General features: G+C 38.3%; 2 protein-coding genes across 2 annotated transcripts in view; both read left to right on the top strand.

The window, feature by feature from the left end:
• The first annotated feature begins 31,959 nt into the window (after positions 1-31,959).
• On the top strand, positions 31,960-46,444 carry LOC139718908 (pinopsin-like). Its single transcript, XM_071630357.1, has 5 exons — positions 31,960-32,416; positions 32,727-32,921; positions 36,355-36,488; positions 44,084-44,323; positions 46,091-46,444. The coding sequence occupies exons 1-5, from the start codon at positions 31,960-31,962 to the stop codon at positions 46,442-46,444; spliced, it is 1,380 nt and encodes a 459-aa protein (XP_071486458.1).
• A 22,077-nt stretch (positions 46,445-68,521) lies between these two features.
• The window catches only part of LOC139718907 (pinopsin-like), an 8,494-nt gene continuing 4,926 nt past the window's right edge, over positions 68,522-72,089 (top strand). Inside the window, exons 1-2 of the mRNA XM_071630355.1 lie at positions 68,522-68,942; positions 70,949-71,143. Of these exons, the coding sequence (XP_071486456.1) occupies positions 68,522-68,942; positions 70,949-71,143 (616 nt within the window). The remainder of the gene's footprint in view (positions 68,943-70,948; positions 71,144-72,089) is intronic.

The following is a 72,089-nucleotide window of genomic DNA, read 5'->3' as shown; positions in this document are numbered from 1 at the left end:
GTTGAGCATTTGCACTTAAATTCGCAGTTTTCGGCAGAAAACATCATTTGTCATTCTCGCTGTCTTCTCTGTAATACTCTCTGTCACCGTTTAGTGATCCACGCGGTACTTGTACTCTCAAGATACTAAATTGCCTGCTTTCCCTGTGCGTTTTAAACCCGAGTTGCTCTGTAATCGTTCCTTTGGGCTCCCCGGACGTGCAGCCTATATTGCTGGGGGAAAGTGGACCACGAGATTCCGAAATTTAAGGTCTATCTCTCTCCCACACACCCACACACCCATATTCCGGTAAGTAACTCTTCGTCTTCAGGATACTCCCCCCCCCCCACCCCACCCCCGTTTGCATTTCGTAGGAATGACATTTTGTCGAAAACATTCTTTGAGCGGTAAAATCATTTTCGTATTTTTCTGCCCTACAATAATTGTTACATTAATCGACTATTAGAAGAATAGCTCAATCATTAATTTTTGAATGCCTTTACAAGTTGCTATCTATACGTTCATTTGCTGCGTGAGTTTACACAATTTCCTTTCCTTTTGAACTGAACTCTATTGGAATTGTGTGCAATTGCACGAGTTAGTAAAATAGAATAGATTGGGTATATACGTAATGGAATACTTTTGTAAATGTTATCAAATAAGATATACATACTGAATATTGACATTGACATTGACATTAACAGTAACAGATTGGATTTATGGGAAAAATCGATGTATGACATAATGTTTCACAAAACAGGGACTGATTCAAACTAGGTGGGGTAATGATATCATCTCTTCTCAAGACTCTATTGGCCCATACATAAATTAATTTTTATCTAATTTCGAGGTATGAAAAAAAAGTTACGTGCTATATAACTTGTCAAATGATTGTAGACCTGTGATGACTCACAATTCCACAGGGAGTTGAAGTTGCTAAACTATTCACATAAAATATCATTCTGATAGCTCGCCGTATAGAAACCAAATCGAGACTCGTGAAAACATTTCAAAATTCAGCATAATCAATTCCATTCATCGTTTACATCTGGTTATGATATATCATCATTCCCCTGCTGTGATTGCTTTTTCATTGTACTCAACTCACATAATAAGTCAACTTGAGTATGGAGCGGTTTTCCATTTCATATAGTGACAATGTTTAGAGCAAGAGAGAGAGAGGTTATTCAAAGGCATGCTTATGTCTCGAGTATTAATGAAAGATCGCTTGATGCGATATTGTAAAGGGTATATAACAATTCAAAGACATGCTTGTCAGCTGCTTGTGTCTCGAGTATTTATGAAAGATTGCTTGAATAAGATATCGAAAACCTTGTGTCATTTCTATGTTATATGCAGTATGCACCAAGGGAAGAAAAGTGACAAAGCACGTATCGTATGCAAACGTATCGTATAAATGCAACCACTGTTCAGCTGATCAATATGTAACAAATTCATCCATCATTTCTTTTTTTTTTCTCGAATTATAGTGGTAATCCGTCATTCAACTTGTCAAGGTGTACTATTCATAGCTGTATTTATCAGATTACTTTTTTAAAAGCGGTTTCCGAACAAGTAACTTAAACGCATAGGCTGAGAATATTCGCCAAGCATGCAATCTAAATCGCCACGGGCAGATTGCTTCATATCGAATTCAATCACCAGTTTAATCACATAGGATAATCCTGCTAGCCGTGTAAACGAATAAAAACGGTGTCTTTTGAGAAAATCACCACCGTTGTGGAAGCTCTTGCGAAGTCATAATCATACGTTTTAAATTCAATTCATTCAAACTTTATTTTAATGCTCTTTTCACAGAGTACACAAAGTAATATGTAAAATTAGACGCACTTTATCGTCTGTCATGACATGGTACAAGGACTTTACCTGAAATCTGTGTCTTATATTACTCATTCGCGCGCACACACACACACACACACACACGCACAAGTATGCATATAGTCACATGTATACAAATATACATGTGTGTGTGTGTGTGCGTGTGTGAATTGAGCAGGTATAGATCATCTATAACAATGGAGCACCTATAATTATATTCAAATGCTTAAAACAACGCAAACTTTCATGACCATTGATTCCTCTTTCTATTCATAATGATACATTCGAAGACCTGCAGCTTGATTCTGGTGCAGATTTCACTCCGAAAATACACTTTTTGTATTAACATTAGTGGACAAAACAACCTTCATTTATTCCTTTCTTTCCGGAGGATAATAATTTTTTTTTTCCTGCCTGAAATCGGATGTTTGGAAGTACTAGCACGTCCAATGACTTTAGAACTATCATGAAACAAAACGGTAATTCACAAAGGACAAATTAACCCCACTAAGGTTGAGACTTACAAAAAGAAATTTGTATTTAGAAATCTCCTCCTGTGAACAAATGCGTCATGGTACTGTGAGGTTAAATTGCGCTCCTTGATCATGCATCAAGATTGGTATTAAAACCATGTGCACTTCTACTCAAGTCGTCCCAGTCAGCTGAAGTGTGTGCGTTGATACATACAGCAATGATGGGATAAAGAGAAATGCATACCCTCTATACCCTCTACTTGGTAGCATCTTCAGAGGGAGAGAGAGATAGTAGAAGAGAATGAGTGGGGTGAAAGAGTAAGAGAAAGAATAAGAAACGGGGAGAGAGAGAGATGGAGTGAAGTGGCGCCCCTATCGGTCTCACTCGGGTTGGTCATCGGCAGGCGACTGTCACAACCTCTCCGTATCTTGCCGGCTTTTCCCCAGCCGTCTGCTGCAAAATCAGATATGCGTGGTTCGCTGCGGCGGTGGCGGCGGCACGTGGAGCAAAGCAATGCATGTTCTCCCGCGCGACGTGTCGAAGCAGTGGTGATAAGAATTATCATCCCGATCAAGTTGCACACTCCATGATATTTTGGTCTGGACGTGCTGAATTGATTTCATGATGTCTCGGTGACTTTCATACGGGTCTCTGCTTCTGTAATTCTCCATGATTGTGTTGAGACAATTTGGTTTCACGTTTCCATTAATGGCTTCTGAAAGGACGGTGGGATTGTGATGCACGTCTCGAAAGATTCCCTTGAACATTATACTTTTGTAGCCATGGGTATAAACAAGGTTCGACATTAGCAGTAGCCGGTGGCCCGGGGCGTCCGAGGCCACCAGAAATATATATAAAGTACCATCTTTTAAGAATTACTTAGTAATATGTTTTGGTTGCCCAACTCGGGGCCGTTAAAATGTATGATTACTTACATTACTTTTTTGTTGCTTTTCACACATATAGAGAGAATCACTCGCGGCTCACTGTTTAATCATTACACGCCAATATGTTGTTGTTGATTTTTTTTTTCCTTACGGCCAAATTCAATCTACCCTATGATAATAGAACCCCTTGACAGAACTAGGTTGCCCTGTATCAATTACATTAATTTCTTGAATGCGGTGGTGCCATTGAAAATCGTATATATTCCTCAATTCAATGCTTGATATGTTTTGTGTGGTATTTAGTCCTTTATCATACTTGCCAATTTCAACATAATTACCAAGGTTCGTAAATGATTTTCATGTATCATGAAATCATTTAACTTTTAATGCTTTCCTTTCTTAATTCTCAGTCACAGTATGTGGTACGTATTTAAGCACTTCATCCTATTCGATGCTTTTCGTAATTTTTTTCAGGCCAACAAAATATGAAATTTGATGTTTCTGGAGCCCTTTGTATCGGAGGGTTACAGTGATTATTCTAAAGTAAGGCTAGCTTACAGACACAGACACACAGACACAGACACAGACACACACAGACAGACAGACACACACACACACACACACACACATATATATATATATATATATGTTTATATATATATATATATATATATATATATATATATATATATATGAAATCATTGTCCCACGGTGAACATGATATAATCACAATTGTGTTTAACCCTATCTTTAAAAAAAAGTACAGAAATATTATGTATAATCAAAACTTAAGCCGGCGAATACATCTGAGTTAAATGGGCTCCAAAAATAACTGATGGTTATTGATGAAAGTGATGAATAATTCCTCTTTACGTGGATAACCCGTCTTGGACTCTTGCAAGAGAGAAAGTCGCTCTGAATGACGAACACGCTCGAGACATCTGCTGGCAACCCATTCATCATTCTATCGCCTTCCGGCAGCGTCATATTTTGTCCTATCTTGGAAGGGGATGAGGACGTTTGTAGTTTTCTAAACCCTTGCTCTTCTCGTGCAATACCACTAGAAAATTTGACAGAGCACTTGTAATTCCCGTATGGTTAAAAACCACCTATAATACATCGTAAACTCTACGAATAAAAGTTCAAGGTCTTGTAAGTCATATGATTGAAATGTAAAACAAAAACATGAAGAGTGCGATGACATCGTATTGATCTCTTGTAGCAATTTCAGTACTAAAAGAGCAAAGCTATAGGAAAAAACAAACAAACTCAACAGTGATAAGGAATAAGGAATATGTTCAATCCTGATGACAGGTGTAATGAGAACATTCCAAGTTGTGGCCCCATCCAGTTTGGTCACCCCTTCATGGCGTGTGGGATATTCCGTTGCAATTCTTGCGTCATCATGATACTACTGTTGTGTATAAGAGGAATCAAATCGTGTTTGACACGTAAAATTATGAATCAGTTGTATTTTTCTTTCATACTTCCACATATCGATTAATGTAAAGTTGTGCTGTATGGGGGTCTCTGACAAAGACAAATTTAATCAGATTGCAGCAATACCAAAACGAATATGCTCGCTTAGTATTGAATGGAGGTTATTACATGTCAGCACAAGCGCTTACTTATGCTCTTAAATGGCAGAGAATTGAACAAAGAATCCAGTACCATTATTGTGTTTGGGTGTACAAACTGTTACACAATTTTGCCTCACCGTATAATTGTTAAACTCGAGACCAAACGCTCTGTTTCTTATATCGCCATGGCACTGGGTATGCCCTTTCTTGCCAGATCACTCACCTTGTAGTTAGCGTATGTGAACGGAGTATACATTCCTAGGTTAAAACTATTCACTTTGGGGTAGCCAGGGAACTGATGATGTCATCATTTGTTTTCCTATGCATACTTATTATTTTTTTTTCTTTCTTTTAATCTTGTTTTCATTTCTAACAATATGCATGTATATTACACACGGCGAAATAACAATACATTTCATGTAACGTAATAACATATATAAATACGTCTTGTTTCATGGAAGACTGGAGGTGAAAATGGAGGGGCTGCTAAAAATTAAACTGGAATCGAAGAACGCGAGGGAAAAGAAGGATAAAGGGAGAGAGAGGGGGGGGGGGGGGAGGAGAGAGAATGAGTGAAAACAGGTAAACACTTCCGCTATGCCGGGAGAAAGAAACACGAACGATTCCGAGTCAGATAGACGAATAAAAGGTTACATTATTATAAGTTAATGAGAAATTTCTTCAAGCTTGTACATAATTATTTAATACTGTGAAAGTCTATTCCGTTTTTAAAGGAACTTCTCTAATCTAGCGCCACTAGGCATTAACTTTTTTTTTTTGCTTCTTCTTGATGAAGTGGGTTCGAGTATTACAGGGGCAATGGTATCATTTGTTTTACGAGTGGCGTGTTCATGAGTGCTTTTATTGTTACTGAATATGTTTTCAAAAAAGGTGGGGAGTTATCATTAAAGCTTTAGGTGAATTTAATTGACTCAGCAATACTAAAAGCATTTTCCGACTTTAAAACTACTACCCTCTTAATGAACTCGTCAGTATAAAACTGCTTGGAAACAATACTCTTGGCTTGCGAAGTGCCTTTTTCTGCCAAAAAGGTACAGTTGTATTCTATCTATGTGAGGAAAATGTGTGTTGCCCCACGCTATAATTCCGTAAGTATACGTCAAAGTTGAATGTAACATTGATAACGTTTTAACAGGAAAACAAAACTTTACTTGATTGCTTCCTCCTATATATTTCTGGAAATTATACGATTCATGTTTTGAATCCAAGTGAGCTGATTATCTACTGTTTGAATGGAACTGAATGAACCTGTTTTAAAGTTTCATTTCCAAAAGTTATATCATCATGTGGCAATTCATTTAGAGTTTTACTAAATAACAACGCTTTTGATTCTTTAAATAAAGGGATATTCCATTTGCTCTTAATCATTGCATTACTTTTTCAGTTCTACATTCGTGGTATTGAATAAAACATCGTCAGCTAATGATATAAAGAAGAGAACAAAATTATGAGGATTTTGGAAAATCATTGAAATAGGGTATAAACAGAAACAATCCAACAATATTTTTCCGTGGCATCCACAATCAATTGGGTTCAAAGACTTTTTTTTGCGTGTGTATGATTTCAAAAATCAAATTGTTTTCTTTCCACCAAATTTCTGAACCAGTCCAAGGTCTTCCCTTGCGGTTGAATTTAGACAGAACAATGTCATGGTTATCCTGTCGAAGGCCTTGAAGACTTTAAGGAAGACTCCTTGAATATGCTGGAACTTATCGTTGATCCGAGACATTTTGCCAATGCATATAAAGTTGCATGCTATATATTCTTTGGCGTAACGTTATTTTTCTATAATGTATAATTCCAGAGTATATCATTTTTGTGAATAATTTAGATATGGTAGGCAAAAGTGGCATGGGAATAAAGCTATTCAAATATTTCTTATTACATCTTTAAGAATTTGAATTATTCTTATAGTATCTGGTGCCTGCTCAACCGTCATTAACAGCTTAGAAATGAACAAGATAGGGGTTCGACAATATAGAGAATTACGTCTTTGAAAATACACTAACAATGCTATCATAACCGTAACTTTTTGTGAAAGGTAAATAATGAACGATACAAAGGAATTTTTGTGCGTGTGTGTGTCGATACAAGGAAGAAAAAATTAAAAGTTGAATACAATCATCGGTTTAGAAAGGTTATGGCCACTGGCAGAAAATGCAAACGTCTTCCATTTTGTACCCATTATACATTATTTCAGAAGTATTTTTTCTTCCCTTGTGCGTATTAAATATCAGAGTATTGTGCATTTCCTCTTTCAACAAAGTCAAGCTTTTCTCTACACGCAACATTATTTCAGTGAAGGTATTTGTGCGTTCTTATGTCATTCTATTATTCTGATTGTTTAGCCTTGAAATCGGAATATAACTTACTTTTGCGATTAAATGAACGCAATAACGACTTCAACACCCGGGAGATTCGGAATTCGTTTATAATCATGCAACTTTACTCTCACCAGTGGAATATGAATATTTGGTAAAGTTACAATTTCATTATTATCAAATGTTATTAAAAAGAATTTAATCTGGCAAAGTAAGTATTTCAGATCAATAAATTTCAGTCAAGGACTCTTACAACCGGGCCATATTTTTTCATGCATGAACTTATTTTTTCTTTCATGTGTGTATGTGCATGTGTGTGTGTGTGTGTGTGTGTGTGGTCTTGAAATGACATCCCAATCCAACCCACACTTCCAATACTATACACCAGCCGATGACACAGCTCTTTTATTTCATATACAGATGATATGAAAAGATTTTACATACGGCCGACTCTTTATTCTTTCTTTCGGCTCGTTTGTGTATTTTGGACTCAAAAACATGAACTTCTCCATGCATTAAACAATGTTAAACCTGGCAAATCCTGATTTTAAGAACCCCTGAAAGTACTCATCATAATGATACAGTATTACCAGGTACTTGAAAAACAACTTGTTTGTACAATTTTATGTGTGTGGGTGTTGGCACTTCTTTTCCCTGTCGATACCCATACACACAAACACGTGTTATATAGGCTCATTGTAAAAATGACATTTCAGGTATAATAACCTAGATAATTAAACGCAGATTTACATAACATACAGCAATAGCAACAATATCTTGTTTACGAGGTTATCGTCAAAGAGCCAACTTTGGCTTCTGTTGATTTCATTATTAAGATGATTTACTTTTTTTAGTATGGCGATTTGTTCCTACCTTCAGCTTACGTTACTTCTCATGTACCTTTTATATTGACATTGACATTTATTTCCACCTTCACTCATAAACATGAAGCAAACTTAATTCAATAAAGTTTACACTTATATGTCTTATTTCAGGAGAAGGACTCAAAGAATTATAACGTGTTGAGCATTATTATAGTAGTTTTGTCTGTGGTATTTGTTTGTTTAGTATACGTAATCTTATGGAGCTTTGTTTCGTGGAATATACATGTACTTCATCATTTTTATATTTCTATCACTAATAGTTAATCATTTTTCTTTAATTCAAACATTAGCAGCCCAGCATTATCGGAATGATATCACCAGTTTCAAGTATTTTCTCCAACAAATAGAGAGGAGCCGTGTGAGCTCCAAAATTGCCATCATGAATATTTCTAAAAATTCTTTTCTGTGTACGAAGATTTTTCCAAATGCACAGAGCCTTCCCATGCAAGTATGCCTCGATTCAAGTGGAATATCATTATGGTCGAATTCATCATTATCAAAATATTTTTTTTATGATTCCAGTCGTTCAGTAACTCCTGTATTCCCTGATGAAAATTTATTTACATGATTATTAACTTCAATGAGTTTTCCAATTCAGATATTCATCCACATGAAGACCTCAAAGCGAGTTAATCTTGTACGATTTACAGTAAAATGTCGACGTGTTATTTCACCAGGAAGATTTTCAATCAAGTTACTAAATGTCATGTCGTTGTATTTGTTTGGGGGTGGTATGTGCATTTAGATCAAGTTTCTTATATTGAATCAATTCGTTCGAGGAGGATGAGTTCATTATTGATGGTACATTGAATTGAGGAGAACATAAGGGTCTTTATGGATAAAGTAACAGACGCCGCCGGAGTCATCAGGGGAATAAAATGAATTGCAAAGCTTGCGATGAGAATATAATGTCATCGATTGTGGTAAAGAAAAAGCTAGGGTCCTTAAAGGGATGGTACAGTATTGGCGAAGATGAGAATGGGGCTTTTAACTTTTTTGCGAGATACCAAGAAAACACTTATGAAATAGTACAGAGCATACCTTTTAAGAGGAATTCAAAGTTTATTGTGATGAAAATCGGGTTTGGAATGGCTGAAATATCTCAAAACAAAGTGAACAAAGCGATCGTAATAAAAGGTGGGCCCCACACTTTATTAGGATTGCTCTGTTTTGGATATCTCAGCCATTTCAAAAACCAATTTTCATAAAATAAACGTTGAATTCCTCATGAAATTAGTATACTCTTTCATATTTCATAAGAGGTTTCTCATCAACTCACCAAAAAATGTTAGAAACATGAAGTTAGGTCTCAACCAAAACTATACGACCCCTTTGAAAGGAACTTTGTGATGGAACACCAGATTGTTATGATGGGCTTGGAGGAGGATTCACTTTCATGCAAAGTGACATACTGGTGTCTATATGTCATGTGATCCCAGAACCACTCTAAGGCTAATTTCCCTCGTGTCTCATAATGATACACTTTATGTAAGAGTAATTTTGTGATTGATTGTATCGAAGACCATGGAGAAGTCAGGAAATATACTAGTACCTGACGTATAAAAATTGACTGTGGTCGTCAATGGCAGATAATTCTCAGCAATCCTCTTCATGGCTTTTCACGACCTCCAGTATCTGTTCATCATCATCATCATCATCTTCTTCTTCTTCTTCTTCCTCTCCTTTTTCTTCTTCTTCTTCTTCTCCTTCGTCTTCTTCTTCTTTTTCTGTTTAAGGCAAAACAAGGCTAGCTCACAATACGATATCCTTACACAATATTTTAGCTGGTAATTTTCTGAGTTACAAATTCAGTTTGTGCTGGTATCTTTTCAAGTGAAAATGATTGAGTTTTGTAGAAGTAAAACAAAAAGTCAAGATGGTTACTCATCCTTCTCATATGGTAAACTTCCTATGAAGATTGACTCATCTATCTTATCACATTGTATAATGTTAAGACCTTGGATATAAGACCATATGAATTCGCTAAACTGTTTAAAAGATACATGTGAAGCGTATTTTTATTTGTTTCACTATACATATTTTACTCAATATAATATACCTCTGCTATTTTGACTCGTGTACTCTGAAAAAAGGAGTCATTATTGTGAATCTCGTGTGTGAGATATCAAATGCTTTCTTTGGAAGTAAAATATTTCATAACTTTGAATACATCTTCACATGGTATCATTAGAACTCATTTGCTGGGAATATGGCTTTCTTTTGACGTCATGGTAACGTCATCTGTTTTGTAACCACGATGATTGCACCAAAATACAAAAGCATTAATTTCGTTGACAAATAACAATTAAGTACTTACGTGCAGTGAACCTGAAACGAGCATTGAGCTGATGTCCTGTAGGTTTCAACCTTTTTTTTAATATATATATTGTACCGGTATAAACAAACTATAAGAGCATATAAACGGGGACTTTTCCACAACATTCTCCACTTCACAAATCTTAGAGAAAGAAAGAAATCAAATTTGGTGGCATTATCTGCCAGGGGAAGTAAGCGGGGAAACAGACCTAGGATTTAAGAGGGCGCTGGAGCATGGAACCACGCTTTACGCATCTGCCTTGTTCCGAACGTTCGAATGAAACCGATTTGTAACGTGAGTATGTCAAAAATGGTCAAAATATGGACCTACTACACATGGACATTCATCGCTCGTTAGTTAATTCGTGCACCTGTTTCTGTCAAAAGTGGCACAAAAGCATTTTAGACATGCTTTCCAGCTTTGATCTTATCATTACCGCCGACAGCCACAGCCTGGATAAAAACAAGACAGAGCTTTTAGAAATCCAAAAACTACATGCGCAGAACATCGATAGGCCTACTCTCTTAAATCAAGAAAAATGCATGTGCAGTTGTAGTGTGCATTGGGAAATTATCTCTCAAGTAATTTCATTTGCGAAATGCGCGTACTTTACAAGAGAGAACAATTATTTTGGCAGGTTGGTTGTGATCTGTAATCTAATCTTTCCCATTTTCGCACATTGTTCCAGAGTTAACATAGACATTAAATGTAGATGACATATGTCTTATCATTAAGTCATGTTACCTGCTTGTCCACAAGTGTCCACTTCAGTAATTTTCAATTTTGTGATAGGAAAACTGTCATGCTTTCGGGTTTGTTGCTCCCTTTCGTCGGTGTTTATTCAAAGGCAGTTGAGACTGAAAAGGCACCTCAGCAAAATAGGCCGCAATGAGGGGAATGGTTCTTTTGTCAGTGTCAATGCACGATGTCACAATCGTCATTATCCAAGCACCTGAATATACTAATTAAGATGCACATAATCAGGTGGCGGCGGTGATGATGGGATCATGGACCCACTACACATGGACATTCATCATTTCCTTAATTAATGCAGGCCTCTGTCTATGTCAAAAGTGTCACAAAAGCATTTTGAACATTCTTCCCTGCTTTGATCGTAATATGAACTTCGCCGCCGACAAGCCGGGGCAAAACACAACGCAGCTTTGAAAAATCGATAAAATAAATAAGCAGAAGATAACAACTGTCTTAAATCAAGGAAAATGAATGTGCAGTTGTGGTATGTATTGATACATCACCGCTCAGACATTTTCATTAGCGAAATGCATGTACGTTTGAAGAGATAGCTAAGTTTTTAGCTAATTGATCATGATTTGTTATCTCATTTTCCACCTTTTCCGCGCATTTTTCCAGAGTAAAAACAGATAACAAGGGAAGATGATGTCTGTCTTGCTATCAGGCAAAGTCATATTATTTGAGCGCTAGCGAGCGAATCGGTAATTTCCAATCCAATGAAACGAGATCAGTCATATTCTGAGGTTTGCTGCTTCTCATCATTGGCGTTTATTCAAAGACGTTTCAGTCTGAAAAGGCGCATCAGCCAAATAAGATGGGAATTAGGGAAACAATTCTTTTGTCAGTGACGATGCATGATTATGCAATCATCATTTTTGAGACACCTGTAATAAGTAATCATTAGGCGTTTTCACATCAGCCCGATGTTTCGAAATAGCGCGCTATTTTCTGACTTGGGAAATTAAAAAATATCTCGAGCTTGGATTTTTATCGGGCTGATGTGAAAACGCCTATTGAGATGTGCATAGTCAGCAGTGGTCAGGTGGCGGCGGATCTCGTACTTCAAAGTGGTAGGTTTCGTTGAAAGTCCATGACCATTCTTTAGTAGGTCCATGATGGGATCAAAGAAAGACCTTCGTTACTAGTCCATATTGTGTAGTAGGTCCATGGTCAAAATGATGTCAATCTCCGTCCGTTTCTTCTTGGCTGGTTCGGCCTACTATACGGATTCTTCAAAGACAAAGTTTGCTTGTAAATGCGTGTGACTGGTAAGTATAGTTACTGAATTACTGTGTAAGCGTAATCTCCCCCCCCCCTTCCCATTTCCACTGACATCGGAGGCTCATCTGATTCCTAAAACAGAAAGATTTCAGCGTTCCGACGAATTCCGATGAAATCTGGGCCAGCAAGCTCCAGAGACTGGCACCAAGACTCACTAAAGGTGACTACCAGTGCTTAGAAAAGCCCTAAAACTTTGACTCAAGTTAGCCTGTCCAATAATTATTCTAATCATCACAATAATCACTGCTTATCATCGGACACTCAACAGACTGTTATAAGTCAGATGGACGTATCCGTTAGCCGCACAACGCAAATTTGACACACATCGGACTGACTAGACACTTATCCGACACTGACTCGACTTGTGAAAGGAAATGGCGCCTGATGACGAACTAAGTTCTTAACATAGTTCCTTCATTGGACGATCTGTCTGATCGGATCACGCCCGAAACATCCGACACTGACCCGACAGTCAACCGATAAACACTGGATTCATCAGACTGTGATACCATACACTTCAGTGGGTGACCGGAAGAAACAGAAATGTGTCCCACGAGCAATATGCTCTGTGGAAGGGGACATGGGGCATAAGACTAAATCTCGATCTGCATTAAATCGATATAGGGCCTAATCGGTCTAGTCCAACATGCACGTGTACCATACTGACGCTATATACAGTGAATCTGCCCAAAAGAGAGCGCATGCATTATACGACGTACTTTGACTGACAATATTCACTACCTTTGCTGTTTAAATCGTCGATCTTTGCAAGTTAGATGGTGGCGATCAATATACGCTATCCAACAGCATCTTTTTGAATCCCGTGTCTGGGTCCCTTTGAAATGTATATTACCCTATGTGAAATATGCCCTTCATTTCCCAAATCGGGCGCATTCGCGAATTACAGTTCCGCGGGATATAATTACTATAGTAATCGAAATAATTTCTAGTTGGGTACGTCTTACGCGTAATATCTATCTTTACGTGATTCGATAGTTGTACATGCGGAATGGAATTTTTTGACTTTGGTTTTTTGTTTGTTTACTGTGTTGTCAGTTCGCTGACAAAAACAAGACAGTTCACATCCACACTTCTGTCAATAGTTGCTGTGAGGAATGCTCTCGCTGGGATATCACAATATAGACGTATTAAAAGCAGTGCGATTTTGTCCTTCGGCATTCCATTTAATGCCAGTATCCCCGGTATCAACATGTCCATTTTACTACCTCAGATTTTTTGATGTCTCGTATTATTCTGACAAAGGTATAGTACGGTTAAGAAAAGATAAGGTTGCCAACCATTGTGCAATGGAAGTTTACACCTCATTCGTGGCTATCAATCTATAGGGTCATTAAAATTTTGTGATTATTTTGCTTCCAAGGTTTTTTTTTTCTTGTTTATTTGTGTGTTTGTTTCGTAGTTTGGTTTTGTGAATGTTTGTTCTTTTGATGGTCTCGCATCAAAGGTGTGGACGCCAATGATGATGTAGGCCCTAAATGGAATTCTGTACGCGTATATAGTCTTCGTAATATATGAAATGTAAAAATAAGCGATGCGCTGAAATGCAGCGTGGTAAAAGACGCAGCAGCAGAAATAAAAGCAAACTAATCAGCGTTTGGCCGCGTAGCTGTGTTTGTTTGCGTCTCTGTTTCTGTGCATGCCCCACAAATTGCAGCTGACGTCGCCTTAATCAGAATAAGATTAATTGCCAAATCCTTCACCGTGCGTTGCCATTATCGCGCTGTTTCCTCCTCCTCGTCCTCTGAAGAAGGCAATTAAAACCCTTTATACGCTTTTGGCAATGCATGTACGCAGAGTCATGTATTATATACATACATATATTTTGACACAAGGAAGGAAGGAAGGAGTTTTCGCTATATATTATATATATATATATATATATATATATATATATATATATAATGCATATTATGCACTTTCGTGTGTGTGTTGGAGCATGGACCTATATACTAATGAATGGACTTTCAACGAAACCTACCACTTTAAAGTACGAGATCCGCCGACACCTGACTATGCGTCATTGCGCATCTCAATGAGTACATGCAGGTGTCTCAAACATGATGATTGCATAATCATGCATCATCACTGACAAAAGTTTATTGTTTCCCTAATTTTGCCTTATTAGTCTGATGCGCCTTTTCAGACTGAAACGTCCTTGAATAAACGCCAATGATGAGAAGCAGCAAACCTCAGAACATGGCTGATCTCGTTTCATTGGATTGGAAATTATCGATTCGCTCGCTAGCGCTCACACAATATGACTTTGCCTGATAGTAAGACAGACATATTATCCTCTTCCCTTGCTATCTGCTTTTTACTCTGGAAAAATGTGCGGAAAAGGTGGAAAATGAGATAACAAATCATGATCAATTAGCTAAAAAAAAAATAGCTATCTCTTCAAAAGTACATGCATTTCGCTGATGAAAATGTCTGAGTGGTGATGTACCAATACATACCACAACAGTACATGCATTTTCCTTGGTTTAAAACAGTTGTTATCTTCTGCGCATTTAGTTCATCGATTTTTCAAAGCTGCGTTGTGTTTTGCCTCGGCTTGTCGGCGGCGGAGTTCATACGATCAAAGCAGGGAAGAATGTTCAAAATGCTTTTGTGACACTTTTGACATAGACAGAGGCCTGCATTAATCAAGGAAATGATGAATGTCCATGTGTAGTGGGTCCATGGTTGGAGTCTACGTTAAACACTGGTCCCTCAATGATGTTCGGATTCTGAACTTCAGTCAATAACATTATTTATACAACACCTCAGAATGATGTCGAATTGTGATTGGCCAAGAACATGTCACATGACATTCAATAGAAAATACCTACCAAACTCATTGACAGTGACAGCCATACAATAGGCCCCTGGCATGGGCCTATAGCACGGCTCGAAGGTACTATAGCACGGCTTCGTGGGGGGCTACTAATGCATGGCCGGCCGCTCACAGAGTTCTGTGGCTCACAGCAGCAAAGCGCCAGCAAACTACATTGTACGTGCTGGCCGGCTGCGCTGCGATGCGCTGCCGGTAAACAGACCAGTCGCGGCGGCGGAGTACACTGCAACGTCCAACGTGTACGCGCAGCTACTTTACCTAGCTAGTTGCATGTATTGCGGCCTACCTACTGCTGTGTTTTTAGTTTTGACTCTGATCTGCTACGTGGACCACAGTGATCCCAAAATCAAGACTTCATTTCAAGTTGAGAAACCGTAATTTGATTATTTTTCTGTGTTTTTATACAAAATCATTTTCGGAAATAGAGAAAGTCTAGACCTACTACTAGATCTACCGACGTCTCAGGTAGGCTTAACAGTCAGGCCTAACTCGATCTAACGTTAGCGTAGAATGGGTATAGACCCTGCGGAGTTTGTGATTCCTGTGACTGTGTGGTCGAATCATGACGAGTGTTTGAAAGCAGTACACAGGGTGGTTTACAATTCTCGGCCTAATTGTTACATTTATTTTTGGGCCTTCCTGAGTTAGCGGTCACTAATTTAGTACTGTGATTGTGGACAAGGTGTTGTATAAAACGAATAATTTATGATTTTGTTCGTGCATTGGGGCACGTAATACCGCACTCGGCGCGAGATTCGCCACTGGTCTATTCAACGCGGCGCTACGCGCCTTGTTGAATAGACCAGTGGCTTATCTCGCGCCTCGTGCGATATTCGTGCCCTATGCACTCGCAACTCATAAATTATTCGTATACTATATTGCCTCGGGCATGTCCATCATTTATTCTATGAGCACACACACACATACACACACACAGACAAACACAAAACACACCAACATAGAATTGGTGCCTGGAATACAATATGCTTGCTCGAGGATTCCAGTAAATCATCGTGTCTGAAAGATTCGGAATTTAATGAAAGGCTATCACGTGACTTAAAACATACGTGCGACGACGCACACAAAAAGTTGTTTTTAGAGAAAACAAGTCTACTGACCATGAAGTATACACACGGTGTCCCCCCCCCCTCCCACACACACACACTTCGTTTTCTTAATATATTTTCCATTTGGAAACTTGAATTGATTCATATAATTATGAGGTGTTGAAAATAGGTTTTGTGTTGATAATACTGATTTGTACTAGGTGTTACAAAAAACATTTTCCACTTTTGATCCTTAATAGTTCAAAAACTATATATCAAATGACACTGACATTGATATGAGCAATAGCTGAATAGTGTACAATTTTGTTGGAGGTAATTTATAAATGAAAGCATAAATCAGTTTCTTTAAATTCAAGATTTATTCTTAAGTTAGGTTGCAGATTGTGCTCTATTTTCAACCCTCTGTACAAAACCTTAATTTTGCACAGGGAGCAATTGGTGTATATGGGAGTGTGTGGTTAACACCCAGACAATGGTCCTGAACAATGGCCAAGGTTTGAATGCTCTATTACATATTCATGAGAAATTCCATTATCACAGCTAGTCTTTATTCATCCTGAATTAATGTAGTTTATGCAACCACATGAAAACATGTGTTTATTTTTTTTTCATGTGCATGTATTTTACCCTTTACCATGAATTCGGACTAGCAGTGCCCAGGGCAATCCATCATTTAATTATTGGGCCGAATGCATAAAACAAGCAATTGCTTGTAAGCAATTGCTTCAAGCAAAAGCACAAGCTCGTCTAGTAAAAGGTGTAGCTCAAGCAATTGCTTAAATACATATGCATAATCTTTTGCTTGTGCACATACCTTTTGCTTGCATTCAGCAAGCAATTGCTTAGGGTTCGAACAATAGCGTCACGCCTGTGCGAACACAAGAACAAAGGCGAGTGTGGCAGCATGCATTTGAAAGGGCATGTGTGTGCGGAAACATTTCCTGACATAGCAGAAGAGCTATTGGAAATGACACTCATAAATGCACACACAGACGCACACACACACAACTATACACACACTCGTATTACTGGCTGATTCCCACCACTGCTTACAATAGCCCGCATCTGCCAGATCGCACGTGGAGAGACGTCTCCTTGCTCTCCACCGAAGTGAGACATCCTACCTGTTTTTCATCAAATTTTGCGTGCTAACCACTGGACATTCCCGTTGTTGAAATGAAAAATTTCTTACTCTACTTAAGAGCAATTTCTTGTAGATTTATACCACTCCTTCACAATTGTTGTCTTTCTTCCATGAATATGAAAATGATACTCAAAAGGGAACGTCCCAGATAAGCAAAAGCTCAAGCTCATTTTACAGAGCTTGGAAAATCGTAAGCAATTGCTAGCAAGAACTAGCAAAAGGTATGTTTTATGCATACGTTTTTAAGCAAATGGGCCGGATGCATAAACGCTAGCAATTGCTTGTGCTAGCCTTTTACTCGAATCCGTATGCATAAAAACAAGCAATTGCTTGCGAGCAGAAGCTCTTGCTAGCAAGTACAAGCAATAGCTTGCTGTCCGCAAGCTATTGCTTAGAGACCAAGCATTTGCTTAAAAACGTATGCATAAAACATACCTTTTGCTACTTCTTGCTAGCAATTGCTTACGATTTTCCAAGCTCTGTAAAATGAGCTTGAGCTTTTGCTTATCTGGAACGTTCCCTTTTAAGTATCATTTTCATATTCATGGAAGAAAGACAACAATTGTGAAGGAGTGGTATAAATCTACAAGAAATTGCTCTTAAGTAGAGTAAGAAATTTTTCATTTCAACAACGGGAATGTCCAGTGGTTAGCACGCAAAATTTGATGAAAAACAGGTAGGATGTCTCACTTCGGTGGAGAGCAAGGAGACGTCTCTCCACGTGCGATCTGGCAGATGCGGGCTATTGTAAGCAGTGGTGGGAATCAGCCAGTAATACGAGTGTGTGTATAGTTGTGTGTGTGTGCGTCTGTGTGTGCATTTATGAGTGTCATTTCCAATAGCTCTTCTGCTATGTCAGGAAATGTTTCCGCACACACATGCCCTTTCAAATGCATGCTGCCACACTCGCCTTTGTTCTTGTGTTCGCACAGGCGTGACGCTATTGTTCGAACCCTAAGCAATTGCTTGCTGAATGCAAGCAAAAGGTATGTGCACAAGCAAAAGATTATGCATATGTATTTAAGCAATTGCTTGAGCTACACCTTTTACTAGACGAGCTTGTGCTTTTGCTTGAAGCAATTGCTTACAAGCAATTGCTTGTTTTATGCATTCGGCCCAATGCTTGGTCTCTAAGCAATTGCTTGCGGACAGCAAGCAATTGCTTGTACTTGCTAGCAAGAGCTTCTGCTCGCAAGCAATTGCTTGTTTTTATGCATACGGATTCGAGTAAAAGGCTAGCACAAGCAATTGCTAGCGTTTATGCATCCGGCCCAATAATATGGCAGTCATGTGTCTTGAAGCAAGAGTCCAGAAGCCTAGTCAGCAGAGCTATGAAAAGGTGGTATTCGTGGTATTCATGTCTATTGTTAAGGGTCATTGTAAGCACACACTCCATACGCATCATTGGTTCTTGTGTAAAGTTCAATTCTGTACAGAGGGAACAAATTTGACCAAAATCCGGAACCTAACTTTAAAGTTAATCATGGATTTAACGAAACTCAGTCATGCTCTCATATTCAAATCACCTCCAACTAAATTGAACCCTGTTAAAGCTATTACTCATATCAATTGCAGTGTTATCTGATGCTTAGTTTTTGAACTATTGAGGATCAAGAGTGGGATTTTTTTTGTAACATCTAGTATCTTGTTTCAAAAAGAATCTGAAGTCATGCCATGTAATTCCACAGATTATATATTGTACTATAGCTGATAACTGAATGGTCGATATCTAATGGGCTCAAGCTGAATAGCGACAAAATCGAATTTCTAGATGGACATCAAAAACATTCTCTTTCTTATAATCATACTTTAAGAAGGTTTTCCAGAGTAGCCTTTATGATTATTAAAGTGAAAAGGTTCATATACGTATCCCTTTTAAAATTCGTTTGAAATTTGATATCAATTTGTGCTTATTCACTAATTCATATTTTTTTCCAACTTCAAGTTCAATTTATTTCATACTTCTCATGTATCAATATTACATCAAAAGAAATAGCGCAAGTTCTTGTGCCTCGTAAAATGTACAAAATAAACAAACAAACAAATAAAATAATGTACATACATGATATACATAGTAATTATGATGATAGCTGATGGTCGAAATCGAAATCGGGTTGTACAAGGAGAAGTATGTTTGGGACCTACATGAAAGTGTTCGTGTTAGTGTTAGTTCAGGCAAACAATGATAAGAGGAATTCCCCCCCCCCCTCCACATAATTATCATATGTCGGAAGATCATTCCCTGTACTCGTAATGCTTTCTCAAACTTGCTTGATGTAATGAGTGAGCGGTGCGTGTAGAAACCTCGAAATGGCTATAACGCGTTGCAGGAAGATCATGCTTTTAATGTAACATAACTTGCATATGCACAACTCGAACAGAAGAATAGATGTCTTTCGTAACTTTATTTTTGGGGATAAGTTTTGACTTTAAATGTTTTAACGCCTGAACTTTGCAAATGGTAAGTATGTAATGATTTGGTATATATTCTCCAATGTGACATTAAAAGAAGTTACCTAAATTTTGATATACAATGCAATTCTTGTATATGCCGACAGTTAGGATTGTGTATGTTGCTAAAAAACAGAAATTTCCTCTCTTTTACCCCATTTATTTATTTATTTTTTTTTTGGGGGGGGGGGTTGCATGTAAGTCAAAAAGAGAACTGTTTAGCAAGCACAAAACACATACGAGTTAATCTTATCCCATTCGATAGCTCTCCTTGTCCGATTGTAATTTCGAAAAAAAAACATACCGTCGTGAGTGAATTTTGTTTGTATCATGACTTTGTTTTGCTAGGAATAAAACATGATGTCATAACGGTCAATGCATGAAGTAAAACAGATTAAAACCCGGTCACCTGCATCAGGAATTATCCAGGACTTAAAGAGAGAATTAGTTGGAATTCTACCGCATGATAATGACCGTCCTGTCTTAGATTAGATCATAAAATGATCCAATGTCATCCAAGCGTTCCTTTAAAAAGGGGAAATATTTCTCTTGCCCATAATCAAAACCATATCCACTATAGCATGTCGTCATACATTACCCGTGGTCTTCCATTTTGGCAGTCACAGAGGTTGCTGCACTTAAGCCACGCTATACAACAAAATATAATTATGCTCGGATATTGGTCAATCATATTAGACGACGCCGAATAGTTGGATATACCATATCCCTATACTGCAGTATCTATCCCAAAAAGACAATAACTAAATAGAATAAACATATACTGAATCCCTTAAAATTGCGACTGCCTCATTATTTGCCTGCATCCATGGCATCTGTGTCTATAAGCTTCAGTTTACTAGCAAGCAAACAGTGTTAATGCCCTCGGGGAAAAAAAAAGAAAAATATCAGAAAACTAATACCTACTCCTTTCTGCGTGATTTGAATTTCAAATGTGTGCATATATATATATATATAGATATACATACATACACACACACACACACACACACACACACATATATATATATATATATATATATATATATATACATATATATACGTATATATATATATATATATATATATATATATATATATATATACGTATAGACAGAGAGAGAGAGAGAGAGAGAGTCACAAAGTAGGCCTATGACATTATGTTATCAGAACATTTCATCTGTGTGTCTTTCGATCACAACCATGCCTGTCTATCCATCTGTTCGCTATACTGCCATTATCGATTTTTTTTTTCTTGTATTCATCGCGTCGAAAGTTAGAATTCATTGAAAGAAGTAGGAGATATAGCTGACGATATCTTGGTAAAAAAAAAGATAAAAACAAAGCCCGGTTACTTGCCAAATTGGAAAAGCTATCGATCGCATTCTTTTCGAGATTTGTTATGGACTGCCGTACGTAAACATGTTTACTCCAGTCATTCATTCTGTCTAATTTGATTTGTTGCTTTTACGTGTTTTTATCAGGGATGAATGAAATCAGAACATTCTTTCAAAAACTATGAAAACTTGTGTAGAGTGTAGGGGAAAAAAAGTGCAGCATGGTCACCATTGAAGAACTTTCAGTGCAAATCGTATTCGCATATTTCGTATCTCGTATTCGTATTCGTATATTCATATGTTGATGACATTTCCAACATATGTGGTCCTCGAATTCCAAGTAGGGTTAAAAGTAGATATTTCTCCCGCCAGCTATTGTATTTGAAAACTACGGCGCTCACTCATCTTTTTTTAAAAATAATTTACCATTGTCGTAACCTAATATGGGCTTTTAACTTAGGATGAAAAAAAAAAGGCCAGTCTTCACACAGGCAGTTTCGCAGCTTTACCACAAATCTAGGCTGGTGGGCGGTTGCTCCGCTGCACGTGTGCAGACATTTGTATCACGGTCTTCAAATGAAATGACCTTTCATTGTACCGTTTATTTGTCAGAATCAAATCGGAAACATTGGCGACTTATTTTATCGCGTATAGTGTTGTATATGGCTTTCAACCTTTAGGTTATCTCTGCGCTAAAAACAGCTAGAGGCTTATACCGGCATGTTATGGCAGGGTGGCAGGGGTGTATCCTGGCAAGTTATTCCCATTGCGACTACACACTGAGCTTTAGAAGATGGTGGTCACTTTTCTTGTGCCGTGTCATTTTCTCTTCTCTTTTATGTAAGTGAAATCAGATCCAAGTACTTGTATTTCATTGTTTAGTACCTTTGTGTGTCGGCCTAATACGTCCTCTTTTATTCGCCTACATAATATATATATATATATATATATATATATATATATATATATATATATGTGTGTGTGTGTGTGTGTGTGTGTGTGTGTGTGTGTGTGTGTGTACACACACACACACACACACACACACATATATATATATACATATATTGCTATGCAGTCCTGCTTGGTTGTTGTCATGGAAATTTGATGGACTTGAGCCTGGCTGTTTGTGCTCTCAAATTGCACTATACCATGGCAGTGTTTTTCCTACTCTAAAGACTTCGGGAGCGCGGCTACAGCTGGTGTTGTTGTTCTCATGTCAGCGCAGTTGACCGGTAGATCATTCCTGAATGTTGTTTGTGTATGTTTTTCTATTCCCAATACTTCCACAGTTTCTCCTGAGGATCCAAATATAGTTTTCTGAATGTCCAGATCGCATTATCATACTATACTGTCAGTACTGCCATCATAACAACATTCTCATTCTAGACCATTGTTTATTAGATTGAATATTTTACCAATATATCAACTCTATGAGTATAATCTTGCCATATTTATGTTTTCATATAGCAAAGAATTATTACCAGAGTTATTTAGTTCATTATTTGTAAAGAATATTGATATTCATAATCGTAATACAAGATCAAAATTTCATATTCGAGTTCCGTATGGACAAACTAAATTTTCACATTCATTTATAACTTATCAAGGACCAAAATTGTGGAATGATTTACCAAGTAGTATAAAAGATTGATTAACGTTGAATTCATTTAAAAGAAAATTGAAAAAGAACCTGTTGACAAAAATTTCGTAGAATTTGTAGAGTTTTCTGTATCTGTTATGATATTTTAATTTGTTTGATTTTTCAAATGTATCCGGTTAAATGACATTTAGATACCCCCCCCACACACACACACACACAGTAATACTCTCTTTTATTTCTGTACTCGTTGGGGATCTTACTTACAAGTTTTATGGAATCTCCATAAAAACTTCTCATGGTTCCTCCACAAATCATCCATTATGTTATTTTCTTTCTTTGTAATTCACTTTGTGTTTGTTGAAACACCTTTTGGTGAATATGGTATCTTATGTGTATTGTTCTTTTAGTTTGTATATTCCACTTGGTGTTCATTATATCACATTTTATGTATCCTTTGTATCCATTTAATGATTATGTGGAAAAAAAAGTTGAATTGAATTGAATTAATCTGTTTGCAGTATGTTGTTTGTTCTCCTTATGTGTATTTGAGAAGAATTTGCTATATCCCTGAGTATTATTGTCTTTTCTTTTTCTTTTCTTTGATTTGGTCCTAAGTAGTATCCATGCTCCTTATCTCGGTCGCCACACTCGGTTTAAACTGGCATTTCTTTGGTATTTTTATCTAGATTCAAATGTGCATAGATTTACCGCCATGTTCTATATGTTTGTTTGTTATGTTCTATACATGTGCATCCAAGCTGGATATCACACATAATTCAATTTTGTTTTATTTGATGTATTTCTCATTGAGAAGTGAAGATAAAATGAAATGATCTGAAATAGGTATGTTTTATGTATACATGCACACACGCATTTAGGATTTGCTATACAGATTGATTGTGAAGATCATGTAGGTTAGATTATGACTGCACAGATGTCAAACTGACAAGTTATTTGGAGAAAAGTTTTGATATTTTTCATTTCGTGTTGTTAATTCAAATCCGAAGTCCTTGGATAAGCGCATTTTCCAATTACATATTCTGAAAAAAGCGATTCAGTATATGCGATATCGAATCTCTGATTCTTGTGTTCATTTGCATTGTTATGTATTATAATCTAAACATCAAAGGACGTGTTGATAAGTCTACTGTTCTCAAAGATCCTCCTTAAATTTCATATAGTTAGATATTCTGATCAAACTTAAATCTCTTCCTTCTGAAAGCAATGACAAATGACAATTAATTCACGCTTATCGTGCAAGAAAGAGGAAACCGACTGTCTCTTTTTATTTTCTTTTAAATCTCTCCAAATCACTCTGACTCTTACAATTTTGTAAACTTTACTCAGATTACCCAACCAGTGAAGATCAGCCATCATAGCTCAATTTCATTTACATATACACCAGTGTGGTGATGAATCCTCGATCAAATCTGCCAAACACAAATATTGTCAAATTTGTCAAACTAAAAAAAAAAAGATGTTCAAAGAATGATAAATTCACAGAATGCAGGTTTAATGTTGCTATACCCCTTTACAAGTCCTTTCTTTTTCAGACTGGTTGTTATGTAGAACTATAGCTTTGACAAAAAGAAAAAAATGACACTAAATACTGTTTCTTGTATGTTAAACTCGAGGCACATTTTCATGTCATTATGCTAACTAGGCACGCACTTCTTACATTTTTTTCTTTTAAATTTGTCCGATCGTTTCTTCCATAACGATATGTGACTTTTGTTCTATAGCTTACAGTATCTTATTCTATAGCTTACAGTATCGTATGTGTCGATGTTACCACAGCATCTTATCAGTTATCATTTATTATCTGTGTATATAATATGATCAATTTACAGTCATTGTTTTTATCTGTTTTATCCCCCTGATGATCGGAGACGGAAATGCGTGCGGACAGCAGTGCAGTTACGAATACAGTTATGATTTAGCTCAAAGCAGCTCAAAGCAGATTTTTCTACTAACACCTGACATTTAGTTTGTCACTGAAGGGGGGGGGGATCAAAACACTGAAAACGGAGGCCTTTGGAAGGTTCACCCTGAATGCACTACAGTACGAAGCGAAACTAACATCATTTTGAAAACACACCAAACGTCAACAGACGCCAACACAGCCTGCAGTTACCTTTTCGCGGGCAGTAAAATTCTGTCGGTTACGTCATAGAAAATATCTATCAACGGAAGACATATAAAATTCGAACAAAGAACCAGTGATGTATGATTCCATTACATCCACGTCTATATAAGACACAGTTACTGGTGAACAGTTAATACTAGTAGTATCTCACTCGGACCATCACTATTACTTTAAACTTGCACGTTGGAATAAGGCAACATAAGAAGAGCAAGAGGAAAAAGAGAGAGAGAGAACAAAAACAAATAAAAGGAACAAAAATTAGAAGGGAAAGAGGAAGTGTAACACAATAATTATGTGTATTTTGTGTTTTGTGTGCTTTGTGGTCACAGCAGATGAATAAGTGCTTATCAGAGAGAAAGCACATTAGTCGATCGTGCGGAAGTTGGCTCAAGGAAGGAGCAATATTAGTTTTAAACAGAAAGTGCACTGGACTTTCGAAGAACATTTTCTGAGGTCTGTCTTTACGTTCAATCTTAGAAAGGGTATTTCACCCACGACAACCCTCTAAGACCAGGCGTCCACTAGGGCGCGGACAAGACGCGGACAAGCTCCGGAATGCAAATTTGGTATTCCGCACTCCTTCGGGAACCTGTCCGCACGTTCCTGAACGTGTCCGCTCACTGTCCTAAACATGTCCGGGCGTTTCCGCACCTTCGGGAGAGAGAAAAATTTCCGCGTCCAAATTTTGATCGAGACCAAAATTTGGACGCGGAAATGAACTTCCTGACACCTTCGGCGACTTGTCCTGACGATGTCCTGAGGATGTCCCGCTTGTCCGGAACCCTTCCGCTCCTTCCGCACACGCTCCGGAAAGAATCCCGCGGTGTGGGGAAGCTTCCCGAATGAAAGCGGAAGCCACCAGGAATGTTTTAGGACAGCGCGGAGCCGATGCGGATCTATATATGCAAGTGTCCGGAACCGATGCGGAAATTTTGTGATCCAGACTCGAAAATGTCGACACTTTCCGCGAGCGTCATGCCAATGAAACGTAAAATGAGTAAGAAGGGAGGCGAGGCCCCCATGCAAATATCCCCATCACAGGCACACCTTTCGTCTAGTGATGAAGAACAGTTAAATCTAAGGAATTTCCGGTCCAAGAAGGCAAAGAATAAGGTAGTAGAGACTGTGCCAAAAGCAACCAGAAAGAAGTGAAATCAGCCCCCTAACTTCCTAGTAAGTTTGTTTTGATTTGATCTTTTCAGACATTATTTTTCATCTGGGTGACTTTCCTGGTTCCTATTACTTACTATAGTACATTTTCCTTTATGTTGTTTTCGTATCTTATTTGCAAACAAACTAGGTTGTCCCATGTGACAGCCCAGCTGACAAATCACAAAAGTAGGTGGAAGTACACTCAGAAAAAAAGCATAGAATTTTTGGCCAAATGTTAATGTATTATATACGTCGATGTAGGGCAATTTGTCAATCAGTTGCAATGAAAACATCTCGACGGAAGAAAATCATGAATTTGAATGAACAAGTTGTTATTCATACGTAAATGCTTTCTAATGATACAACATATTAGAACAAAAGACAAATTCATCACACTGAAAAGCATGAATTCAGTTGCAAAGATATACCTGTGGTCTCATTACAATGTAATATCTTTGAAGCCCAAAATAACAATGAAAGATAAAGATGATAGAGGAAAATGAAGAATTTTCTGTCACTTCAAAATTCAAGTGAAATGAAAGAAAAAGCAATAAATCATGAACTCGAAAAAGTGTTAAATTTCTGTCTTATTTTTTTTTTTGCTGAGTGTATATATTTAAGTACACATTAAGCATCACAAATCATTTCAGAAATATTCTTTACCTGAATGATTTTCGTAGTTGTTATCATCTAATATTTTTTCTTCTCTTTTTGTTTTAGTTGCAAATAAACTCGATTGTCCAATTTGACAGCCCAGCTGAACCCCCCCCCCCCAAAAAAAAAAGTAAATTAAAGTAGGTTAAAAATATTTCCCTATTTCTTACACTTCATTGACAATAGGCAAGTAAGCTCTAAGCATGAAAAAAAAATTCTCGGACTTGAAAATGTTCAAAAGTGATCAAAATAAGAGAGGGTTAGAGATGCACAAGGGTAAATATCAGAGAAAGAAAAAAATGTAATGATTAGGTTCATTTTGGCATGCTCTACAGAAGTATCAGACAAAACATGTGTATACCTCACGATGGATAAAGCACATGTCTTAAAAAAAGGGAATAAAGAATATATATATATATATATATATATATATATATATATATATATATATAAGTAACAAAACTGCAACAAAGTTCATGCTGTATTCACCAACGGTTTATTTCTTGTGAAGAAATAAACCGTTGGTGAATACAGCATGAACTTTACAAAGTTCATGCTGTATTCACCAACGGTCTATTTCTTGTGAAGAAATAAATCGTTGGTGAATACAGCATGAACTTTGTTGCAGTTTTGTTACTTATCTTTTTATCTTGCCCACACGTGGACTACCTTATCAGCATGATTATATATACATATATATATATATATGTATATATATTTACATTTTTATGTATATATATATATGGTTCAAAAAGTTTGCGAATATCATCCATGTGACTGTAGGCAGAGAAAAAATTGTTCTCCCAGATGAGACAAATAAAAAAAAATGAGTCGTCAGCCGACATGCAGACAATCCTATTCTTCGACTTTTGGTGGTCACATTTATCAAATGATATTGACCAATCATATTAATATAATATCAGCCGCTACTGCGGAAGCACAACAAGGAGCATCAACGACGGCTAGCAGTCAAATGAGGAAAAGTCAAAGTCAGCGCCAAATTTATACCTTTCCATTTTCCTGGTATTGTCCGCAGTTTGTCCGCATGCCTAACTTGTGTTGTCCGGAAGGCATCCTGATTGTCCGCGTTCATTCCTGGTGTAATCCTAGATGTTTCCGCGCTGCCCGGCTACGATTAGCATATTCCGAGGTATTTCGCGCTCTTCCGGAGAGATTCCTAGGAATGTCCGCAGTCAGTCCGCGGACAGTCCGCGGACAGTCCGCGGACAGTCCTAGGAATGTCCCAGGACAAGCCGATTCACAAAGTTATTCCGCGTCTGTCGCGGACAGGATGCCGAAATAACAAAATTTGCTTCCGCAACCCTTCCGGGGCTTGTCCGCGCCCAAGTGGACGTCCGCCCGCAGATGCAGAAGCCGACACCCAGGAGATACGGACGGGGAGTGATACAACTGACGAAACCTCGGGGAGTTAACGCCTGCAGCTATCATGATGCATGCGGAATAATGTCCTAACACTCAATTCTCATGTGCAGTGATTTAAAATAATTGTAGCAGAATTGGAGAAGGGAGGAGTGAGTTAACAAAGCTTTACACGGTCATTCAGAGTTTGTACCTATTACATGTTTATTTTATTTCAGTTCATTTGTTTTCATATCTATTTTCCCCTATATCTGTATATGAAGAGGCATGAAAAAAAAAATGTGACCGTGCATTTCGAATCAACAAAATAAAGCACGCACTGATTTTGTGTCAGGACTCAAAATAGGTGAAATGGGTCAACCTTGTCGATTTTTAGTTTTTCATATTCTCTGACAGAGCAATTCTTCTTCTACATTATTCTAAAATTTGGAATCGTGAATCCAACGAAAAACTGTACTTTTAACGCATGCACATGGAAGTAAAGTACATTTGCAAAAGAACGGAACAACAATATAATGAGACATGAAAAAATACATAATGTACATATAACTCTACTGGAAAGCAGTTTTGAACAAATGTGTCTTGAGGGCAGTTTTAAAACAGTCAACATTCGAAATATAACAGATAACTTGAGGCAAGTGATTCCAAAGGTACGGTCCAGCATATGATATAATTATGATATAGTTTATATAATATAAAATATATATACTGTAAACTTGGAGGAATTTACGAATTTTCAACAATAAGAATGCGTAGAAATTATCAATAGAATCTATTAAAGGTGGTTAAGAGACAATATTCATGTATAATTATGATCATTTATAAAATGTCTGTAACGAATGCATGCATTGTAGTAATATGCAATTGCAAACGAATAATTTTATTTCTATAAACTATATCCGAGTACCACAATTCAAAATTATACGCTCTACGGGGGAGTTGTGATGGTTTGCTATTACTAAGTGTGTTAGGCTCGTATCAACTTCCATCACCGTGAAATAAGTTATATGCTGATTTGCAGGATAGTTTTTAGGCAGAACTTACACCAGCATCAGCAGCGTCCAGACGCAATATTACGTCACCTATTTCCGATTTTTCGTTGCCACGGTATATTTCCTTCAGCCTTTTTTTTTCTTCCTTTCACTTAAAAGCAATTAACATCTTAGCATGTTTTTCAACCTCTATATAACTATATCTGTGTCTATCTATTTATTCATGTTTATTTTCATTGTGAAATAGATAGATACATGCATTAATGAACGTTTAGTTTCAACTCAGTTTAAAGGTATTAGCCCACATTTGCAAACCCACGAAAATCAAAACTGCATAAAACAGGTCCAATATGATTTCAAGTACAAGTTATAACAGTAACATACCTCACCTGTTGCTCTTTGTCTATACCATTCGATAAGAGAGAGAAAATCATCGTTTTAAAATCAATTTTCAAACCGGGTCAACCCGACCCAAAATCGAATTACGAGCGCGGGCTAGCTACGTACATGTAACTTACACATGTATCGCATGTATGTAGTACGTACGTGGACCGGAGCTAGCGAGCGTTAACGCATGTATACGGTGCATTTTCATTCATTTTTATGAAAGTAATGGACTAATTGGAACGAAATTTTGCACAGGTGTTACTGCAATCATACCCAAACTCCATGCTAACTATGAGACCAATTGCTGCAGGTTCACAAAAGTGGGCTAATACCTTTAATTCAATTCCATTCAAATCAATTCAATTGTGTTTTACTTTCGTCCAATAAAAGGTAATATAAATACAATGCATACATTCTGATAACTCACATTGTGAACAATTTGGAATAAATACAACTCATAAAGTTTAATACAAAATATATGAACGAATTAATATATAATGATACAAGTAATGCATACTTTGCAATGATGACAAAAAGTACGTGTCGTGGTGGAAAGAGTAATCTACCGAAAAGCGGAGCATGTAAAACTTGGATCACTCGAAAATCAATATGCCAAGTATATCACAATATCCACAATTTATCTATTTACAGTTGCGCGACTGATGTACACTTCTAAAAGGGATCAAGCCTATATTGAGCTTCTAAATGCATGGTGACACCGTATATCTCTGACCACCAATACGTTTTAATATACATATTGGACAGACTGTTTCATTATATTTTAAAGTTGACGCTGTTGTCAACGTGTCTTCACTCAATAATATATTGATCATAGATTGATCTTATTTTGTTAGCACTCAATTTAGTTACTTTGTCATCGCTTGTTATCGTAGTGCACAGTGTAAGAACATTACTGTCAGTATATGTTAGTGGTTGGGCATGATTCAGAGTTGTATCAATCGGTAAAGAATGAGCTATTTGTTCCTCCGTCAGGGTTTGCCAATCTAGTTTTCGTAGATTTTCCTTGCTTGATTTAGGGTGCTATTGCGTTTCTTTTATCAACTCTAACCCTAACCCTATAGCCCAACGCCTCGATTTTGTCTGAAAAGGGTTATCTAAAACTAAATCACATGTGTACTTCATTGATACTCTGGCACTGTATAGAATATCATTTTCTTTGTAAACTGTATCTTCTTTGACATATTACATTACCGTCTTCAACACACATTGCTCACTTATTGTTTTTGTTAGCATGCTGACCACATGTTCAATCCATTAGAGAATTCCGAAGTGGCCACACTTCCTCACTTGACTTTGATAGCTGAATAACCTTGTACTCCTTCTGTCAGCGCCAGTTTCTTTCATCCTATTCCGGCCATTTCTTTTTCCCGAGAGGATTCTATTGTGGTTTTATTTGTTTTTGCATTCAGCTATTTCCTTTTGTGTTCAGGCCAGTTTTAACATGCTTCAAATCACTGTCAGAACATCAGCATAGACCAGAGTGTTTAATATCTCGAGAAGCGATCGAAAATTCAACGCTGCAAAACGCCATTACATTCTATATAAAAGCCAATAATACAGAGTGAACAATACCTTTCTCCGAAACTTGAGAAGCGATTCATTATTGGTTACATTTGGCATGCGGAGAGATGCGGTCTATACAACCGCATGCAGTGGCGTCTCTTCAGCGAGTGCCTGCCATTTAAGTATAGGTCATGGGTTATCAATCCATTATTTTCGATACGACTTGTAGGATTGCCTGCATTTACATGTTTTCATTTTACAATTATTAAAGGTTTTTTTTTTTTACAATAATAGGAAAGTATCGTATGATAATGAGTAGTGGGTTTGAGTGATGTTGCTACCCATGGACCAATATGTGTTTTTCAATTTTTAATGTGTATCTCGTAAAAACCTTTAATGATGAGACTTTCCAGGGAAAAAAGAACATACATAATCGTTTCGTCTAATTAGTTATGCACAAACACACATAAAGTTAAGCATTTCGCTGATCTTTTTTAAACAAAATTTTAGCGGAACCATGTTTATTCTGTTTTGTTTGATAGGAGTTTGTAATTTGGTTCAAATTTCATGATTAGTGACATGAACATGCAAGAATTTCTAGTCTATAATTCCAGGAATTGTATAGTTATCCATTACATACTTACGCTCTTATTGATGTCGAACCCTAGAATTCTGTGAACACTATCATTGCCTGAGTTACATCTACTCATCATTGTGATCATGAACTAGAATCTGCCAGTTGCATAATACGCTATATTCACCGTTTCTTTTCCTCCGAAGTAGCAAAATTTCTTTTCTTTTTCTTCATGAATGATACATTATAGCATAATGGTATGAAGCAAGATTATAACCTAGGCCATACATGTAATAACTTGTTTTCCCCTGATTCATTTCATTCCTGTCACAGGGTAGCACTCTACCCGATGTCATGAGCCATGAACACGTCGGTCACGAGTTCATTAGAAGTTGAATCACTTCCACGATTCGATGCCCTTTCCTCGAGCCAGGGTCACACGTCTCCTTCGCTGAACTCTGCGTCGATGCTACACATGATTTCCGCGATGCGCTCTGTCACCGACCTCGTCAACGAGACGACCGTTGGTCCAAGCACCCTGGTGGTGCCCGTCTCACGCTCCACCTACGACTTTCTGGCCGTCTACACGGGTTTATTAACCATCTTCGGAATATTGAACAACGGCATCGTGATCGTGCTCTTCTTTCGATACTCGTCGCTCCGGATCCCAATCAACAGCTTCCTCTTCAACGTCAGCCTCAGTGACCTGATCGTGTCATGCCTTGCCTCACCATTCACCTTCGCCTCCAACGTGGCCGGCCGATGGCTGTATGGCGACCTTGGTTGCACCTTGTATGCATTTTTGGTCATGGTTGCAGGTAAGTGGGAACCTAAGACCACCCGTTCTGACACGATACCCTTGACACCGAGTGTTATGATCTCTCTGCACTGCTGGTGCCTTAATAATCACAAATGAAAAAAACATCGATATAACTATGGGAAAAACAACAACAACGAAAGAAAGGAAAGAAACAACATTAGATGCATAAACGTGCAGTAAGAAACTCAAGGTCACTGACACATTTATAAGTGTGCAAAATTAAGCACAGTAATGTCAGTCAGCTCTATAGCGACTTTGTCTCGTTATGACTTGACTTACACGATGTCAATTGACCCTTTTGATTACAGGTTGCGAGCAAATTGTGATTCTTGCCCTGGTGTCCATGCACCGTTGTCTACTGGTAGTGCGGCCATTCACGGCACAGAAACTGACCCATAGCATGGCCGCTGCCCTAATTTGCCTGACCTGGCTCTACTCTCTTGTCATGTGTCTACCGCCGTTCTTCGGCTGGAGTTCGTTCACATACGAAGGACCGGGAACAGGTGAGTAACGACAAACCTAAGGGCCATTCACAATAGGGAGTTTTCCTTTAATACAGATTTTCGCTAAACGGTTCACTCCATCTCATTTTGTGTGTGTCTGAATGCAATGTTGTGTTAATTATACCGTCCCCTCTAGCAAGAGGCAAAACATTCTGTCCCTCAGGTAGGACATAAAACGGAGGTCCCGTGTGTGAGAGAGTCACATCTCATGCGCGTAAAAGATCTCGTTTCATTCATTCATCGCAAAGAGCAGTGTGTTTAATCCGGTGAAGTGGTCCCGCCTAACATCCAACTGGACCCCATGGAAGACCAGCTTAGCATAGCTGAATATGGGCTATCCAACCGTCTTCTCAGATGGAAAATGAACAAACAAACAAACAAACATGTACCAACACATTGTTCGAATATGCAGTATGTATCGAAATGAAAAAAAAAAAACACGGCTTGAGTTATCGTTTTGAGTGTCGCTTTGATTAAGTAACGTATGTTAAGGTTGGCGCCACACTGTCCACGAAATTGACACAAGAGGGCCATACAAATATGAAATTTTCAGTTTTAGCCGCAAACCAGGTTAAAAGCCGATCGAAAACAAAAGCACGTATGATCTCTTGTTAGCAGCCTGAGAAACTTGATCCACTGGCGGTTATAGGATGACTTTAAGATGCCTTCATGAACAATCCGATGTTTCTCCGATCAAAGCCAAATTTAATCATTTTCTTTATCGTGTGTTCATCTTTGTCCAACATCGATCAGGACAGTGTGACGCCTGAAGAAGATACTTCGTATCCGAATGGTCTCATATTGATACGTCGTAAACATGGCATTCTTCAGTAATCGGCCTGAATCTTGGCTCGTGATTTTCCCATTTTGACCTCTTGGAACCCAAGGAGTAATGATAAGATTCCCTTAACAGAGTAATAAGAAAATCCATACTGCAAATCAGTAATAAGATATTTTTACATAATTACGTAACCTACGTTACCTCTAATTACAAGAAATGAAGTGTCACATAATGAATTTGATAGGCTACAATCACTATAACTTTGAAGTAAATGATATGATAATTAAAATGAAAACCATTATTTTCATCATTCATATATATCATTAACGTACATATTGGATTGATTTAGAGTGATTGAAACCTACGTTACCAAGGTATACAGGGCCTCATTGACAATGATTATCGCCAAAAAGAATGGTTAGTGCAAGCCTAAAATTGAAATATGTTTTTCATCTGTTTATTTATGGATATTAGTCTCTTTTAGGATAAAGTTTTGGTGAAAAGTACGACAGTGTATAACATGCAGATGTAAAATTGAAACCTACGTTACCTTAAGTGAAACCTACGTTACAATATTGACCCTATGTTCAGGTTCCTTAATGTTGTATAAATATCTGAGTGAGATGTAAACTTGTTATTCTCCTCGACAAAACAAACACTAAAGTACTTGCTTATAGTAAAAAAAGTACCAATATTTGAATGTAATTACGCTAAACATGACTTTGAAAATATATATACCGTTCGCTCACATACTGAGAAAGATCTCGTGCAGTCCATTCCATGTGAGTCGACAACGTGATGCGCCATTTTGTCGCAAGGACTGTTTCTAAGCAACTATGGAGTAAGATGGCTCTAGATGCCACTTTTTATCGATGAATGGTTGCAATGTTAGTGAATCTAATTAAGATTATTTTTTCGGGGGTAACGTATGTTTCGGTAACGTAAGTTACATCTGACCTTCGATGTGACTTTTTCAAGCGATTAGTAATGGCTCATAATTGAAAACTCAGTGGAGAGATTGGGGTACCGTATGCCTATGTTTGGTATCTTCCTTGTAAAATATTCATTTTTAATTTTCCATAGCGGTGGTAACGTATGTTTCATTTCTTAACCATACGGTCTGAAACATGTTAGTGCTTGAAGCTTTTTCTCTGCAGCAGATAACCAGGTGGCACAACTATTGTTTACAGCATTGGACGAGACATTTTCTAAGTTTTTAGGACGGATAATTCACAATTTCAACCCCAGGGAATGTTTTAAAGGAAAACTTGAAATCATGGTAACGTATGTTTCACAGGCCTTTGCGACAAATTTGACTTGTAAAATAATTAAACTGAATAGTTTTCCATAATATTTCTTTTTATTCTAGCGTGTAGGCAAATGGTTTAATTTGCCTTAGAACAAGTTTTAATGAAAAAAGATCATGCTTCCATTTGCATAATAGTAACATATCGGCAAAACTATTAATTTGCGACATGCTGTTTTTGGCGGGTTTACCATCTTTATGAATGCATAACTTCCGAAAGAATCATAACTGGATGTTCAAATTCTCGGCAGTTCTAGTTAACAATGTACTAACGGTAACTATTACCCGAAACTTATGACAATTGGTCGTTGCTTTATTTTTTCTTTGGTAAAACTATTGCGACAAGTATTTCACTAAATTGTACATATTTAGTGGTTTTGAACCACTTGTGCGTGAAAACAGTTAGTATGATTTATGTCGGTCCCCTATACCCCGGGTTTTGTTCCGTAAAGCATGTCAAAATAATGTCCAAGAGCAGTAGATGCTAAATATTGACATTAAACGACGGATCAATGATGTCGCATGATCTTTAGAAAGGGTAAGGAAGGTAACGTTGGATGGCAAAAGTCATTACTGGCATAGGTGGGGAGGAAGGATTCGGTAGGGATGCGTTAAAGATCTGAATATAAACCACTTACCACCCGTTACGAACAATGATGAAATACTCCGTATAGCAGATCACCTATACCCAGAGAATTGCGAACCCGCTTTTTCTTTCTTACCTCTAGAAACGTCTAGTGACATTCTCCTTCATTGGACCTGCTCCTGTAAAGTAAAAGAAAAAGATGCTCACTGCACTGGAAATGTGGCTATACATCAAGACGAATGAAAACCCCGCCTGAATTAACATATCATAAAGGGGATTGGCCGAATTCTTGCGAAAGACGAAGTTTAGAGAGGTCCAGCAGCTGGAAAAAGCATGTAATTATTAACATTTCCAAGGAAACATGAAACTCTATGACAGCTCTGGAAGGCGACTGATCCGTTCTTCATATCAGTAGTCATTGAGAGTTTACCCGTTTCATTAGAACTTTGCGCCTTGCTTTTTTTCAATGAACATGTCACCCCCCCCCCCACACACACACACACACACACATACAAAAAAAGGAGAACTATGAAGCAAACAGACAAAGAGAGAGATTATGGATAGGTACTAAATGGGTACGAAAGAAGGAGAGGGAGAGGGAGAGGGAAAGGGAGACTAACTTAATTAGTAAGTAGGTGGTACTTTGGTGTTGAAGTTCCTTGGTAAAATCTCACACGGTTTCCACGACAGTTAAGGCTCGCGCTCTTCTGTACACCCGATATAATACCGATCATTTCACTTATCTCGTGCACTTCAACAGCCTGCGGCATCGCCTGGAATTCAAAGAAGCCAGGGGACTCGGCCTACATCGTCTTCATTTTCATCGGCATCCTGGCTATTCCCTTGTTCCTCATCATCGCATCATATGCCCTTCTCATCTATGCTGTTGCTAAGGTACGCATTTCGATACATGACAATCACTATTCGCTGCTATTATGTTCCTCTCGCACGTCTGGAGCGGACATTTCCTAGAAGATGGCTTATTATCTGGACAGAATGTATCAGGAACCCCTTCTTTTTAAATTATCATCATTATTACCATAATTCTCATCATCATTATGGGCAGATACAACAAAAACTCAGGTCTAGGGAGAGCAAGAGAAGGAAGAAAACATAGAAGCAAAATTATTCTTGGCCGTATTGTGGTGGTAATGACTAGTTTAGGAATAGTTATAAAAATGGTTAAAATTCAAGTAGTAGATGTATTAACCATAGTGGTGGTGGTAGAAGTGAAAATAGTACAATGCTGGACGAATAAGGAGAGGGAGATTAAGGTGGAGTTTTGTAAAAAAAAGTAATATATAAAGGCCGTGTCACACCTTTCCGGGCAAGCCTTGCGTGCGAGTTGCGAAGAACAATTTTTGGTCCAAGCAGATTACCCGCACATCATGACAGTACCTAGCACGTATCTCACCCGTAGTTACCCGGAGTTGCGCACGCAAGTCCTCTTTACCCACATGCAACCAAGTTTTGGCCCTGTCACATCTTTCCGGGCAAGATACTTTGGCTTGATGCGTGTGGGGATTTTCGAGCACGCAGGACAACTTTTGCAGGCGGACAAGAATTTAGGCGAGTTTTGCATGCGGACAAGAATTTAGGCGAGTTTCGCATGCGTCTTACCTGCTGGACCCGTGCTACTTACGTTCTACTCACGTCCATTCCGTTTGACCTGCGTGTAGGCACATGTGTGGCGAGTGAGAGCTGACAACTCGGTGAAGGAATTCCTCTTAAAGGCGGTGTCACACCTGTCCGGGCAAGCTACGCGGGCTTGTGACGAGGAGGTAGTTTAAAGCACGTAGAAGATTTTCCGCGGGCGGACAAGAATGTTTGCAATTTTCGCACTTGTTTCTTACTTACTAGACGCGTGCTACTTAGCTTCTACTTGCGTGCGTTCCGTGTGACTCGCGTGAGAGCTTTGAAACCGATCCATTTTCTGTTACGAGCGACTTACCGGGTTTGCGAAGTACCTGCTTTGGAGTTGCCTGTGAGGTGCTACCGGTAAGGGTTTCCTACTTGTGTTCTGCGCGTACCTCTACGGGCAACTCCCGTGAATCTTCCGGAACAAGTTTTGAGCATGCTCAAGACCTTGTCTTACCGTATTTGGGGAAGTTTTGCGGCTTGACTTACGGGGAAACTAATTTGCTACCCGGAGCTCTCCGCAGTTGGCCCGAACTTGACAGTACCTAGCACTTATCTCGTCCTTAGTTGCCCGTAGGTGCGCACGCTAGTCCAATTTTCCAGCAGCAAAGTTTTGAGCATGACCAAAACTATTTGCGGATGAGTCGCGAGGATTGCCCGAAGAGTTCCACGCAGAACACCCGTAGGAGGGCCGTAGCCGCCGCAATTCACAGGCATTTGACCCACTTGAAGTAGGTAAGTTGCCCGCTGATCTATGCCTATGTGAAGGGAGTGCGTGCCATTTGTGGGCTCATTCTCTTCTTTGTCCTCTGTCCTTTGTGGCGTCGAGGACTACCTGGTCCCTTTCGGACAGGACTTCATCCGCCGCATGGACTTCAGCAGCAATTTGATGCATTTGCTGTTTATAATCTTCCGGGCTTTGTGGCTGTCCATCCACTGGACGTTCTCTGCCCTTGTGCACTTTCCGTCTACGGGGCATCTTCACTTCTTGAAAGCTAGTTGACAAATGATTGTTTGCCCATCCACTCGAACCAGCCTATTATTCAGGCTAGCACTCACCTCGCAGGCGACTAGTACGCAGATAACACGCAGTTGTGGCGCAGGTACTTCGCAGAGCCCGTATGTCGCCCGTAACTGACATAAAAGAAGCTATCACGAAGCTATCACGTGACACCCACGCACCTGACATGCAGTTCAACGGAATACACGCAAGAAGGACTTAGGTATCACGCGTTTATCATGTAATACCCACGCCAAACTCGCCCTAAACCTTGTCCGGCCGCAGAAATTATTCTACGTGCTGAAAAATCCCCATACGCAATAAGCCCGCTTAGCTGGTGTGACAGGGCCTTTTTTGGCAGCGGGTAAATAGAGCCAGCGTGCGCACCTCCGGGTAACTACTTTTGAGATACATGCTAGGTACTGTCATGTGCGGGTCATCTGCGGGGACCTCCGGATAGCAAAAATATTCTTCGGAAGTCGCACGCAAGGCTGGTGTGACACGGCCTTAAGGAATTGATATGGCAATTGTCCCACAGAAAGTCATGCAGATGACACGCGCTTCCGGCGCAAAAGCATAGATCCACGAGCAACTTACTTGCATCAAGCGGGTCAACTGCCTGTGAATTGCGGTAGGTACGTGGCCCCTGCTGGTGTTCTGCGTGAACCTCTGCAGGCAATCCCCGGGACTCACCCGGAAAAGTTTTGGTCATGCTCAAAACTTGGCTGCGGGTAAATCGGATTTGCGTGCGCACCTCCGAGCGACTACGGACGAGATACGTGCTAGGTACTGTCATGTGCAGACCATCTGCGGAGATCTCCGGGGAGCAAAAATTGCTCTCCACAAATCACATGCAAGGCTTGCCTGGAAAGTTGTGACAGGGCCTTTAATATCAGTTTCCCTGGTGTATCAATGTTGACCACGGGAAAAACAGCTTTTTCAGAAATTCAAGGCGACTTAACAGCAGTCCTGCATGGTATTGATTCCATCAACTCAGGTAAGTTTCTTGTAACGTTGCTTTTTTTTTAGCTCATCTGAGCCAGAGGCTCAATTTTTTTTTTTTTTTTGTGGACCTAGTGCGGTAATTCATCGTCTAGCGTCCGTCGTCCGTCATCTGTAGTGCATGACATTTCAGCTTCTTCTTGAAAACCCCGGAACGGATTTTCTCCAAACTTGGCAGGTAGCATCCTTAGGATGATAGTATCTCAATATTATGTTCAAACCTGCATCATGCCCAGGGGAGGGGAAGAGGGCAAAGCTCCCAGGTTAGAGAGAGAATCTTTGCAAATCTTTTCTAGAAGCTTTTAAAAATCTTCTAAAGAACCACAATGTTCTGAGTGAATTGAGTGCACTTATAGATTTGTTCATGGCAGATCAAGGATTGCCCCCTCGGAACTGGGACCAAATCTGGGATTCGTTTTAATAATAATAATAATAATAATAGTGGCCTCTTATAAAGCGCTGAAAGTCCATCAATGATGATGCTCATGGCGCTCTTACATATGAAATAGCGAATGAAAAACAAACAAAAACAAGATGCTTACTATACATAACGAAATCAATCTCAGAACATAAGAAAAACCCTTCATGTACAAATTATACAGTAACTTATACAGTGTACAAAACGACTCAATTATAACAATCACGTTCATTCACGATTTGGAATTAAACAGATGTGTTTTGAGGAGTTGCTTAAAGGAATTGGTTGAGGAAGCCTGACGAAGAGAAAGGGGAAGATTGTTCCAGAGAGAAGGACCGGCGTGGGAAAAGCTGTGGTCTCCCCAAGAGTGAGAGGATCGAGGAACATGGAGAAGTGAAGTACCAGCTGAACGGAGTCTACGAGGGGGTTGATATAAATGTATGGAGTTCTGGAGGTAGAGTGGCGAGGATCCATGGACTGTGTGGTAAACCAGTAAGAGAACTTTGAAGATGATACGCTTTTCAACTTGTAACCAGTGAAGTGACTGAAGAACGGGAGTTATGTGACAGGATTTCTTAGTGAGGGTGACAAGTCGAGCTGCAGAGTTTTGGAGGCGTTGAAGTTTGGAGAGCTGTCGTTGGGAAAGGCCGAGGAGGAGAGAGTTACAAAAGTCAAGGCGAGAGGAGATGAGAGCGTGGACAAGCTGTTCTGTTGCACTTCTGGTCAGATAACTACGAATGAAGCTAAGGTTGCGAAGTTGGTATCTTATGGATCTTGATATGTGAGAAACATGGGCATTGAAAGACATATTGACATCGAAGATAACGCCTAAATTGCGAGTCTGGGGGGATGGGTAGACGACGTTATCACCAACGTGGATGCCAAGGTCCTTCATGTCAACTTTGCCGAGCATTTGCTTTGAGCCCAGAACAATAACCTCTGTCTTCTGCTGATTCAGTTTTAGACCAGATGCACACATCCATTCGTGGATGTCTTTGATGCAAGCTTCAAGGCGTCTTACAGCTAATGACATCGAGGTGGAGGTTGGAGGAAATGACACATAGAGCTGTATGTCATCGGCGTAGCAGTGGTAGCCGATGCCATGACTCTTGATGATGGAACCAATAGGCTGCAGATACAGGGAGAATAGGAGGGGGCCTCCTACCGAACCTTGGGGAACGCCATAAATCAGACTACTTTCTTGGGACAAGGCATCACCAATGATCACACTTTGACGACGATTTGTCAGATATGAGGTAAACCAACGCAGGGCTGTCCCACTGACTCCCAAAGAAAAAAGTTGGTCTAGGAAAATGTCGTGGTCAACAGTGTCGAATGCCGACGACATGTCGAGGAGAATTAGAGCTGTAACGTTTCCCCTATCCATCTGCTGTAGTACATCATCTGCTAAGTTGGTCAGGAGTGTTTCCACGCTGTGGTTTGGCCGATATGCAGATTGATGGCTGTCAAGTAGCATGTTATCATACAGATATTCTGAAAGTTGAGAGAAAGCGACACGCTCCAAGACTTTGGAGAGATATGACAAGTTGGAGATTGGGCGGAAACTCTGAAGAGACTCAGTGTCCATTCCTGGTTTCTTTAGTGTCGGACGAACAATAGCTCTCTTCAGATCTGCAGGAACTACTCCAGTTGCGAGGCTGGTGTTGATGATGTTTGTCATGGCAGGAACAATGGCAGAAAAACACTTCTTCAGAAGAGATGTTGGGATAGGATCTAATTTGCAAGATTTCGCAGGTGACCCTGACAAGATCCTTCGGACTTCATCTTCATTGGTAGCAGTCAGAGTGTCCATTACTGTAGCAGTTTGACGCGCTCCAGAAGGTCTTCTAACATCTGGCAATGATGCACGTATAGCATCAACCTTATTGGTGAAGAACTTGTTGAAACGTGAGGCCAGATCCAAAGCAGACGTATGTGTTGGAAGAGGTGATTTCTGCTTTCTGTTCAGAAGATCACTTGCAATTTTGAACAGTCGTTTTGAGTCTCCAGAGCAATCCTTGATTCGTTCTGAGTTGTATTCCCTCTTCGCTGTACGAATCAAAGATTGAACACGTTGACATTGTTGGCGATACAGTTGTCGATGTATTTCGAGCTTGGACGATCGCCATTTTCTCTCATGTTGCCTACGTAACAGTTTTGCTTCTGCGATTTCTTGCGTGTACCATTCAGTGTTTGGACGAACAATTACAGAACGCTGTCGGACAGGAGCATGCTTACTTAGAGTCTCCTCAAGAATAGAGTTGTAGTTGTTGACGGCAATGTCTGTATTGATCAACATGCATTTATCCGTCAGTGAGGCTTTATCCAGATCCTCCATGAAGCAGCTGGCCTTTACAGACTGGATGTTTCGGGACACAACAGTTTGTCGTGATGATTTCTGACTTCTTACATGAAGATGGCATGTGATGGCTGAGTGGTCCGAAATACCATCGATGACATTGACGTCAGAAAGCACGATTATATCAGTTTCCTTTCGTGAAATGAGCAGATCCAAAGTATGGCCCCGTATGTGAGTTGGCTGCTGGATATGTTGCTGTAGACCATATGAGTCAAGAACATCATTCAACTCTCTGGCATCAGGAGCAGAAGTGTCGACATGAATGTTGAAATCACCAGCAATGACCAGACTAGATTGTTTGAAGAGACAATCGTCCAATAAGTTTGAAAACTCTTCCAGGAAACATGTGAATGGAACTGATGATCTGGGAGGTCTGTAGATAACTACCAAGTGCATCGACTTTGAGTTCTCGATTACATCCATCTGCATCATTTCAAAGGACGTGAAATTGTTGACCTGTGTATGAACTTTGACATTCAAATGACTCCGATATAGGAAACCAACTCCACCACCACGTTTCCCTATCCTGGGAATATGCTTGAAGGTGTACCCCCTGGGGCTAAGCTCTGCAATGACAGCATCGTCGTCGGTGGATAGCCAGGTCTCACAGACGCTGACTACATCGAACTTGTTGTCTACAACAAAGTCAAGAAATTCACTGCTTTTATTCCTGAGAGATCGTGCGTTGATCAAACAGAAAGAGGTTGTTGGCTCTCTCATTATCCGTTTTGTGCTTCCTGAAATCTTTACTAGATTACCTTGGCAGCTGGTCTCTCTCCTATTTTGCGAGGGTTCAAAGTTACTTTGAGCAGTGATAGGTTTTCTCCGTCTCCTATGACCAACAAGCACTGGAATCAAACTTTGAGGGATCCTCCTTCTTCTGTTAGTTCCAGCTTTGCAACCCCTACGTGTACGTCTTCGGAGAGCACGATACTCATCAGGATCACACGTAGGTGGATGCAGCAAGCATGGGGTCTGTCTGATGTGTAAGCTGGTGATATACCTGCATGTATGTAGCTGGAAAGGACATGCTTGGTCATTATTAAACACTTCGTCCTTGTTCAGCATAAAGAGCTGGGTAGATGTGTAAGTGAACTTCTGCTGTTGGGAGGTTGAATGACCAGAAGTCATTGTAAGCTTCAATAGACCTCCACAGAGATGAAAGGATGACAGTGAAAGACTTGGCGGCTTACTGCTTCCCTGACAGCTGGCTAATCCATGAAGGTGATGGTGCACAATACTAGGCCACTTGTGGTGCAGAACTGACCTATTGTGAAAGCTCGTCTTCTGGAATGCTATTGTTTGAAGTCCATGTTGTGTGAAAGCTGTTGAAGAGATTGGTGCACCTATGTCCAAAATACACAGAAAAGTCAGAAAAATGATCCAAGATATTCTCCAACCAGGAGTCCTTTCACCGAGAGTGCAGCAGCCCATGATGATCAGTGAATTTCAAGCTTTCTCCTGATATAAAACTCATGATAGATCTCAAAGTAGAAAAGGCTAAAAGCAGCCGAAATTGAGGAGCCCAATGTGGAGCTGCCAGGTAGTAGCGCCTCACACAATACATCTTTATATTCTTTTTTAAAAACCCATGGCCAAACTACAAACTTGGCAGGTATTATAAGAAGTGTGATAAAATATATAACTCGACACGGCCATAGAGGCCCCTAAAGCCCCAAGTTTGATAAAATATTTTTCCTCATATCATAGTCTGCAAGAATGCGTGGAAGGTGAACCTGCAATAATCAGGCTCTTGTTTTAGAATGCCCTAACATTTGAACGTTGACATTTCGGAAGTCGTCTTTTTTTAAAAATATTTATTCAAAGTGACATTATCCTCTTTCAAGTGATCGTAAATACATCTTTGCATGTTTCTAGGGAAAAGGGGATATTTTTGACATCCTCTTCGATAACCAGAAGCAACAAAGGTGGACACTTCAAAAATGTTTTGTCTCAGAGGAGACAAGACACAGAGGAACGGGCAACCAATGTTTCTTATACCTCATCATTGTGCTGAAAGCAATCAAGCACTTGTGGACTACTTCTTTTTCTTTCGCCTGCTTCCATTGCAGATCTCGAGCACTGCAGCTGCCCGGTCATCGGATGCCAAAACGGAACGAAAAGTCACCAAGATGGTGTTACTTATGGTTGGGTGTTTCCTGGTGGCATGGAGTCCCTACGCTGGCTTCTCCCTGTACGTGTCTTTCGGGACGAATCCAAAAGTGGGGCCGATCGCAGGCGTATTGCCTTCCTTCTTCGCCAAACTCTGCACCGTGTATAACCCCATCATCTACTTTCTCATGAACAAACAGGTGAAAACCAATGAAACATTATAAGATGACGTCAATGATAACATCATTTCGCAACCACCAATGTTGGCCCCTAGATCAATATTGACGTCACGGACATCACAAATGCAATGTCTGTGTTCAGAAAAGTTTTGTTGCAAGGTTATTTGCCAGGAAATTCTAATGAAAATCCTTGCTTATTTGCCTGGTATTACGTTATTACATTTTCTTCATAAACGGTGTGATCTGAGGCAATAAGGTCATTGTGAATATTATCTTGAGACGAAAGCAAAGAAACCAACGATATTACCTAACAATTATTTCTTGTATCATTGTTTTAATGCTCACAATTTTTCAAAATCTTGTAGCATTTTTAAGATCTAACGTGAAATTCATGTTTCTTAAAGGCTTTATGTCTTCTCAACTCCCTTGGGGATGTGATAGAAGTAAAGGAGGCGTTGTTGTCCCTATTCAACATACATAATGATAATGTAGGGAAGGTTTTGAAGTAAAAGCCGTCAGTATAGTCAACATGTCCAATGATTTCACTAAGTGCGAGCGCACCAACGTGGAAATGTCTATGTCGGAACAAAGAAGTGATGATGATGATCCGAAGCATTTATATACCGCTATATAATCTCTTGCAGAAACATTCAAATGCTCAGAAGTGGCAACCCTCAACGTTTCACTTCACATCTCACTCAATTTTTATTAATTTTCACCAAGAAACTGGTAAAACATAAAAGAAAGAATACATTTCAAATTAGTTTTTTTTTCCTGATTTGTAAGAAATGGGTTTAGTATAAGGTAAATCATAAAAGAATATCACAAAATGTATGAACAAATGAATTGAATGATAAGAAGAAACAGTGAATTCTTTTCAGGGCTGACAGGGAAGTAAATATGATGATAGAGAAGAATAACCCATTGTAAAGCAGAGCTCGTAAAACATTGATCACTCAAATTAATTCATGTTCGAAATAGCGTAATCCCAAAAAAGATACGGCTAAAGCTGTTGAATTTAATGTAGGTAATATAAAAGCATGTCACTGTAAAATATAAATCATATCAAAGTCTACAGACGAGATACAAATTGAGAATAAGAGTGCTACGCCTAGGGACACTACTTGTTGAACGCAGTGTGCCAGTAAAACATGGTTATAAAAAACAACAGCAAAAACAACAACGACACAGACAGACATACAGTAACACACACGCACATACACATATATGTTTTTTAACCCTCTGTCAGAATCAAGGTGGAACTTATCATTAGGACAGCCCTCAGTGCAAATCAAAATCAAATATTTTTAATCTATTTCATCTGATAAGAACTGGGCGTTGTTGTAGAGACAACTCTGAAGCTACTTTCAGCATCAATTTACTGAAGATTTGTCAGTGAAAAAAAAAAGAATCAAATGCTTCACATCATATTTCAGGTAACCCTCGAGAAATGCGTCACTAATAAGATCCTGAAAATAAGTTTTTCTCCAGCTTTATGCAGTATCATCCTTTAATGGGATGGGGGAAATCGAGGGAATAAATCTGTGAAGATTAGCCGGTAAGTTGACATAAAGAGACAAAGGTTCTAATGGGTAGCAGCTTGCGTCAGAGAGAATTATGTCTTTGCAGTGCCTACAGCAATTTTATGGATGTCATAAACTGTTTTCATGACAGATTATCTTCTCTCTCCCTCCCCCTCTCTCTTAATCTCTGTCTCTCTCTTGTGTATGTTTGTTTGCATGTATGTATGTGTGTGTGCATGTGTGTCTTTGTTGATCATGTCGATAGTTTAAAGATGCCTTGATTGATATGATATTCTGCGGGGAAAATCCGTTCGACCGAGAAGACTCCGGTGAAGGGCGGCAGGGTCAGCGCGGGAATCGCGCCGGCGGAGAGGCTACGAACCGGGGACGAGGGCGTCGCATATCAGCTAGCGTCCCCACCGTCTCATCCAGGGCCGACATACCACAGTCGTGTGGCGAAGCCGGTGACGCGGCCGAGGACGGGGACAATACCGGCTGCCAATCTGCGAGCGGGACGGTGTTCGAGCTGTCGTCCAAGGTTCAGAGTGTGAAGCGCTGTGAAGTCGACGACCTTGTCGACGACGGCTGCGTCGAAGGTGTCGAAACGAGCGTCGAATAAAGTAGAGAGCCTTCCTCCGGTTGATTGAACTGGACGACAGTTGGAAGTGGAGTTCTTCTCCGCAAGTGACAATGCTACTGATACAGAGATCCAATCGATGTTGAATGTGCAGGTATTGGTGGGAAGAACAAAGAACTTACAAACAGTAGTAGGCCTATGTATTCTTGAAGTCAAAATGGGCAATACAGATGGCATTTGGTTCATACCAGCTTGACATCATACCAGCTTGACATTCCTGCGAGGGAATGACCATTATGTTGGTGATAAAGTTGACAATTATGACAAGAATAAAGCCTCAAATACAGAACAATGACTGTGTCAACCACTATAGGACAAAAATATTGAAGTTAAAGAATTGTACAGTTATTTTGATATTTTTGCAACACAGTGATATTGGTCACACTGTGCCTCTAATAGACTTGTACAAAATATTCATTGTTGATTTTGAGATGATATTTTGCTCACATTTCTACAGTAGCTTTAACTCTCGTCCATATATTGCCAATTGCTGGTGCTGAATCACATGAAATTGGACATGATTGTGTATATTTTGATCGCAAAAAAGGAGTTCTCTCCACTCTTGTCAACGATTTCAGATATTTGCGATTAAACCTGCCACAAAAACAAAGAAAATAATCAGAAATTATTGAGTATTTCAAATCATAATGCAAAAAATAGCCCTTGCCATGCAATAAAAGCGATATCATTGAGAAGTTCTTATTTTGCTCTGGACTTACTTTGACATGATTAAAAAATATTCTATTATTATACAATATCTTGCATACAATGACAAAGTTTTCACAAGGATGCATAATATCCTATGTTTGTATACTCCTCAGAGTCTTGAACTCTAACGCTTTAAAAATGTTTGTGAAAATCTTCGTTAGAAGATCTAAGTATCAAGAGGAGCGTCACATTTTTTTAATCGTTGTCTGATGTATACGCTGCCTTAATTGCTAGCTCTGAAGGTTTGACCTTCTCACGTGATCAACTCCTATTTCATGGATATAATGATATTAATGATCATAAAAATAGTGATAATTGGCATCATGTTTCATCGTTGTAAGCATTCGTGTCGTAACAGTCAGCGTCGCCTTTTGTAATATTTGCATTCTTATGCTCCTTTTGAGTGTTTGTGCATCCTAACGCAAATAAGATTTGTATAGTACTGCAATATTACTCTCAATGAATGATATTCATCGATGTTATACATGTAGTTATTTTAAGTGCCTTTCCACCACGGCGTAATGTTCAAAACGCTCTACTGCGTAAAAAATATGGCAGTCCAGCACGTCTGTCGTTCCACGACTTTTACATTCTAAATTCTAAACTCAGCTGCATTGGCGTTCAGCTTCATAACGCGTTCACATTTACCCATGGGTAGAGAGATGCGCTTTGCACAAAATCTCTTGCCCAGTGATGTCATAATCGGCAGGGCCGGAGCGCCGAAACTTTTAACTCGAAGTCTGACCAAGGGGCATTTCATGAAGCATTTTGTCCGACAAAGTTGTCGGACAATTTGCTCTCAGCCAATCAGATGCAAGGATTTCGCTAGCTTTTAACAGTTTGTCAGAAAAATATCCGACCAAAATGCTTCATAAAATGCCCCCTCCCCCCTCCTCCCAGATTGCGAACTATAAAGGCTGTTGTGACTAAGCACTTTCGACGGAAAATGATTATTAGCTAAATTTTCTGCGTTGAATATTTGTCAACAGGAAGGATTCCCTGCTAAATGAGATATCGAGTGTTCAACATTTCGTATTGTTACACCTAGTGATAATCAACCACACCCAGCAAATCCAACACAATCTGGAAAAGGCAGGGAATCGAAAAGAATAGTACGGAAATGACAGAACCTTAGGAACAAGAGCCATCCATTTCTCCCACGAGCAACTCTAATCACAAGAAATTACAAATCGTCCTTCTCACTGGTTTCGATTTATTGAAAGTATCTGACATTGTGTGTATGGAAATTGCCGTTAATCTAGTCTATTAATAAATCGACCACGGATCGAAGTGAATTTGTTTTTGTCAATATAATCATTGATATTCCTCTTTGACACTAGTAGGTTTATATACTTCTATAACGTTTCTTCCTTCCCTGGCACCTTGCACACTGCAAAGTTGAAGCCACGAAAAGTATATTATGAGCTCAATCATGTAATTTTGTTCTGCTCTTGGGCCTGATTGAATTCCCCCTAATTAGATGAGAGAATTTACAATTATCTTTGCACAAAATTCATTAATTTTGTATTGTGTCTCAGCTAACGGGTGTAACTTGAGACTGACCGAGGGAGTGAGCTCGTATTCCCGCCCTCTATCGACAACTCAGACCATCTTCGCTGACGGATCAAGTTTTCCATACAGAAGTGTTAATCGCAAAGGGGTTCCTGAGTGACATGCAATTTAGTACTGTACTACTCCGGCCTGGACCCTGTTTCATAAAGTTGCTAAAGTCTCACATGGCTTTACAAATGACTGCAGTATGAAGTGTCATTATGAGTGTGCCCATTTTTCCCCTTACGTTTTTAATAACAAAGTACAACTGTATGTCAATATTTCTCCATTGGGGAAGAGTACACTTTCCACTAAAAACTGGTGTTAACATGTAAGAATAATCATTATCATCTGCAAATTTCAACTTTAGCTATTGAAATTAACAATGATGAGGAATCCCACTTGGTTTGTCTTATTTAAGTTGTTCGTACAGTCGTGCGTAACTTTACGAACAGCTTTATGAAACCGGGGCCCTGTATACTGTAGGCCACGAGGCACTGGGAAGATTAACCCCATATATCTGATAGCTACGGTTTACACAAAGTCCCGTCAATAAAGATTGACAGTGGAAAAAATGAATTGAAGTAACTCCTAACAATGACTGCATATTCGTAATGTTCTGAATATACTATGAAATTATCGTGAATTTAATGTGAGATGCTTAACGCTCATTCAGAACAACCATTTAAAGGGCAATGTAACGAATTTTCGTGGATAGGAAATAATGCTGACCGAGATTTATTGTGATTATATCAAGCAGGTAATAGGCTCTCCTATAATTATGGTAGGCTACCTCCTTTGTTGTTGCTACGCCATGTTGTACCTCGTTAGCAGATTCACCATCCTAAGATGATTTGCTAAAGGGATAGTACAGTTTCGGTTGAGATGGGGCTACAGGTTACCAACGTTTTTTGATGATGATTTTTGAGATAATGAAAAACTTCTAATGAATCATGCAAGAGCACATTATTCTAAAAGGAATTCAAAGTTTATGTGACGAAAATTGTTTTTGAAATTGCTAAGATATCTAAAACAAAGGAATCCTAATAAATGGTGGGACTCATCTTTAATTAGGATTGTTTGGTTTTACTTTTTTTTTCTTATTTCAGTTATTTCAAAATCGACTATCAAATGAACTTCGAATTTCTCTTGGAATCGCATGCAAGAAAAAATTGTTTCTAACTATCTTGCAAAAGTTAAGGCTGATTCCTCACCTCGACCAAGACTATACCATCGCTTTCAGTAGTTACCCGGTTTCGAAAATGAAATCAATTTTGTAAAGACACACTAGATTTTTGTGAGAGACGAAAAAAAATCCCTTGCGTACAGCTAAAAGGTCCACGGAAGAAATTATATACAGCAGAATAGTTGACAGACATACGCCGTTTATTTCAAGAATGTGTTATACCTTGCCATCGGCTAGGATTCGTTAAGCAGATACTCGATGTCACAAATATGAATATATGAAATACGTCAGGGACAAAGAATCCCTTGGTAGGGTTAAAATGTCCACTGATGGAATTATCTAGCAGAACGTCACAGCCAATAAAGTAATTGTGATACACCTTACTGCTGCGTTCCTCCACATTTTTTTTACGTAATAATTATGTACTTCATCATCTTGACAATACGAATCAGCTGGTATTAGTGTGAAAATGTAACTCACTCTTGTAATAGTCATACGCGATCGAATTGTACAGTATAAAGATGAAGATGAGAGGACTTTCACTAACCTCTCATTTCGGGTATGTAGGGTGTAGGCCCATACACAGAAGTAAAAGCAAAACACCCGAATTTACAATTACAACGACACCAACATTTTAATAGTCGAAACTATTTTATTTTACAGCAAACGAATCTAAAGTCACGATAAAAGAGCCGCATAAAGCTTCATTTCTTTTTTATCGCTTAGTTTCACATGAAGACAGTATCCTGAACTCCCTTTTTTTTTTAGTTGAGTCCTCAGCCACAATCACTTTGCTGACGATTGAGAGTGATTTCAGCAGATGGCCAAAGAGATGATAGGTCCATACATTCATCGCAAACAAACTCAAGGATCGAGCGGTTCGAACCAATATCGAGGTAACCTTGGCGGTACGAGGCGATTAGCGAGTGTGTTCGTCAGAAATCTCGGCACGCATTTTGGCGTTTAGGTTCTTGTTAGGCAGATCGATGCACAATAAAGCACTCTGATGCACGCCCGCTCCTTCTTCCTATCTCCCTCTTTTTCTCTGTGTTATTTTCTCCATTGGTCTCTCCCGTCGCTGCTCTCATCCCCTCTCTCCCTCTTTCTAAATGCCCTTTGGAACCGATTCGCCTGGCCACCAGTGTATCACAGCGGCAGCGGCGGTCAAGCTGGCAGCATTTGCAATGTGAAAACTCAATACGAACTGACATTACGGCGTGTAGCATCTCTTCCGCACTTCCGCAGCTGATTTTTTTTTTCATCCTAACATGATTTTTTTGTTATTAGGTTTTTTTGACTGAATCAAATGTAAAACGTTGTGAATGGTAAGAACTGACAGAAATGTAGACTTACCGTTAACTTTATTTCAAGAGGACTTAACCGCATTAAACGTTTTAACCGCTGATGGCGTTCCTTTTGGTCGAGTGTTAATAACATGCTAAATATTTTGATGCACGCTTTGTTTTGAAGACCGAAGAGAGCTGCGTTGTCGGTAAGTTCTAATTCTATATGTTTGGTTTTTTTTAACGTCGTGGTCATAAATGAGTTATCAAAATATTGATGATAAAATCCCGATTTCCCCTGACAGAGCTGTCAAGTTGACAATAATATTGTTTCTCTGTTTCGCAGTAAAATCGGTCACTAACAATATCGGTGAGTTCGAATATGTGTTATTTCGACAATAGCATTTGTTCATTTGAATTGATTTCCAAAAATGAAGAGGCGTTGACTACATGTCAAAGCAATTGCAAATTTTTAAATTTTGAGTTTCGAGTGGCGGTAAGATCCTATACCATAACAACAAAGAATTACGACCTCCTATATACTTCATCCATTCTGAGGTATTAAACGGCTTTTACTAATAGTCAAATTTACTGCTAATTAAAAGTTGCGCTCGTTGCTTGGCCTCAAGGGTAAATGGCTACAAAGTGTGATAAATCACTAAACAGGATCAACGCTTCATTCCTACCACGCATTTAGAATTTTCGTTTTGTATATAGGACACGTGCATGCGTTAGGATTATTAAGTCGTGGTTGTATACTTTTTAGTTTTAAGACTCCTTTGCCCTGATGTCTTGTATTTTTTTAAGGAAGGTTTTCTTGTTACTTGGTCCAGAGGGGAAAGGTCTACATACTGTGATTAGTTAATGAACAGGCATTTAATACTCACTCATTTGAGGCATCTACATTTTTCCTATCGTAAAATATGTGCATTGTGCGTAAGGAATATTGAGTCATAGTAATATACTTGATTTTTCATTTTTGTGACATTTTGTGTGAACTCTATACTGCGTTGTATTTTTTTTAATGATACAACAAACATGCTCATGAAATCCTCATTAAACTCTTTTATGAAAAAGAAATTAAGAAAATTTGCATGAATGAATGAAATATGCAATTTAAGGTTGGTTAATGCGAAATGCGAACATCGAAGGGGAAACACAACAATGCGATGAGTATTGTGTGCTCGGTTGATGCAAAAATATATCCTTTCAAAAAATATGCGATTTGTCCTGTATAAAGACATTTTTTCCCCGAAATGATGTTGCTTTACTTTCCATGGTCACATCTTTCCGTCGTTCGGCGCGAATAAAGAAGCGCTACCCCCTTTTCTTCCTCTGGTTGGTCTTATTATCAAACATTTTCCCGCAGCGTATAGCCAGCTCGAGATAATGGATATACTGCCTTGTGACTCTCATGTGACCCTATAAAGCTCTTTTGTTCTTTGCCGAAGCGCATGCTCTTTTGAACGCGATTCTATACTCTTTTGGTCTCCATAGCAACACTTTTTTCATTTTTATTTTTTTCCCCAGAGGGTTGGAATTATGTAAACTTGCAATTATACAATATCAACCACTTTGAAAATTGTACTTATCTTTTCACTTAACTGCAACCATGACATGTAAATTGATTTAATTCTTTTTCGCCAAGACGTCCAAGCCTCCTTGTGCTTTTCTTTCTCAACCTTACTCATTCCGACTGTCCTTGTAGTTTTTTCTACTTTATATAATTCTCTTGTGGTCTTTGAAAGCCACGTTTTAATGTCCACTCCGTATGGGTTACCTAGTGATTTTGAAAAGAAAGTAAATCTCCAAGACGCATCCCATCCTTTCCACTTATATTTTAGAGCTTTTTCCTTGAATGGCAAGTACATTTGGCTTGTCAATGTATTATCTCCCATGGTTCAGGATAACTAAACCTCGGCAACGCAATTATTACATTCACTCAAAACTGGTAAATACAACGAGAAGAAAAAAAACTCAGCCATCTACGTAAAATGTGCACATAATTAACTTCACTGAATCTCTAGCTTTGATTATTGTCGGTATACATAATACGTCCATCCCGTAAACAAGGTACCGCTATGGCTCCTTTATGATGGTTGAGTAAGGGTTTTATGCCTCCATCACAGGGTAGAGCTCTAAATTTAGGAACACCAGCGAGGTTATTGATGCCAATGACTTGCCCGGCATAACTGTTTATCCTCTTTCCGTGTCGTGGGAGTTCTCATTGCACGCATGGCCGAGAGAAGAGAATGATCCACAGACTAAAGCAGGATGAAACGTTCCACAAATTGCAGTGACTGAACATAATGAGCGCTGATTGCATTTCTTGTTGATAAGGCACGATCCGCGGTTGGTGTTCACCACAAACTTTAATCATCATGCCAGAATTACTTACGGAGAGTTACAGTAAACTTTAAAGTTTACATGATAATTCGAATAAAAGTGCTGATTGAAAAGGCTGGAGCTACCGCATTAATGTAATTGCAAACATCGGCTTTGATTTTGTTTGCGCCACAACATTATTGGATATATCTCTTTTGACGAGAGACTCCACAAGGGAACCTATACTTAAACCCTTATAGCTTCTGTTCATACACACAGTCCTTCCAGTTTGTAAACAACCAAGGCAAGGTATCTAAAACAAGAAAAAATCGCACGATTTGTATCAAAGTATGTCGAGATTTATTCTGAACCGATTACAACGTGAATAGATGATGATTGATGAATAATGTTTTCCATGAAAAACACAACAGGTAAATAACCTGACAATTCATTTTACATCTGGTTTAAAGGGGTGCATTACATATCAACGATTCAATGACGGAAAACTATAGTAATGCTCAAAGAAATGCAAGAGATCATAAACACTACAGGTAATGACTGCATATAGTGCACTGATTTTGGGGGAAAAAAAGAAATGAAGTGCAAGTCTTTAAGCACAGGAGAGGAACCGTGGTATTGTAGTAGTACTCTCAAACAGTGCACTATAGGTGTCATCGTTGGTAAGCTATCTTACTAATTGTGATTTCTACGTGTACTTGACGATATATTTGGCTGATAATCAATTGACACCTACAGTCTATCCATCGCGGGTATTACACATCCTGTGTGAAATGTTCATATCTTCATTAGATGGTGGCATTTGACTGACTTATTTTTTCAGTCAACACAAAGTCTATATTTGTTTCTTTGTATTTCGCTATTTTCATATCTTCATCAGATGTCGGCACTTGACTTTTTTTTTTCAATCGGAACACAAAGTAACTATATGTCTATCTCTCACTGTATTTCTCTATTTTTCATCATCTTATTCATTCCAAACATAAAGTTATTTGTGTCCGAATGGTCAGAGCACCCTCTCCAACCCCACTGCCGCAAAGAGAGGACAGCCTTTGACATGAATTATCTCTTTCATTGTGACATAGCTTATACACTGATGCTGGAGTTAAGATAACAAAATATTCCCGTAATGTCCTCGCGATTGGAGAAGTATTTCACCTTACCTCTAGAAGCGTGCTGTTGAGACCATCTGGTGTAATGAATTCCTCATCAAACTGTTTTCCTCATATCATTTTCCTTCCATGATGTCTACACAGAGCCAGAATTACCTCTTTTTTCATTTCATTTATTAAGTTTCCACACAAATTATACAGTGTTGTATTTGCAACATCCATCCATGACAATGTAAAGTTACACATAAATCATAAGATCTTGCGTGTGGTCAGGGAGAGTGCAAAACGTTAATGCTTCTTTTTTTTTTTCGTGAATGAAATATATTACGATATACCAGGGGGTGTTTCATCAACGTTTGTCAGCGCTAACAAGTTGTCAGCGCTGACAATCACCATAGTAACAGTCAGTGACCAGAGCATCTCTTCAAATCAAAACCAAGGATTTTGCTGAAATTGTCAGCGCTGACAAACGTTGATGAAACACCCCTCAGAAGTTCCTTTCTCGTAATATGGATTCCTTTCGTCGGTTCGTTAATATGAAAACGGCGTTATTATGGTTTGTTGGTTTAAACAAAAAATGAAATACAATTTGCGAATTTGAAAAAAAAAAGAAATGTGGCTTATTGAGTCGAAAATGAATATCATCAGATTTCATTAATTCCAAATGTTACTTTGTTCCATGACTGAAATTTGGTTGTTAAAAAAACGATATCCAAGTAATATCTGCTGAGGTATTTTGATGACTGTCGGTACAAGCATCTGTGACTATTCTTGCAGTATAGTTACAGAAGCTTCTTGAGTTATTATTTCTACATCATGCAGAGGAAGAAGTTGTGGAAAGCAGGAAAAGGAAGATTAAAAACAAACGAAATAAAAGGAAGATTAAAAACAAACGAAATAAAAGGAAGATTAGGAACATACGAAGGAAAAGGAAGATTAGGAACATACCAAGGAAAAGGAAGATTAGGAACATACCAAGGAAAAGGAAGATTAGGAAATACAAAGGAAAAGGAAGATTAGGAACATACCAAGGAAAAGAAGAAATATCTTCTGTTGATGACAGTGGCGTATCTAGGGGGGGGGGGGCACGTGCCCCGGGCGTCACTCCTTGGGGCGTAAAAAACGAAAAAAAAACGAAGAAGAAGAAAAAAAACGAAGAAAAAAAAAAGGAGAAGAAGAAGAAGAAGAAGAAGAAGAAAAAAAAACTCTCCCGGAAAGGGGGGGGGGGCAGAAAACTATAATCAAACAAGATAAAAACAAAAATATGATGACGCGGACAAAATGACAATGTTTATTGTGTTCACACAAGAATTCTATGTTCTGTCAGCTGAAATACAAAAATTTTTATAAAAAATTATATTAAAAAAATTATATAAAAAAGAAGGTAAGAACAAAACGTGATGATGATGCGGACAAAATGACGATGTCTATTGTGTTCACACATGTAATCTTATATTTAGCAGGCAAAATGTTTCACGGAGCAGCGGCTGCAATTTCTTTCGTTCTGAAACGATCGCCAATTGGATCAAAAGAATTAAGGCGCCGACGGTTTCGAGCATACGGGGGGCGCAAAAAAAAATCAAGCAAGATAAGAATAAAAGGTAATGATAACGCGGAAATATGCAAATTTCGGCTCACTCGCTGGTACAATTTAGAGTACTTTTTCAAGTCCACAGTTTATTGGTATAAGTCGTTGTCTTAAGCTGTGACTATATCTTGAATAGAATTGTAAGATTTAATAAGCAAAAAAATGACAAGAGTTCAATATTTTGTAAGCTGAAATACACAAATTTTTGGCTCGCTCGCTGCGCTCGCTCTCCAAAATTTATCCAAAAAAAAAGAAAGAATAAGAACAAGATAAGAACAAAACGTGACGATGACGCGCACATAATGACAATTTCTATAGTGTTCAAACATGTCATTTTATATTTAGCAGGAAAAATGTTACACGGAGCAGCGGCTGCAATTTCATTCTTTCTGAAGCGATCGCCGATTGGATCAAAAGAGGACGCCAACGCTTTCGAACATTCGGGGGGGGGGGCGCAAAAAAAAATCAAAAAGATGAGAAGAAAACGTAATGATGACGTGGAAATAAACAAATTTCGGCTCACTTACTCGTACTAATTTAGAGTATTATAAGTCCTCAGTTTGTTGGTATAAATAGTTATCTATAAGGTCGTCACCATATCTTGATTGGAATTGTAAGATTTTAATAAGCAAAAAATGACAAGAATTCCATGTTTTGTAAGCTAAAATACACAAATTTTCGGCTCGCTCGCTGCGCTCGCTCGCCAAAATTTATCAAAATGTATTACATTTAAATCACCCTCAAAAGAACCCTTTTAAGTGCTTGAAAAAGCATATCATCATGTGGACTTTGTTTAAAGTCCCTATACCGGGATGGTGTTGGGGCTGAACACTTTCAGAAATTAGGGGCGCAATTTTCACGCTTGCCCCGGGCGCCGTTTTCTCTAGATACGCCACTGGTTGATGACAACAATGTTGTGATTTTTTTCTTTTTTTTTAATAAATTCTGCAGTGCATCCTAGGGTATTTCGAGAATAGTGACCCCTTTTCTTTTACGGATTTGCAAACCCGCTTTCATTTTCGCATTCACGAACCTCTTTCTTTTTCAGGTCGATCGTACCTTCGAACGTTCGAAATAACGAGCTGCAAGAGTGAAAAATTACCGTATATCTTAATATCATGAATATCTAAAGCGTGTTTTATTGTGGATATATATATATATATATATATATATATATATATATATCAAGAGAGAGAGAGAGAGAGAGAGATGATATACATTAATGCGCATTCCAAAATTCATTTATGAATACACATAGTCTACACATTCAGGTACATATACATCTACATATATATATATATATATTATATGCAAGGGAGTGTATCATAGGCATTATGGGCATTGACGCATTCTAAGACTTTTGATAGGCCTCTTCTGAATCAAATGATTAATGCAATATTTATATATTTGTGAGTTTCGGAAAAACGAAGTTAATAGTATTGGCCATTTCTTTTGCTTCCCCCGAGAGGGGATGCATTCTAAAAGCGATTTTTCTTACCAGTGCCTTTTCCACTTTTTGTCAGAATTGATAAAACAGGAATTCATTTGATTAGCCACTAAACATCACTCATAATTATTGCTTATAAAAATAGCACAAACAGCTATACAGAAAGCAAAATAAATAAATAAATAAATAAATAAAAATAAGCCACCTGATCTGTATGTCCCATCGCGTTGATTTAGGTGAATTTTAGATTCTCGTCAGCGTTGCCATTTTTATACGTACTGATTTAGAACAAACAAATCTGATGCCAGGGTTGAAAACACCACGAAGTCTTACAAAAGCGTCAACAAAGCCACATTATAATGATGAGATCGTAAAGCTATCATTACAATACTTCGAAGCTGTCGTAAGTTATTCCCTTCCCAACGTGTCTACATTGAAGTTGACGGATTTATCATAATTGCATAATTTGAATCTCGACGTTGCAGTAGGAACAAGCAACGACATTGTAATCATTTTGAATTTAGCACATGAAGCATTGTGTTTAAATGATAAAAATTGTCACGAATGTTTTGAGCATAATATAGTATCGGCAATGCTCGTTATTTTTTTTTAAACTTCAAGATACCGTCATATTGATGGGCTGTTTTTGTCGACTTGATGAGTCAATATTTTTCTACTAATTTGTTTCTGCTTACACTTACAAGAATATCGTTTGTTTGTTTTTATTTTTGAACTTGCTTAAAGGAGGTACTTAAAGAAACTATCATAGTCCAATGCAATTTGACTTGTGTTGATTCATAATACCATCAGCATCACTCACGTGGCCAAATTCTGTAAATACGTGCCCGGTAGATATATTTCATACTATCTTTCACTATATTTCTTTAGATCATTTGGATACTCATACAAAAAACTTACTAAACAAAGCTTTTGTAAGTGGCAACATTTGTCAATCATTGTTTAAGTACTAATGTGATTAACAAAATACATTAGAATGCACCTTTCCCTACACTTGATATAACTAACATGTTTCCATGTTGATATGAATATAGCATATTAATCGTAATATTATCATGATTACCAGTAGACATTGCAGGGTAACATACAAGTTATGCTCGGTCTAAGGAAAGGTGCATTCCAATATCAATTGTTAATCACAATAATAATTTGCACTTTAGCAATAATTGGCAGATGATGTCACTGGCAGAACCTTGGTTTGTGGGCGTAACCAAGTACGAAGAAAAAATACAATTGGAAAAATATTATAAAAATATGTCACTTTTATTACATATATATGCTTTTAGCCACAAAAAATGACGATGAGGGTATTATGAATTGGATACAACTCAACATGCATTTGCATTGCAAAGTTCCTTTAAGGGCTTATGAGCAAACTACCGTTGTACTGACAGCTTTGAGTCTCCTCTGCAGAAGGATTTGGCAATCTCTAATTGCACAACCACTGCTAACAGCTCGAACCAAGGATCTCAATATCAAGAGACAAAGGTGCTGTCCACTGAGTCACTACGACTCTCCTAGATACAATGATATTCACACATGATTATCGGCCGTATCCATCCTCTTTTGCCGTTCTCCTCTAGCTCATAATAAGCCTCGTTCACACTAACTTGTTACGGTCTCATTGGTGTGCCGCATGGAAAAATAAAAGTGACACCAAATACTACAATGCCATAGTCTCATGTTCTTGTTAATAAGAATAATATTCCAAAGAAAAAAAACAACAATGAAATGTTTGTCATGAACATGATTAAGCTACAGCAAAGCTGACTTTGTTAATGGAGCACAAAATTTTTAAAAATGGACAAAAAATAAAGAGTATCACTGTAGAGTTATGCGCAGCTCATTTTGAGAGCTGCAAGCATCTATCTGGCGAGAAGCTATTTGCTATAAAGGCATGCTCATAGACGTAATAAATACATGCAAATTTTAGTTTTTAATTTTGTTTAAAAATATTTATATAGCTGGATTTAGATACCATATTCTACTCACAGTTATTGAAGTACACGTGTGTGTTGGGGGAGGGGGGAGGTGAGGATGGGTGTGTGTTGATGTATTTTACATAGAATCAGGTCACCCGAAGAGCAATAGGGAGCATTCATTTCCCAATCCACCGTTAAACCATGCAGTTAATAACTGTGATGCCTCAAGGAGTGAGAAGTATCAGTTCTTGATGGAAATAATGTATCGAGTGACTTGGGTAATGATAGTCTATAAAGCGAATGCGCTATATCATAACTATCAATAAATAGTAGTCTATAGTAGTAGTAGTAGCAGCAGCAATAGCAGTAGTAGTATTTTTGTTATCATTATTATTATTTGATTAGGACAGCAGACTTTAAGCTTGTAAGGCACAACCCAGACTGTGTTTCTCGTGGCGTGAGGTTTAGGGCATTGGTTCCGGTAACCAGAGATCGTCTATTTACCATTTATATTCTGCGAGCAGTAGAGAGAGCAGACCTTCTGTTTTGACATTTAACTCTCATTGTTTCTATCACGTTCTTATTTATTTCGAGATCACAGAAACCAAAACCACATTAGTATTTACTCCTTTTGTTCACTGATTGGGATCGAAAAGATATTGCTTTTGTACGTATAGGTCATATCATTTACCTTTGCTATTTTGAAATACCTTTCTACTTGTATTTAAATTTCCACTGAGGACACTGAATCGAATGTAATCATACACGAATCAATATCGCTTAATCTTGCTTTTTTACTCTTTTTATGTCGTGTGATGAGTAGTGATATTAGTATGTTGCGCTTTTAATTCCAGGATTGCATATTTATTTCATATTATGTCACTGCAACAATGAAGAACGAACTGAATGCCTCTGCACTTACCATATAGGGAAAATGGTAAAAATAGAACGGTATCTCAATTATGTAATGAATACCAACCAAAAACAAAGCACGAAGTAGAAAATGTTACCAGTTTGTAAGCGTGAGTAAATTTGCACAAGAATTTTGCTAAAACAAACAAACAAACGAACAAACAAACAAAAAACACATGTTGCTATTGTACAATTTATCATTTATTATTATTTATCACTGGAGGGGAATCCGTGTGTAGAAGTTTGTTTACAAGCAAGTGATAAGGCGAATATTTGGCTCAGAAAAAGGCAATAATGTTTTTTGTTTTTTTTTTCTCTCTCTCTCGCTCTCACTTATTCCCATTTGAATCAGATAATAAGCTAGACCAGGGGGGGGGGGGGGTGTTTCATAAAGCTGTTCGTAAAGTTACGAATGACTTACGAGCGACTGGTGATCAGTTCTTGTGCTGAATTATTGAAATTCTGATAAGTATAGCACTTCAGAACTGATCACCAGTCGCTTGTAAGTTGTTCGTAACTTTACGAACAGCTTTATGAAACAGGGCCCAGGTGTGAGATGATTTACAGCCCGACAACATCGACAGTCAAACATTGCCTAAGATTGACATTGTAACGACAATACAATCCCTTCAAACAAAATTAGGTTTACCTGACATGCCTGAGTGGCATTCAAAAGATCTTGTAAGTACACTTAACTATTATCGATATTAATTGTCTTCTCGGAACTTTAAACTTAGTCATAGCTTCAAAATTCAATTCTTGTTAATAAAAGATCAGTTAAAGTACCTATCCGAAACACTTGGATCAACGACGAAAATGTGAACTTCATGTATTTATCATGTATCACACCGAATAGTTTTATTCACAGCCTCTATATCAAACAAGGGAATATTTGAAATGTCTTCAATTTGTGCTTACTTTCTTAAAGGTAAACTTACATGTGTATTTGAACTTGATAACCTGGAGTTACTAATCGTTACATTTTGTCGTGGTATTTTGATATTCTTAACCCAGATATGGATTACACTATGATTCTCCTCTAGATGTTCTGGCGATCCTTTACTTTTTTCATACATTTCGGGGCTCTGTTCTATTTTCTATCGGTAGAGTTGTCACGGAGTTCATAACATCTTGTAGCACAGGACTACTAAGCATACTTTGAGTGATTTTTATTTGGCATTTTTTTCATTTTTCTTTTTGCTGAAAGTAAAAACCATGTCAAGTTCTCAGACATCGCAAACTTACGGAGATGGAGGAAACGCATTTGCAGAACTATCCCTAAAACTTGATATAATATCAGTTCAAAAATACAGGCACGAAAGATGACAACACCCAACCAAGCTAAAAGCTGCAGCACAGATGAATTGATGGAAGTTTCTTTCTTTTTACCTGTTGCCTGCCCATGAAAACAGTGAGGCTTAATTTTGAACATTTTTATCACCAACGATTACGATATATCATATCTCTCTTCTTATTATTATAATTTTTTTTTTTTTGCATAGCAACATAGTTTAACTCGACCTGACTGCAAGAAAATGATTATTCGGGATAGTAGATTATTTCAAGTGGAGTAAAGCCTTTAATTTCGTTCACACTGCGCTACTGTGGAAAATTACTCTATTGACTGCTCTTTAATCATCAAGAAATAACAAAAAGAGTGGGACATGCCATGATCTGTTAGTACAAAAATTAATCGCTCTCTAGAAAGATTTTTTCATGCTCTGATATAAGAATGCATGTACCATTCTACGCAACTATATTTTGTAACGTATTTCATTGATAGTCGCTGTTTTATCCCCCGATAACTTGGAGGAGAGTCTGTCATTCGTTCGAATGTTTTTTTTTTTTTTTGTAAACGCTTTGATAGAAGCTGTGTAGTACAGATGTAAGAGCTTGTACGAACAATTTAAGAAATACCTCCCCACTGCATGTTAGATATTTATGTGTGAGTTGAGTTGATATAATGTTCGAATGAAGCATCGAGTGTATTTTGGCACTGACCAATGCAGGAGACCATTGTATCTCACGAGCTACAAATAAATCTTATACTGATCACTGAAATATCTTCACTGTTAGTCCCATGCGTTTACAATATCATTTCGTCGTCTGCTCTCGGTTGTTGTTGGGGTTTTTTTTTCTGTTTCATTCTATCGCAATAAATATGTGTCGAATAAAAGCTCTGGACACAGTGTTGTCATTCTGATACAGTGCCTGAGGAATTTCCATTGTGAACTGTGATTATGACGAAGATGGAAGTGTTTAGGATTAAAAGCAATAACGACTTGTTTTGGAGAGAGATACTTTACGGTATCTTTCTAAACATTTCATAATGAAATCTGCTATTGTCAAAGAATCATTGTAGTACCTAACTATTTGTGATTTAATATTGGACACGATCAAACACGTACATATCCATGCATGGTGCTATCCCTTTCCTTTGGAAATATAAATTTTGTATTCATCTTAAGGAATACAACGAGCCACTGTTTGACATGAAAGTGAAATTAGTTTGCATTAATTCATACTGAATTCATCCTTTTTGTATGGATGTATCATAAACAAAGTCATGATTACTTTAATCTGTGCTGTAAGCTGTTTTATGTACTGTTTTATGTAATGTAATATATGTAATATATATGTATGGATACATATATATATATATATATATATACACACACACACAGATATATATATATATATATATATATATATATATATATGTACATGAGTGTGTATTCGCATGAGCGCAGACTAACAACATCTCTAATTACATACGAAATTAATGATTGATTGATTGATTGATTAAAAAGTCTTTATTCAAAAAAAATCTGAGTGGGCGACTAAAGGTCGAATTACACAGATATTCAAAATTATACATTTTGATATAAACAGAGTCACATCATAGCCATTTAAATGGATACATAGAAGACATCACATTCAAACATACTGTCTATATAATTAATACAATTTTAACACTACAAATAACCATTATATTTCTAAATCTTGAGTACAAGAAAAGGAAAGAAAAGTACATGTACATTTTGTATACAGCAAGGGTACAAACCTACCTAAGATTTTACGGAAAAAAGTAAGAAAGAAGAAGAAAAGAAAACACATAAACAAAATGTGTACAGAACTCTATATCAGTACCTGTCTATTCAAATATAACATGTGCATATACGGTATATAATATGATATGCATATAAATATGTTGTATACAGTTCATTATATATGTGTGTGTTTGTTTGTGTGGGCGTGCATGTGTGCTTTCTTTGTACTTATGCGTACAGAAATCTTCCTATACTTCTATCTTATTTCTGTGTTCATGTATGTAGAGACACCTCGTGCAATGTTCAAGAGCAAAAGAACTGACACCGCATGCTTGACCAAGCAAGAACTGTTCTCATTGGACTCTACTTTTCACAGCAGTTGTCTCCCTCTCCTCTGCCAATATGCATATTATGAAATTGGGTACACAAATGTAAGGAAGAAATATCCACACTCAAATATGCATAAATATGTGCGTTCTTTCATAGAGTTTTGCAGCCCTGCGCCCTGCGTATGTATATCATGCACGTTTGTAAGCACGCGACGGTGTTATTGTCTCGTGGCCACGTCTTTCACGTCATAGGAAATTGATTATAGATTTAATGACCGGAATTTTACGCGAAGGTCTTCTTTCGCTCTATCGTCGCGTTGAGTTTCCGATGAAGCTTTGTCGGAGGAACTCATCAGAAATTTTGGTTTGAACGCATCATGTAAGCACATTGTCAGAATACCAGCGTAATTGAGATTAACAGGCATGCCGAATAAATCCTTCATGTATGATTGAAAAGCCCATGATAAAGATTGCCGGACGGCCCGTTCTGGTTAGTCCTATGAACCACGCAATTACAGCGTACCGCAGCAAATGCCGTATAGTTCTCGATTATAGGAGAAGGGAAACTTTATGTTAGAGCGAAACAAGACACTTTCACACACAGATTGAAATCCTTCTGATGTTATTTTGATTTATTTCGATTTTTGTTTCCCTTACATTTCAATTTATTTCGTTTGATTATTCACTTAATTGTGTCCCCTAAGAAGACATGCTTACATACATAGATACAATAACTGAGAACCTTACATGGTACAGAGTTCAATCAGAACGGATTGCATTTTCTACTACATATTTCAAGTGGTGGAAAGGGGAGAGTAAAGGTACCGTTTAACCTCATACCCATACAATCTGCAGATCGTGTTGCTGCGTCGGCATCAAATACCACGGGTCTGATGTATTCCAAATTCTAATGAGTGAGTAATGACACCCTGAATGACACAGCCAACGTAGTGAAATTCAGAAGTTTGGTCGTGCTTTCACGCAACTGCGCTATAGCAGGTGCAATCATTTAATCACGTGACTCAGATAAGATGATGACGTCACTCCGGAGAACGCTTCCAATAAATTTTACTAAAAAGAAAATCATAATATTGCATTAATAATCTAGATTGATTGATTGCATCGAGTGATTTGTCGTTAAAGGACATCAAACCGACACAAGATTCCAGTGCACATAGGGCCTAGGTTTGTCGTTCAATGGAGTCGGTAGGACTTTTTGCAATGAAAAAGAGTTGTGAAGTATGTTTATGAGTAGAGTATCTGCCATGATACAAAAAAACAGCTATAACTGCCTGGCGGCATCCTTTAGGGTCAACGTCCAATTTGGCTGAACGCCTGTTTGTGTATAATAACGCAGGCGAATGTCTGTCTAAACCATATGAGCATGAGTTTTACAGAAGGTCCACGTTCAATGTGGTTGAATGCCCATTGTGCACTCTTACAGAGGTCCATGTTTGTATAAACCAGGGCGTGCGTTTACGTGGGGGATAAACATTGCAACGCATTTATTCGCCAATAGTTCAGTAAAAATCACACTATCACTCATTTTAGATGTTCACAAGCTTCTAAGGAAATTACTTAACAACAACATCAAATATTCTAAATTTTCATTTATAGGAAAAAAACACACCAATAGCTCTTAATTAGCGACTATTGTGTTCATTACTGCAAATATCCCACAAAATGAAGAGGCCATCTGGTGCCAGAAGGTAATGAGAGAGTAAAGGACAATCTCATTTCACGTAAAGCTGCCACTAATAGGGCAGAGTCTAATTTAACTTCTCAGTTCCTGAAAACTGTTTCAAGCTTCCGAAATCCTTGCATCTGACTGGCTCAGAAAATCCCAGACAAAATGCTTCATGAAATACTTCCTAGAAAGGTCAGAGAGAATCAAGTTAGTCAATAACGTGACATGGAATTAGGTAATTTTGAACTCTCGTCATCTTTTTATATTACTCTCCTTTAGAATGTGTTTTTCCTTTTCCAAATTAACTACGTACTAACGACTAGCAGGTATATTTTGACGAGATCCTTTAACATCACTTTTTTTCTTTCATTATCCTCGCTGAACGGAATGAGACAAGTTGAATTACAAAGTTGATAGGATGTATGTAAAAAAAAGTACGTATGACAATGAATATTGATATGCAACCTCTCCTACACGAGGATATAAGAAAAGGGAGAAATGGTATGATTTATTTCGCGTTTCACTTTGCTACTGGGTGCTCTCTTCGTTGTGTGTTTCATCACCGCATTCTGATTTACATTCGCTTTTAATTAAATGTATCAATACTTTGGGAAGATTATACGTGACTACAAAAGGTACGAATGCATTATATTATGAGGTTTCAGAGTTGGTAAAGATTCATGAGTTTATCTAATTCGGCCTTTGACTGGTTAGGTCCTACTATTTATTTCCTCTCTGACTATTTACTTATTTTTTACTATTATCTAGTAAAACTGTGCAATACAATACTATATTTATGTAAGTTGATATCTAATGTCATATGCGCACGTATATATAAATACATATAAATAGATAAATATGTAATTATATTCATATATATATATATATATATATATATATATATATATATTGACAGGCAATCTTGCACATATAGACGTGGCTGGTGTTGGGTAGCACCCCTTTAATCATCAAGTTTTCGGGCGAAATGCCCTTCTTCAGGATCTACACAGTCAATGACAACAACGTATAGACAAAATCAGCCTAGATATAAAATCAATCTAAACTTAACTAACCTTCAATAATATTATACTTTCCAAAATATACTCAACTTATCAATGAATACAAAACATACCTCAATACAACACATTTTATGACAAAAAAAAAACCCAAACAAACATACTATTACTAAATACAATCTCAAAGCAAAACTTACTGTATTGGTGCTGAGTGTGGTCTTGTATCTTGTCTGGGTGAAAGTTATGGTCGGGTGTATCTTATATGTGTTTGTGTATATAGGGAGTGTTTCTGTACTGAGGCTCATTCTCATCTAATCAATCATAAACTACCAATACTCAATTTTTTTAACCATTCAACAATATAAAAAACTTCAAAATTACAATTACAATTTCTACATATTATTGCACTTCTTATAATACATACGAACATACACATTCGCGTACATAAATCATTCATACACGTAACTCTATTTATCCAATTACCTACTTACATACACCCACATTACTTTAACGACAATTCCACCTTCCCAATAATTATATACCATTATTACATTACATAATATATAATCTACATACATTTACTTCAATCACTACTTACAATTCTTTCTAACTAAATAATATTCTAACTATCTCAAACAATAACATATTTATTGTATACTAACATTCAATAATCTCTTCTCATCTGTATCTATATATAATACACATTCATACAACATCTATTCAATATTTCCCGATAATTCAAATAATCAGCTACCACACAATATATTTACATACATACATACTTACATTTATTTCTACAATTACTCATACATATCAATTTCTAACAATTGATTGTAATGAATGAGGTGATGTGAAAAAGTGATATTATGATTCCATATCGATTCCGTTTGGGTGGAGAGTCTTTAACTTGTCAATCCAAAAGGATTCTTGGCGCAGTGTTGTGTTGTGTGTTTTTGATTTTGTCTATACGTTGTTGTCATTGACTGTGTAGATCCTGAAGAAGGGCATTTCGCCCGAAAGCTTGATGATTAAAGGGGTGCTACCCAACACCAGCCACGTCTATATGTGCAAGATTTGCTGTCAGTAGATTTACTGTCCTTGCACCGCCCCGCCATGTTGTGGTGAAGTCCATTGATGTCAGTATATATATATATATATATATATATATATATATATATATATCACTTTTGATTTTATATTTCATGAAGTACATTTTACCCACCTGAATCATTCGACACACGTGGTGTGTAGGCTATTTGTATCTTACTCAGGCGAGGGTAAGACGTTCAAGGGTAGTTGTATAAGAAGGCCTTGTTTATAACGCAACTCAAACTCATCAAGGAAAACTGCACCGTTTCATAAGCACGTATTCTCTCTCGTGCCCTCTCTTTCTTTCCCACCCCCCTCCCACACACACACTCTCTCTCGATCTCTGATATATGAACAACGTATGCACCAACGTCACCTTTTTTTAATACCTGTCATTATATAGTTATTATCAGGCTGGAGCATTGGCATTGGTGCGCCGCCTTGTGTTGATATGTTTTCGGGGTTGTGTTTATTCTATTACATTTCTCATCATACTGCCAGAATCGTTTCAGCGATGTAGTTTTGCTCAATCGGTGCTAGGGGGCGACACGCGATGAGCGTCATTACGCAGCGCACAGATACGCATCAAACGCTGGCACTAGCGCACACCTCCAGATAGTATTCAATACTAATTCAGGATGTATAGGCATATTTGCACAGACACACACTGCACCACGGGGTCGCGTCCCCTGGGTTTATGAATATTATTTCAAATTTTAGTACGCTCTCTCTTTCTCGATTTCCCTGTTTCTATTTGCTGTAGCAATTGACAATCTGAAATCAGACCCGCAGACATGAATAATCTGTCTGTCGACACGATGACGACTCAGCTTTTGCCAAGCTCATCGCCCTCTTCACCATTCGACTCGACACTGCCGTTTTCTTCGACGATGACGACGTCGAGTGCTGTGGCCAGCACGACTGTTATCGGCGTTAACGAAACGACCGTCGGTCCGAGTTTGGTGGTTAACGTCTCTCGCGCCGCCTTCACAGCTCTGGCCGTGTACACGGGGTTTCTCACCGTCTTTGGCATACTCAATAACGGCACGGTCTTGGTGCTCTTCTTCCGCTACGAGTCGCTGAGGATCCCCATCAACAGCTTCCTCCTGAACGTCACCATCTGCGACATGATCGTGTCGTGCCTCGCTTCGCCCTTCACGTTCGCCTCTAACCTTGCTGGCAGGTGGCTTTACGGCGATCTTGGCTGCACTATTTACGCCTTCTTAGTCATGGTTGCAGGTCAGATCATTATCTTCTCACTCCTTAAATCACCTGTTTGTTTGTTTGTTTGTTTGTTTGTTTGTTTGTTTGTTTGTTTGTTTGTTTGTTTGTTTGTTTCATTCATCCATCTATTTGCGTCTTAAAGGAATGGTATAGTTTTGGTTGAGATGGAGATTCAGGTTTTAACTTTTTGTGAGATAATCAGAACCCACTTATATGAAATATTAAAGAGTATACAAGTCTAGGAGGAATTGAACGTTTGTTTGAGGAAAAATCGGTTTTGAAATGGCTGAGATATCCAAAAATAGATAGGACATAAAAAAGGTGGGACCCACCTATTGTTATGATCACTTTGCTTTGCTTTGTTTTTCGATATCTCAGCCATTTCAACCCCGATTTCCAGCAAGTAAACTTTTAATTCCTCTTAGAACGGTATGCTTTTTAATATTTCATATGAGTCGTTTGAACTACTTATCTCGCAAAAAGTTAAGACCTAAATCCCTATCTCAACCAAAACTATACCTCCCCTTTAAATATGGACTCTTGCCGTCAAATCGAAACAAAGATGCGTTTCTCCTTCCGCGGAAAGAGAAGCTAATAATGTTTTAGGGGGCTTAGATATTGGAAATGTAAAAGAAGAGAAAATCCCCTCCGTACATCCACGCCCATTCTTATGAACAGATTTCCGGATTCTTGTTCTTTTACCATGTTTGCTAAAATGTAGATCAGCAGTTGCGATCTTGCAAATTTCAATTTTTTTTTTCACAATTTTTGGATTGTTCATGATCATGTCTTCAGGGCTTGGATACTGGAGTGACAAAAAGGCAGAAATCCTCGCTGTTCATCCATGCCGAGCCTTACACACAAATTCGAGGGTGGTTGTTATACTTTTAGGCCGCACAAACCTCTCAAAACAACCCTTCGTTTTGTGCATTATTCATGTGTTTCCGAGCTTTAAACCAGCAACGAATCTTCATCCATATGATTATAACAACATCATGATATCACTCGGAGTGGGAGAACTATGACAAGTATAGATTTAAGTACTTACACGATGGATTTGAGACTACTTTAACTGTGTTTCGTAAATGCGATTATTTCACTTTTTATGTTTATCTTTGACTTCATCGATTGAATCTCTTTGATTTATGTACAACTGTAAAAATGAGTTGAATGGTAAATTTGAAAGAGCTAACAACGAGATGGATTGAATTGCTTGGTATCGAAGCAAATTATCGTCGTGATTGCTCCTAAAGAAAATATATAAGGCTTGTCATCTTGTAAATTTATTCAGGAATCGGAATTACAAGAAGAAGAAAAAATAACCATAAAAACCATGAATGGAACGGCATACACGTTTTGTTTTCCTCAACATTGGTATCAACATTTGATCAATACGCGTGCATGGACGTCATTCATTTTGCATGTGTTGTGTTTCTGTTTTTAGTAGTCGTCGCAAGGAACTTAAAATATTTACGCCACTTAAAATGACTCTTATGTGCTAGCATCAATCATGGTCATTAGTTCTCACGTACTTGTACTTACTATTATAGTTCTTATTTTGATAGTTTTCCCTGCTGTAACATAGGAAGTATACAGTTGAGTTATTCGTGTAGCAGGTGTGGGAGCTGTTCTGCTAGAATAATTATGTTCCATTTTTCTTTCATTTTGTGTGGGGTTTAGGCGTGTTTGTGCTTGTCTATTAATTCGCTTTTTTTCCCATGTGTCTTTGTGTGAAGAATTGTTATTAGGCTCCAGTCACATGTCTTTATCTGCGCCATCTCGGAATTTTTTCGTGCGGTTTTTTTTTTTTTTTGGAATTATTGATATTATAATACTTCATTGTATTTGGAATGATGGTAGAGATGATTGAAAGGCATGTGGCGAGTGAAGGAGATAGTTGTCTTAGATAATGACTTGCACGGGCTGTATAAAAAGTGAACATCGGCAGAGATGGCAAATATATCATCAACGTGATCAATTTTAAAGACAAGTTTTTATCTGTCGGTCGATCTAATCGGCAGGCTGTGAGCAGATAGTGATTCTGGCCGTGCTGTCCGTGCACCGGTGCCTGCTCGTCGTCCGCCCGTTCCTCGCCCAGCGGCTAAACCATCGCTCGGCAGCGCTCTTCATCGCCCTCTCCTGGATCTATTCGCTAATCATCTGCCTGCCCCCTTGGTTCGGCTGGAACTCCTTCGGCTACGAAGGACCGGGGACCTGTGAGTAACCTTCGACCCCTGGTCGTTGCAGATGATCTACCTAGGCAACAATCACATTAGTGTACAAGTGAATACTTACTTACTTCCCTCTTATGCCATAGACATGTATAGGGCAGCATACAAATTAATAAACAAAAGAAATTACACGGATGAACAAAAGTGCAGAGCAACAGTGTTGAAACCTCTTGCCTCTATCGTCTTTGCATGAATCAGGAACCATTTTATAAATAAGTGCAACAAATGAACAGTCATAGAAATGAAATGGTAAATAGTGACAAACGCTTGGCATCACAAAGTTTGACGAGGAAGAAACAATCTTTTCTTTATTGTCATCAGAGGTATTTTTCTTAAAACCAAATTGCTATATTTGAAACCAGCTCGTCCTTTTCTACTGACGACATCTCTGGAAGAAGTGACGGCTACCGTCGGCCGTTCAGCAGGTACTTAGCCTCGTCAATACATTTTTATGCCTCCGCCACGTAGTGGTGCCGGAGGCATTATGTTTTCGGGTTGTCCGTCCGTCCGTCCGTCCGTCCGTACGTCCGTACGTACGTCCGTCCGCTTTCGTTTACGCGATAACTTGAGTAATATTTACTGGAATTTTACCAAACTTGGTCCAAGTATGAAGTATGATGGGGCAATGATTTGATTAGATTTTAGGTGAAATCGGCTAAAGGTCAAAGGTCAAAGGTCAAGGTCAAATCATGAAATTTATCCGTTTACGCGATAACTCAAGACTGTACGGAGCAAATTTCACCAAACTTTGTTGGAGGATGATGTATGATGGGACAATTACTTGATTAGTTTTTCAGTGAAATCGGACAGAGGTCAAAGGTCAAAGATCAAGGTCAAATCCTAAAATTTATCTGTTTACTTGATAACTCAAAACTGGATGAAGCAGCTTTGAGTAAGGTTATGGTCCATGTTACTACATCGTGACTATACT

This window comes from Diadema antillarum, unplaced genomic scaffold (assembly GCF_040938485.1).
Source record: "Diadema antillarum isolate AM-2024a unplaced genomic scaffold, OU_Dant_1.0 scf00000101, whole genome shotgun sequence".
NCBI classification, from domain to species: Eukaryota; Metazoa; Echinodermata; class Echinoidea; order Diadematoida; family Diadematidae; genus Diadema; species Diadema antillarum.
This window is presented reverse-complemented; position numbering and strand designations above follow the sequence as displayed.

Coding starts and splice junctions, on each gene's coding strand:
- LOC139718908 (XM_071630357.1), top strand. CDS start 31,960: ATGAACACGTCGGTCACGAGTTCATTAGAAGTTGAATCACTTCCACGA. Junction 36,489..44,083: donor TCATCTATGCTGTTGCTAAG/GTACGCATTTCG, acceptor CTTCCATTGCAG/ATCTCGAGCACTGCAGCTGC. Junction 44,324..46,090: donor ACTTTCTCATGAACAAACAG/GTGAAAACCAAT, acceptor TCATGTCGATAG/TTTAAAGATGCCTTGATTGA.